At 36.8% G+C, this 60,948-nt stretch overlaps 1 protein-coding gene across 2 annotated transcripts; it reads left to right on the top strand.

Annotated features, from left to right (window-relative positions):
• The first annotated feature begins 12,062 nt into the window (after positions 1-12,062).
• ANKRD7 (ankyrin repeat domain 7) lies at positions 12,063-22,703 on the top strand. 2 transcript variants are annotated; one of them, XM_020976032.2, is made up of 8 exons: positions 12,063-12,872; positions 13,886-13,975; positions 15,987-16,101; positions 16,221-16,394; positions 18,809-18,915; positions 19,213-19,350; positions 21,043-21,172; positions 22,642-22,703. In XM_020976032.2, exons 1-7 carry the CDS (start codon positions 12,610-12,612, stop codon positions 21,146-21,148), a joined length of 993 nt encoding a protein of 330 aa, XP_020831691.1. In that variant the 5' UTR covers positions 12,063-12,609; the 3' UTR covers positions 21,149-21,172; positions 22,642-22,703. The 2 variants fall into 2 exon arrangements, with proteins under 2 accessions (XP_020831691.1, XP_020831693.1); XM_020976034.2 differs by lacking the exon at positions 13,886-13,975 and having other exon boundaries at positions 12,066-12,872.
• Positions 22,704-60,948: the final 38,245 nt, after the last annotated feature.

Genomic DNA, 60,948 nt, shown 5'->3' with positions numbered 1-60,948 from the left:
AAGACAGATGAAAATAGACTAGATGAAAACTAGATGAAAATGGACAATTTTTATTACAGTTATTATTGGTGATACTAATAGCTCCCATGTACCTAGTATCTTGTGGTTCATCTAGCACTTCACATATTTTATCTCCGTTTTTGCAAAAATGCTATGAAATAGGCAGTTAAAGTACAATTGTCTCCATTTCATGGCATTGGGCATACCTAATAAATAAAAGAGGCTAGTTTTGAACCCAGTTCTTTGGATGCCCAATCCAATAAAGCCATGTGTTGAAAAATTTCTTTTTGGATTTCCTTTATATAGGACATATATGTGTAATTTTTCCCTTCTCTCAATCTGTTTTTGAGTCTATATAGATTCTGTCTTTATAGGACTGAGTCTACATATGTGAAGTCTTCCCATTGGTTCTCAAGCCAGAACTTAGCTAGGTTCAAATTAATGCAAATAATGAATCTTATGAATTAGTCACATTATCTGGATTTGTACTACATGTTAGAATCAGGCTGGAACCAACTGCCATGTTTTATATAATTATAACTTCAAATAGTGAGAATACGTGGGACAACCTCAGGGAATTCATTATTTGTACTAATCAAGACTTATCTGTATGCCTATAGTTCTGGCTTAAAAACCAATGGAGAGGGCAGTTAGGTGGTGAAGTGGATAGAGCACTTGCCTTGGATTCAGGAGGACTTGAGTTCAAATCCGGCCTCAGACACATAATACTAACTAGCTGTGTGAGCCTAGGCAAGTCACTTAACCTCTTTGCCTAGCCAAAGAAAAAAAACAATGGAGAGGCTTAAACCCATGACCTCACCCCCCCCCCAAAATGTTCCTTTTCCTTTTATACCTACACAGCATAATCACTTCAAAGCTTCCCAGGAGAGTAGAGTAAGAGAATAGTGGAAGTTGTATATCTTCCAGAGTCACTAGGTGACTGAGTAGCAACCTCAAGGTGCATGAGCCCAGGTGACCTTGTAAGTTCCGAAAAGTCATGAGGTCCTGGTAGGCCATTAAAGCTGTGCCTGTAATGTCTACTGAAGTGGTCAGTTGTGGTGACAGCAGCAGCAAGAGTGGGCTAAAACAAAAGGAAGAGCTGGCATTTGAGAAAGTGGGGCTGCTGGAAAAGATCTGTCTTGGAGATCTGTGTGTATGTGTGTGTGTGTGTGTGTGTGTATATGTGTGTGTATATATATATATATAATATATATGTGTGTGCATATACATACTATATATACATATATAAATATTTATACATACACTACACACACACACACACACACACACACACAGTGCTTGATTGAACCTGTTCGTGAAAAATGTGAAATAGTTAATTAGAAGAACTGTCAAACTGAATTATGTACCCAGACTTGCTCTCTGCCCCCTGGCAGGTACAAGTTACAAGCTGGCTACAAGTTGAGTTTCCAAATCCTATTGAAGTTATTCTTTTAATGCACACTGTGATTCCCTTACACTCATCACTGTTTTCTGTGTGGGAAGACAGCAACTTGTTCTATTATCTGATGCATGGGAAGGCATTTTTACTTTCCTTCTTTTGGGAAACCCGAGATTACAGCTAAAAGCAACATTACTGTAAATAGCAATTTTCCCTGTGAAGCAGAGGTAGGGTGAGGAGCCAGTGGATGTTCTAATAGCTTCCAATTCCATAGCTTTCTTCGGCTGTTTGAAAGTCAGGCTTCTACCAGAATTGGATGGTGGGAAAAGGATGATGGCAGGGAAAGGACAAAAATTTGTGCATGTTTAGAGTATTTGTGTCTTTAGCCAAGGGCGATCTAGCTAGCCATTGTACTTGATATAGGGAATTTGGCATAATTTTAGGACTCTTCACATTTGCAGGGTGACTAGGGAACACAGTGAATTGAGTGCAGGACTAGGAGTCAGGAAGACCTTAGCTCAAGTCCAACCTCAGATACATCCTAGCTGTGTGACCCTGGACAAGTAGCTTAACTTCTGTTTGCCTCAGTTTCCTCATCTGTAAAATGCGGATAATAATAGCATCTACCTCCTAGGGTTGTTGTGAAGCTCAAATGAGATAATATTTGTAAAGTGCTTAGCAGAGGGCCCAACATATGGTAAGCACTATATAAATGTTAGCTATTTTTATTATTATCATTATCATTATCATTATTGGAGGGATTCTCCCCAGAGGACTCTTAGAAAGTGTTCGGGGGCTTCCCATATGGAGAGTCTAGCATGGACTCAACTAGCTAGATTTGTCCTAGGGCCTCTAGATTTCTTTCAACTCTTTTGTGTATTTCTTTCCTTTGGCACTGACCTTGAGAAAATTGTAAGAACCTAGAGGTAATAGAAGCAAGAGCTTATACCAGAGTGATTATGATTACAGCAGAAAGAATGAGCTGGGGCCAAGGGAATCGTTTTCATGGGGAGGGGAGGAGAGACAGAAAAAGAGAGATGGAGAGAGACTGAAAATTAGAAAGAAAATTCCACTTAGTATTAAATTGTCTTATATCTTGTGAAGATGAAATGTTCTGAGGTAATTACCAACACTGCAAAATCTGAATATAAGCTTACTATTGTATTTGTGATAAATTACTGGATTCCAGTCAAATCATTGTGTGATTATCACTTAGCATTTTCTTTTTTGTTTGAGAATAAAGCTGCCCATTCCAGGTCTGATTCTTTTTTAAACTATTTCCCTTTTTCCATACCCTAAAGTCAAATATAGAATTATCCCTGGAGTTGGGGAAGGGGCCTGTTATGTTGGAGAGCTTAGTTCCTCTATTAAGAATTCAAGTTCGCCTGGTGTGGAAACTTTGACAAACCACAATGGAAGTGAAAGTCTTGGATTGGCCCAGATTGTTGTTTCTGAGGGCCTCAGCTAAGCAATGCCTCACTAGCTACTATGCTGGATATTATCCTGAGTGGGTACAGAGAGTATCACTGAATAATCATAGAACTGAAAGAGTTTTAGATAAATAAATTTGAAGTCTAATCCAAATTTCAATTGACTGATGGGGCTTCTATGGAGCTAAGAGAAGTTAAGTAAGTTCATTTTATCCTAGGCAGAATATTACCCTGTTTGGGGAAGCCACTTTTAAACTCAGAACCACTGTCCATATTTCTCATGGAGTCAATTTCTGGTTCCTATTCCCCTCTCTCAGGATAGAGTAGGGTTTGTAGTTCTGGGGATGTTTAAGAATATAAGGCCCTTGCCTTGATGTTGTAAAACTCCTACCCCATGCTTTATTAAAAAATTTTATTTTATTTATTTATTTTATTTAAAATATTTATTTTTAATTTTCAGCATTCACTTCCATGAGATTTTGAGTTCCAAATTTTCTCCTCCTCTGTCCCCTTCCCCTACCCCAAGATAGCATGCAATCTGGTATTGGCTCTACATATACTTCACATTAGTCATGTTATAAAGAAGAATTAGAACTAATGGGAGGAACCACGAAAAAAAAGAAACAAGATTAAAAAAAGAAGAGAGCAAATAGTATGCTTTGATCTGCATTTAGATTCATAGCTCTTTTTCTGGATGTGGATAGCATTTTCCATCATGAATCTTTTGGAGTTGCCTTAGATCCTTGCATTGCTGAGAAGAGGTAAGTCTATCAAAGTTAGTTATCATACGATGTTGCTGTTACTATGTACAATATTCTGGTTCTACTCATTTCACTTAGCATCAGTTCATGTAAGTCTTCCCAGGATTTTTTGAAGTCCTCTTGCTCATCATTTCTTATGGAACAACAGTATTCCATTCCATTCATATACCACATCTTGTTCAGCCATTTCCCCAATTGATGGGCATCCCCTCAATTTCCAATTCTTGGCCACCACAAAACAAGCTGCTCTAAATAATTTTGTACATGTGCATCCTCTTCCCATTTTTATATTCCCTTTGGGATACAGCCCTAGAAGTGATATTGCTGGTTCAAAGTGTATGCACAGTTTTATAGCCCTTTGGGCATAGTTCCAAACTGTTCTCAAGAATGGTTGGATCAGTTCACAGCTCCAGCAACAATGCATTACTGTTCCAATTCCTGTATTGTCATGTTAGCCAATCAGATAGTTGTGATATGATACCTCAGAGTTGTTTTGATTTGTGTTTCACTAATCCATAGTGATTTAGAACATTTTTATATGACTATAGATAGCTTTAATTTCTTCCATCTGCAAACTTCCTCTTCATGTCCGTTGACCATTTATCAATTGGGGAATAACTTGTATTCTTATAAATTTGACTCAGTTTTCTATGTATTTTAGAAATGAGGCTTTATCAGAGACATTGGTTATAAAAATTCTTTCCTAGCTTTCTGCCTCCCTTCTAATCTTGGTTGCATTAGCTTTGTTTGTGTAAAACCTTTTCAATTTAATATAATCAAAATCATCCATTTTGCATTTCATCATGTTCTCTTTCTCTTGTTTGGTCATAAATTCTTGTGTTCTCCATAAACTATTCCTTGCTCTCCTAGTTTGCTTATAGTATGAGCCTTTATATCTAAAGCACGTACCCATTTTGACTTTATCTTGGAGTAGAGTGTAAGATGTTGGTCTATGCCTAGTTTCTGGCATACAATTTTCTAGTTTTCCCAGTAGTTTTTGTTAAATAATGAGTTCTTATCCCAGAAGCTGGAGTCTTTGGATTTGTCAAACAGTAGATTACTATAGTCCTTGACTATTGTGTCTTGCATGCCTAACCTGATCCACCAATCTATTTCTTAACCAGTACCAAGTAGTTTTGATGATTGATGCTTCATAATACAATTTAAGATCTGGTACAGTTAGGCTGCCTTCCCTTACATTTCTTTTTATTAATTCCCTTGATATTCTGGAGCTTTTGTTCTTCCAGATGAATTTTGTTATTATTTTTCTAGCTGTATAAAATAATTTTTGGTAGTTTGATTGGTATGGCACTGAAGAAGTAAATTAATTTAGGTAGAGTTGTCATTTTTATTATATTAGCTTGTCCCACCCAGGAGCAACTGATATTTTTCCAAGTATTTAGACTGTAAAAAGTGTTTTGTAATTGTCTAAATATAGTTCCTGGGTTTGTTTTGGCAGATATATTCCCAAATGTTTTATAATGTCTACAGTAACTTTAAAAGCAATTTTCATTCTGTCTCTTGCTGTTGGAATTTGTTAGTAATATGTAGAAATGATGATGATTTCCATGGGTTTATTTTGTATCCTGCAACTCGGCTAAAGTTATTTATTATTTCAAGTAATTTTTACTTGATTCTCTAAGTATGCCATCATATCATATGCAAAGGGTGATAGCTTTGTTTCTTCTTTGCTTATTTTAATTCCTTCAATTTCTTTTTCTTCTTATTGCTAAAGCTAACATTTCTAGTTCAATATTGAATAACAGTGGTGCTAGTGGGCATACTTGTTTCACCTCCAATCTTACTGGAAGTGCTTCTAGCTTCTCCCCCTTACAGATAATGCTTGCTGATGGTTTTAGATAGATGCTACCTATGATTTTAAGGAAGCCACAATTTTTTCCTATGCTCTCTAGTGTTTTTAGTAGGAATGGGTGTTATATTTTGTCAAATGCTTTTTCTGCATCTATTGAGATAATCATGTGATTTCTGTTAGTTTTGCTGTTGATATGGTCAGTTATGCTGATAGTTTTCAGAATATTGAACCAGCTCTGCATCCCTAGTATAAATCCTACCTCATCATAGTGTATTATCCTCGAGATTAATTGCTATAATCTCTTTGCTAACATTTTATTTAAAATGTTTGCATCTATATTCATTAGGGAAATTGGTCTATAATTTTCCTTCTCTCTCTTGACTCTTCCTAGTTTAGGTATAAGCACCATTTTTGTATCATAGAAAGAATTTGGTAGGACTCCTTCTTTGCCTATTTTCCCAAATAATTTATGTAGTATTAGAATTAATTGTTCTTTAAATGTTTGGTAGAATTCACTTGTAAGTCTATCTGGCCCTGGAGATTTTTTTCGTGGGGAGTTCGTTGATGGCTTGTTCAGTTTCTTTTTCTGAAATAAGGTTATTTAAGTATTTTGTTTCCTCATCCATTAATCTGGGCAATTTATATTTTTGTAAATATTCATCCACTTCACTAAGATTGTTAAATTTATTGGCATACAGTTGGGCAAAATGGTTCCTAATTATTGTTTTAATTTCCTCTTCAATGGTGATAAATTCATCCTTTTCATTTTTGATACTGGCAATTTGGTTTTCTCCTTTCTTTTTTTTTAATTTATTAACCAAAGGTTTATTAAATTTCTTTTCATAAAACCAGCTCTTAGTTTTATTTATTAGTTCAATAGTTTTCTTACTTTGAATTTTATTTACCTCTCCTTTGATTTTCAGAATTTCTAATTTGGTATGTAATTGGGGATTTTTCATTTTTTTTCCTAGCTTTTTTAGTTACATGCCCAATTCATTGATCTCCCCTTTCTGTATTTTATTCATGTAAGCATTGAGAGATATAAAACTTCCCTTAAGAATTGTTCTCACTGCGTCCCATAAGTTTTGGTATGTTGGTTCATTATTGTAATTCTCTTGGATGAAATTATTGATTGTTTCTATGGTTTGTTGTTTGACCCATTCCTTTTTTTTTTTTGGACTAGATTAATTCGTTTCCAATTATTTTAGTCTATCTGCCTGTGGCCCTTTATTACATATAATTTTTATTGCATTGTGATCTGAAAAGGATGCATTTAATATTTCTGCCTTTCTGCATTGGATTGTGTGGTTTTTATGCCCTAGTACATGGTCAATTTTTGTGTATGTACCATGTACCACCAAGGAACACATATATTCCTTTCTATCCCCATTCAGTTTTTTAGAGGTCTACCATACCTAACTTTTCTAAAATTCTATTCACCTCTTTACCTTATTTCTTATTTATTTTGTGGTTAGATTTATCTAGTTCAGAGGAGGGGAAGTTGAGGTCCCCTTCTAGTATAGTTTTGCTATCTATTTCTTCCAGTAACTCCCTGAACTTCTCCTTAAGAATTTGGATGCTATACCTCTTGGTGCATATATGTTTAGTAATGATATTACTTCATTGTCTATGGTGCCTTTTAGCAGGATGTAGTTTCCTTCTTTATCTTTTTTGATAAGATCTATTTTTGCTTTTTCTGAGATCAGGATTGCTACCCCTACTTTTTTTTTTACTTCACCTGAAGCATAATATATTCTACTCCAGCCTCTTACCTTTACCCTGTGTATATTCCTCTCCTTCAAATGTGTTTCTTGTAAATGGCGTATTGTAGGATTATGATTTTTAATCCATTCTGCTATATGCTTCCATTTTATGGGAGAGTCCATCCCATTCACATTCACAGTTATGATTACTATCTGTGTCTTTGTCTCCATCCTATTCTCCCCCCATTTATGCTTTTCTCTCTCCTTTCTCCCTTTCCCACCTGACTAGTGTTTTGCTTTTGACCATCACCTCCCTCTGTCTGCCCTCCCTTCTATCAGCCCCCTCCTTTTGTTTCCTCTTTACCCTTACTAATTCTGCCCTCCTTTCTATGCACCTCCTCCCTTCTCTTTCCCCTCCTGATTCCTATAGGGTATGTTAGATTTCTATACCTGATACTTTTATTTCCTCTTTGAGCCCAATTTGATGAGAATAAGGTTCAAACAATGCTCATCTCCCTCCCTTCTTTCCTTCTACTGTAATAGTTCTTTGTGCCTCTTCTTGTGATGCAATTTACCCTTTTCTGCCTCCTCCTTTCCTCTTCTCCTAATAAAATCCCTTTCCACCACTTGGATTTTTTATCATCACGTCAAAGTCAACTTATACCCATGCCATCTATGTGTGCCCCTTGTAAATGTCATAATAAAGATACAGTTCTCAAGAGTTACAAGTATCATTTTTCCTTATAGGGATGTAAACAGTTTGCCCTTATTGAATAACATATTATTTTCTTTCCTATTTACTTTTTTATGCCCCTCTTGAGCCTTGTACTTGAAGATCAAATTTTCTGTTGAGCTCTGGTCTTTTCATCAGGAAGGTTTGCAAGTCCCCTATTTCATTGAATGTCCATCCCCTCCCCTGAAAGATTATGCTTAATTTCACTGGGTAGTTGATCCTTGATTTTGTCCAAGCTCCTTTGCCTTATGGAATATCACATTCCAGGCCCTCTGATCTTCTAATGTGGAAGCTGCAATGTACTATGTAATCCTGACTGTGGTTTCTTAATATTTAAATTATTTCTTTCTAGCTGCTTACAGTATTTTCTCTTTGACCTGATTTGGAATTTGGCTACAATATTCCTTGGTGTTTTCAATTTGGGATCTCTTTCAGGAGGTGATCGGTAGATTCTTTCAATGATTATTTTACCCTCTGGTTCTAGGACCTCAGAGCAGTTTTCCATGATGATTTCTTGAAAATTGCTATCCAGGCTCTTTTTTTCATCATGGCTTTCAGGTAGACCAATAGTTTTTAAATTATCTCTGCTAGATCTGTTTTCCAGGTCTGTTGTTTTTCCATCGAGGTATTTTTTTCTTCCTTCTATTTTTTTCATTTTTTTAAATTTTGTTTGACCGATTCTTGTTGTCTCACAGAGTCATTAGCTTCTACTTGCTCAGTTCTAATTTTTAACAAATTGTTTTCTTCAATTAGATTTTATCCTTTTCCTTTTGGCTCATTTTACCTTTTAAGGAGTTTTTTTTTTCAGTATACTTTTTTTTTTTCCATTTGGCCAATTGTGTTTTTTTATTTTATTTTATTTTTCTTTTCTTTTCTTTCTTTCTTTTTTTATTGGCTAGGCAATGGGGTTAAGTGACTTGCCCAAGGTCACACAGCTAGTAAGTGTTATATGTCTGAGGCCAGATTTGAACTCAGGTCCTCCTAACTCCAGGGCCAGTGTTCAGTGTTCGGTGTTCTAAACACTGCGTCACCTAGCTGCCTCCCAATTGTATTTTTTAAGGACTCATTTTCTACAGTCAGTTTTTGTCCTTCTTTTCCCAATCTATTGACTCTGTTATACATACCTCTCATTTCTTTTCCCAAATTTTCTTTTACCTCTTTTATTTGACTGTTAAAATCCATCTTGAGCTCTTCCAAGGAGGTTTTTTTGGGCTTGAGAACAGTTCATATTCCCCTTTGAGGTTTCAGATGGGGGTATATTGACAATGTTGTCCTTTTCTGAATTTGTGCTTTGATCTTCCCTGTCCCCATAGGGTCATTGTCTGTTTCTGCTTTTTGCTCATGGTGTTTGCCTATTTCCTGACTTTTTAAGTTGAGATCTTCTGGAGCATAAGAGGCACTGACCCTAGCTTCTCATGCTGGGGGCCAGGAACCTGGTCACTGGTTTAGTGTGCTGGGGTCTCAGGTGTTGACAGTTGGAGGCTGTTGGGGTCTCAAATTTACCTGGTGTTGAGCTGGGGTCAGCAACACTGAAGCTGTTGACGGCGGTGGAATGGGTGGAGGGGATCAGGCCCATGGAGGACACCAGATCACCCAGGCTGCTTTGAAGCACCGGAAGGTTTGGCTGCTGGAGAACGTCTGCCCACCTGGAATTATGCCTCCTGGCGTTGTGCTTCCTGGAGTTGTTCTGAAGGACTGGGAGGATGGAGGGTGCTGGAGAATGCCTGCCTCCTGCCACATGTGGTGGTTTTCCAAGCTGGAGTCTACTGGTTCCCCTACGTGTGGCAAGGACTTGGGGTAGAGGGAAGGTGGTCTTGGTGTTGGTGCTTGCCTGCTCCACCCTGGGGTTCAGGAACTTCCCCCGGTTTGCTAAGGTGGGGCTTGCTTCTGGCTTGCTGGGGTGCCACCCATCCTGTACTTCTCCTCTTCCACCAGAGCAAGAGGGACCTTTCCTGTTGGCCCCCAAGCTTCCTGGGCTATAAGACTGCTGCACCCCATCTTTCTGCTGCCTCAGCTATTCCAGGGTTTTTCCTAGGATGATATTTTCTGGGTTTTTAGAGGTCAGTAAGGGAGGTTGGGAGCAACGTACTTCTTACTCCACCATCTTGGCTCCCAGAAGTCAATTGGAAATGAAATCTTTATCAAAGAAACTTCTTTTGAGATTTTTTTTTTCTGGGTTACCTGCTTTCCTTCAAATTTTAGCCACATAGGGTTTTATTTATGTAAAACTTTTTAGTCTTATGTAGTTAAAATTGTCTTTAAGTTACTTGAGTAAAATTTCCCACATACTTAGGAGGCTAGTGCAAAGCCCATTCTGTGTAGGGCACCTTATGTTTAGTATTATAGCAACTTACTTGAAGATTTTCATTCTGCTCTTGGATCTGGTCTGTATAGAGCAGTGGTCTCCAAAGTGAGGACCAATAATTATGTGTTAGTATGATCGTATTTATGTAGGGGAAGGGGATAAATATTTTTATAGCGCCTAGCACCTATATCTGCAAGGCACTGTGCTAAATGCTTATTATAAATATTGCTTTGTTCAATAAATAAGAAAATACCTTTCAAGATTTATTACCTATAATTCCTCTTCACACACATTTTGGCCTAGCCAAACTGGCCTTCTTGAGGAGGGTACTGGCAAGTGGACAAAGATTAGGAAAAGCTTCATGTAAGATAGTGCTTGAGCTAAGCCTTGGATGAATTAAAGGATAGAAAGAAAGGGAGGTGAGAAGGGAATGCATTCCATGAAAGGTAGATTGAGAGAATAAACATGTAGAGGACAGACATCAGATTTTCAGATGGCATGAAGTTAATTAAATAAACATGACAATTAGAATCCAAAAGATGCTGGCAGGCTGGGCTGAGGTGAGTTAGATAAAATTAAAGAGCAGTAAATGTAAAGTCCTGCCTTATCATTCAAAATATCAATCTCACAAGTACAAGGTATTAGGAAATATTGCTAGCTTGTAGTTATTGTGGAAAATACCTGGAATTGTAGTAGATTCTAAATTCAATTTCAGTCAGCAATGTCAGAGAAAACAGAAAGGTTAATATGATCTCTGACTTCATTAGTAGAAGCATCATGGCCACAAGAAGGGAAGTGATATACATAGATATATGTTCAGTCATTTTTCAGTTATGTCTGGTTCTTCGTGACCCCATTTGGGGTTTTCTTGGCAAAGATAATAGAGTAGTTTGTCATTTCCTTCTCCAGCTCTTTTTACAGATGAGGAAACTGAGGCAAACAGGGTTAAGTGATTTGCCCAGGGTCATATAGCTAGTAAGTATCTGAGCCTGGATTTGAACTCAGGTCCTCCTGACTCCAAGATCAACACTCTGTCCACTATGTCACGTAGCTTTCCCATACATAGATAAATATATATATATATATATGTATACAACTACATATATGAATATATAGTTATATAACTACATATATAAAATTATATAAATATACTATAAAATATATATAAATATACTATAAAATATATATAAAGCATTAGTGCTTTATATAAAATATATAAAAATTGTTATATATAACTACATAGTTATATGCGTATATAGTATATATGAAACTATACATACATGTAAAATAATATGACTTTTATGTACATATAGTTTTATATATAACTAATTAAAATATAGTTATATATAATATATAATATATATATATTAAAATATAGTTATATATAAGCTATACATATATAACTATGTAAGTATATAACATACTAATATACATATATGTTATGTTTCAGATATGTAGTTATATGTACGTAACTATATAGTTATATACATATAAGTATATGTGAACTATGTTATATGATATGATTTCTGATTTCATTAATAGAAGTCATATATGTGTGTGTATATATGTATATGTGGATATATGTATATGTGTGTATATGTGTGTGTGTGTGGCCATGGTGCTTTACATGATACCTTTATGAAGTCACTGATCATATCTTGTTGCTCTGACATGCTCATATATATACACACATGTATATACATATAAACATATATATATGATATATATAACCTTTATAATTTTATATGTAATTATGTAGCTTTATAGATGTGATTATATATAACTGCAGTACATGTATATATGAATATCACTTCGTTCCTTGTGGTCATCACGATTCTATCAAGTCAAAGATCATATATTATACATTTCTCAGTGTGTGTGCACATATTTATATACATATGTAATATATTATATATGTTTGTGTATGTATAAACAAACACACATATATCAGACATCTAAAGTACTGTGTCCAATTCTGGTCTTTAGAAAGACCATTGCCAACCTACAGTACATCTAGATCAAGGCTACCCCAAACAATGAGAGAACCAGAAATCACAGAGGACAGGACCATCATTGAGAATAAACAAGAAAGAGGAATTTTACCATCAAGTTTTGCCTGGGTCAGAGTTTGCAGTGAAAGTGCCTGCCTTCTGCCAGACTTGGTCTCTGTTTGCCACATTTCCCCTATGACTCTGGTTCTAGTAGAAGGTGCGACACTCCCTACCCCCATCCCACACCATCCTAACTAGTTCCGGCTTCGGGGTGAGGTTCCAGACGCGGCCGATCTGAATTCTAAGGCACTCAGCCGGCGGTTACCTTCCCAGAGATGCGATGCCCTCAACCTCTGGGTTGCCAGGGTTACAGACGACGTTATGCTTTATCCAGCTCTATATCGGAAAGCTTTTTTGTAGTCTGGAGAGAGGAATAGGGTCGAGACTGATACAGAGGGACCTTTTGGTGCCATCATGATGAAGTTTTTTGGGTCCATAAAAAAGAAAGTACAGTTGTCCTCTTCGCCTTCTTTCGACCAAAGTGAGAGCAGCAGCAGCATCAAGGGTGCAGAGAGTAGCAGCTCCATCCTCACTCCCCCAAACGCCCAAGGGTATTGCATCCGGTGTAAGGACCTGGGCAAACTTCACAAAGCTGCGTCTGCTGGGGACCTGGAGAAGGTGCAGCATCATCTGCAGTACAAGAAACACGACCTGGACAAGCGGGATAAAGAACATAGGTGATACACAGGAACCGAAGGCTTGGTTAGAGTGCTGGTGTTGTGAGGGTTGGGGGGAGGGTAGAGGAGGGAAAGGGGAAGAGACCAGCATTGCTCACATCACTTTTCCTGGTAAGGGGGCACAGAGAATACTTATCTATAATTCTGAACATCTCTCCTTGGTATCCTATTCTGTATGGTGTCCAAGTGAGGGAGTTCAAATAAAATCAAATGAAATAAAAGATTAAAATAACAAGATAATAATGTGTGAAGTGCTTTGCAAATATTAAAGCACTCTGTAAGTGCTAAGAGAAGCAGTGTGGTTTAGTGGGGAGCCAGTTGGCCCTGAAATATTGAAGACCTAGGTTCAATGTCCTAGATCTCTTACGTGCTAACTATGTGGTCCCAACCTTTCAGTGCTCTGAGAGACAACTCTTGGAAGATTGTAAATTGCAGAGAAAATGCTAACCTGCATTATTTGAGGGAGTCCCCTTACTTGGAAGTTCCAATATAGCAATGAAATCAAAGGTCTAAATCTTGTCCCTATTAGCTATTGTGTTGGGCTGCTTCTCACCTAAAGTCTCCCACCACCTGGGTCTAGGAAGCCCTGAAAAGCTAAATATTACTGAGCTTCTCCAGATGGATGCATCTTATTTGAAAGGTAGTGGAAGATGTGTCAGTGTGTATCCTTTATTTACTCGCTTAGATATTTGGGGATTAACCCAGCCTTTTAAAATTAGCAATCTGGGAAAAAGAGTAATTAACTATAGTTATCGTTATAGAAACTAAGCACTGTGAGAGAAACTATAAGCTACCATGTGAATAACCAAGTTTTGAGTTGTCAGAAAATATTCAGAGCTTTTCCTGAAAATAGAGAAAAGTTACAGTCTTTAACATGTGCAAACTTTTTTTTTTTTTTACTGGGTATTAGAAAAAAAGATCTGGGTATTAAGTCTTCTTTTGACTGCATAACTATTAATGAAAAAAATAAAATTATACTGTGCAAAAATCCAATTCCAAAATAATTTCAACAGACAGCTGCAAGTAATGAGAGCAAAAGATATGGAGATCAACGACCAAGGGTGGAGGCATACCTCCACCACAATCTTTGTGTCTCTCCCTGGGTAAGTCTCAGAACCTCAATCTCCTCATCTTAGTAATTGTGCTCACATTATTTACTAGCTTGGGGACTGACACCTTATAGGGTTGATATGAGGATAACTCATTGTAAAACTCAAAACACTGCATAAATGTGAGCTATTATGATCAAATAAAATAATCTATACAAAGTACATAGATTTTAGGGGGATGTTTTTATGGAATATTTTTATGGATAAGGGCAATCGTATTTAGTGAAGAAAAGTTTTCTACCATCTTTATCAATAGAGATTTGGTCAGTGGTCAAATAAATTATCTCCACTTGTTATGACAAAAACAATTTAATATTTCTAAAACAGGTCTGACCATGTCATTTCACTGCTTAAGTGACAGGGAGTGTCCCTGAGACACGTGCAGCCCTCCATCTGGCTCCCACATACCTCTCTGGACTTACCTATATTATTTCCCTTTTTGCACTCTCTATTTCAACCAAACTTACCTTTTAGCTCTTCCCTTCCCCACCTCTACTGAAGCTTGTTAGAATCTTAAGCTTCCTTAAAGACTCAGCTCAGGTGCTGCTTCCTTTAAGACGTACTTCCATGATCCTGCTTCCCACTCCCAACGTAGTTATTACACTCTCTCTTTCCTTGAATTAGCCTTGTATTTAATTTCTGGTGTACGTGCGTGCATTTTCGTAGTAGAAAGTAAGCTTCTTGAGAGCTAAGGATGTATTATTTAAGGGGGTGATTTGTGAAAATATACACAAGGAAGCAGTGATAACTAAATAAGGGCCCCAAAATGATTAATCAAGAGTAGATTAACAACAAGGCAGTCAAAATAGCTAATGTGATCTTAGGCTTGGCCTTTTATACATCAGCTTCATGCTCAAGATTAGAACAAAATGAAAAAAAAATTGCAGCCTACCTAGCTAACAAAAAGTGAATGAATGAATTTTCAAAAGCATTTATTAAATGCTTACTAGATATCTGACACTATGCTAAGAGTTAGGAATATATATTTTATTGTTTTATTTTTTTTTAATTGAACTTTCATTTTACTGGTGCGGATTGTGCAAGAAAGACAGGCTTCACTCTTCAGGAGCTTCCATTCTAATGAGGAAGACAACACATAGAGGGAAGCTAGAATTTGAAGTGAGGAAGTAGTAAGTTATCCAAGGATACATATGTTTGAAGCTGGGGTGGTATGGTTGCCTGGATCCAGGCGAGTAAAGGTGAACATTACTTATAGACCAAGTTCCCAGGGTTGGACTCTGAGATCCAGTGTGATGAAGAAGAGGGTAGGAGTTCAGGTATCAAGAAGCAGAGAGGGGAGAAATTTTAAAAAATGTTTATTTAATAGTAGCATAGAAAATATATTCAGCAGGAATATAGTCCTCGTTCAGGTAGATTCAGCTCTCCTCATCTCCATTTGGAAACATGTCTGGCTGGAAGGGTGTTTTGATTCCCAGATCAATAGGGCAATATCTTAAGTGTGATGGGCACTTTCTTGTTATGAACTGGGCTTTGTAAACCTTAAAACAGTAAAGCAAAATCAACTGCTCAAGCCCTGCTTCCTTGGACCCATCAAATCTTTGGGATGGCTGTATCGACTTTTAGTGGGAGGGGAAAAATTAAATTAGCTCAACCAACATGTCAGGGACACTACTATATGTATACTTTTCCTACCATAAGCAAAAGTTAAAATATATATATATATATATATTATATATATATATAGTATACTTTTTCAACGTTTCAAATTACTTGGGTTGAATTTTTCTTAAAGCCAGAGCAGGTCAGAATTTTATTTCAATTGTATATAGGTATTTATAATGATAAGCACTGAGAGCAAATGTAAATTTTACAAATGGCAATAAATTGCTCTATAGTAAATATTTTGAAATTCTTACAAAGCATGGACAGACATATTATACTAAAATACTCATTGCATTTATATGATTTTATTATTTTGTGTATAGTTCTAAATGATGAGAGTACAATCTGTTCTGTAACTTTGTAGTCTGTTATTTTATTATAGGACACCTTTGCACCTGGCTTGTGCTAATGGATATCCAGATGTTGTGTCCCTCTTAGTGGCGAGAAAATGCAAATTAAATATCCGAGACAGTGAAAATAGATCTCCTTTGATTAAGGTGTGTATGAATTATGTTTAACTATGAACTGTATCCAATTTAGGTATCATTCAAACTTAAATCTTTAGCATATAGAGTCAAGTTGCAGAACTCATAATCTCTTCATGTTGTATTGACAGGCAGTACAATGTCAGCAGGAAAAATGTGCAACTATTCTTCTAGATAATAAAGCAGAAACCAATCTTATGGATATCAACAAAAACACTGCCCTTCACTATGCTGCTTGTGGGCATAATGTGTCATTAGTGAATAAACTGATTGAACATAAAGCCGACATTGAAGCACAAAATAAGGTACCCTTTCATTAGGGAACAACAACAAAAAAACTTTCTTAATTTTTTTTTAAAATATTTACTTTGTAATCATAGTTATATAGATTTTAAGACAGATTGGACCTTAGAGGGCAACTAGTCCATCTCTCTCATATTACATATGGGAAAAAAAATACCTTATATTACATAGTGACCTTGCCTAAGGAACACAGGTAGTATGTAACAGCAAAATTGGAATCCAGATTCTCTGATTCCAAATCTTGGGTTTTTTCTTCTGTACTACCTAACTGTTCTGTTAAATGAGATGTGATAATATTCATTACAAACGGTTAACTTCTGTCAGTGATCTTTAGAAAGAGTTCATATATATTGAATTCATTCATTTAGAGAGGCTCATTTTATACTAATCCTCTAGAAACTTGATTGTGTTTTCAACCTGTTGTATTTAGGGACTGAGAATACCAAAAATGGAAGTCCTATGTGATATATAAGTAAATTATATTAACTTTTACTTATTTTTAAGGTTTTTGACTCCTTAAGTCCCTGCAGTTGTATCTAGAGCTTGAAGATTATCCCCAAGACCCAAGCCAAATCTAAAATTAATTATTAATGGATAGATTGTAAAAATCATAGAGGCAGCATTACCCACCTAGATGGTGACCTGAACTTCTAGCCAAGAAGAGATAGGTTTAAGTTTCCATGTGAAATACATACTGGCTGTGTGACTTTGGGCAATTTAACTTAATTTCCCAGTAATCTAGGTGCTTCTCCAAGACTTTAAGTTAAAGGAAAAAAAAATTATGTGTCAATCAAAAAAAAAAAGTGTTTCATAGCCAAACTATCTTTAAAAAAGTATTTGGTTGGTGGTTTTATATATACTAAGCGAAAATGATGGGGTTATAGGACCTGGACCCCAAAAAGCCCTAAGACCTTATCTCTGGAAGTAATCCAGCCCCTCCCTCACTGTGAGAAAATTTTACTTTGTTGCAGAACATGTGACCCTGTAACTCCTTTGTCAGAACAGACACAGGGAATACTGATCCAAGGGCTCTCTTTGGCTCCAGATCTCCGACCAACGCTTCTGGCAGCTAAACAAAAACTCATCTTTCCCGCAATGTCTGGTATCAACAAAGTTATCTCTGCAGGCTCCTGTATTTCCCCTCCACAGATTAGAAGTGTCTTCTCCCAAGGCACCAGGACCCCTGGCATATTCCTTTGGAGTCCCTAGGTTGCCTAATTAGCATCCTGGCCATTCCTTTTCTCTGTTCCTTTCCATATAAGTTCTAGCACCTCCTCATCAATTTGCAAGTTCCCCAAAGGAACTTTGCCTATTTTCTAGCATCGCAATAAAACTTTTCCACTTGACTGAAAGACAGCTCAGGTGTGTGAATTCATTCTAGGCAACCCCACTTTGTGCCCTGACATTCTTGTGATTCTTATCACCCCAACCTCATCACAAGTGACTTAAGTTTAAGGATGTGTAATCTCAACATACTTTCACGCAGACCCATGATTTCATACGCCATCAAAGGAAAGTACAACCCAGCACACTTAGTATGTGGCATTTATGTGTTTGTTGCTATCTGTGGCCAAACATTTTGTCATCTTATGCCTAACTTTTTGGTGAAGAGACTCTCTTTATTTAGGCTGATCTTTGAACAACAGACACATTTCATCTTTCCGGTGTGATAGCACTGTTATAGCTCATGCTGCTGTAGCAAAGCCAGAATTGTAACTAAGGTGGAACAGTGAGGGCTTTTCCACAGGGCATCAAAATTTAGAGGGCACTGACGATACATGTACTATTTCAGCAGGTAGAAACCAGGAATAGTTAATTAGTTAGTGAGAATAATTAAAGGGAACAATTAGTTTAAAAAATAGATGAAAGAAAGAAAGCTGTGAGATAGGACATGCATCTTCTTCTCATATCTCAGGCAACCTTCTATCCTGTCTAACCATACCTTGATCCCTTCCCCTAGCAACAGCCTCACTAGTAGATGCCTTGTTGGTATTCTAGTCACTTAGGAGGTGTCTCTGAGTCTTCTCATACATTCTGAGCTTTAGAATATCTCTACTGTCCCTTCTCTATTCAACTAAATGTGTCTTATGGTCAGGATACAAGGACCTGGCACCCCTCCCTGAGACTACAGAACATTTCACAGAGTGTGAACATCAGAAAGCTATGCTCAGCTGAATAATTGCATTATACTGAATAAACATCCCTTCTCTATTCTGGATATCCTTTCTCTGCCATGGCTAAGTAAACTGTTAGCTGGATTATGAGTGTCTTATTTCAATCCAGTTTCAGACCTACATTAGCAAGGGAGCATCTGTCATCAGGCCCAGTTTATTAAATGGCATTTGATTCAAACTTTTGTGGAGGCATTATGGCAATTATGACATTTTGTGTTAAGTGTTTTAAAATGTTTTTGCAGAATGGGCACACACCACTTCTACTTGCTGTTACTGAAAATAACCCAGAAATGGTGGCCACTCTCTTGAAGAAAGGAGCAGATGTGAATGCTTCAGATAAGTTACAGAGGTAATTTTGTTGAAGTTAAATGAAATAGCTGGGAGCCACTGGCACTTGAACTGTGATTTTTTTTGCTTCTTCTTCCATATTGTGAATAATTCTCTTTGGGCAACACAGCGCCAACGCATATTTATTTCTTAATCCTGCTTCCTTTGCTCATGTGCTGCAGCCCCTCATTCTCTCCAAGTAAGCAGAGAGAAAAAGGAAAGAAAAGACTAGGAAGAGCAAGAGATAGGGGAACAAGTTCTGTTTTTCTCTATATAAAATTGTAGAAAATCCCTAAAGAAGTTATCTTTCTTATTCCAGAACGGCCCTTATGCTTGCTGTTGGTGGTGAACCGATTGGTATAGTCAGTCTTCTCCTACAACATGATGTTGACCTGTCTCGCCAAGATATTTATGGATTGACAGCTGAGGAATACGCTACTTGTAGTGGTTATTCAATGTTAGTGTGCTAATGCTTCAAAACCCTAATCATCTTTTATAGTCTATTATTTATAACCAATTATAATTTAATCTTTTATAATTTGTTATTATAATCCATAGATTTAAAGTAGATTTTATTTACTGTGTTCACTAAATCTTGTGTGAACATCAGATTTTTCTGGTAAACATATCTGATGTTGAAAATGCCATCAAATTAGTAGGAATTAAAGGCAATAAAACATAAAGATTAAGAATTCAGAGACAGAGCTTTTATATATTAGTCTGTATAATCAGTGTTGGCAAAGAAAGCTAAGTTAGAAATTTTAGGGGCAGGTGGATTAGCATCATTAACAGCCAATGATGTTGTGTTAGATGCTCTGTGGAACTGACTGAAGAAGACTTACATTCAGGTCTTGGATTATCATTTTGCCTTACATATTCCTGACAGTTGCTTGGGGCTTAAAAATCTTTAAGAATGAATGGTCTTGGATACAATGAATCTTTAAGATATTCATTTGCCAGAAAACCCATTTTGAGGAATTAATTAATTCCTTATAGAAGTAACTTCTAGCTACTTTCGACAGAGATGTTTATTATCACTATGATTGTAAATGTTAATTATATTGATGTAGTGCTCTCCCACCCCCCACAATTCACAAAGATAGGTAGCAATTTGCAATGATCAGTACTCATAGCAAGTCTGGCAGATACCATTTTTAGAGTAATTATTCCCCTAAAAAATAACTCCATTAATGAAATTAGATAAAGAATGACAATAGAGGACAGCATGGTATAATGGATAGAGAGCTGGGCTTGGAGTCAGGAATACATGGATTGAAGTCTTGCTTCTGATACATACTGGCTATGTAAAGCCTGGACAAGTTACTTAGTGCTCCAGGCAGTTCTCTTAAGTCTGTAAGTTGCAAAATGGATGCTGATCTCCTTGGTAATAATGAAACTAGCTAGCATTAATATAGCATCTACTATGTTCCAGGCAATGTGTTAAGATCTTATTTGATCCTTACAACAACCGTGGGAGATAGGTGCTATTGTTTTCCCCATTTTTGGTTGAGAAAACTGAAGTTAAGTGACTTACCCAGCATCATACAGCTAGTGTATGAGGCTGGATTTGAACTTAAGCCTTCCTGACTCCAGGCCCAACACTCTATTCACTGTGTCACCTAGCAGGCCCAACTTTCTTAAAGATCTACTGTCTACTTCTTGAAATCCTTTCCAGATCCCTTGGGATAGAATGATCTTTGAAACTCCACATATTACTTTGATTATACATTCCTTATATACTCATGATGTATTATAGTTATTTATCTTTGAGTCACATATGCTTACTGGACTGAATGTTTCATGAAAGCAGGGCTACACCTCTTTATTTTCTCTAGCCTGGCATATCATTCTGGACAAAGTAAGCAGTTTGTAAATGTTTGTGAAAATGGCATAATCAGGAATCTTCCATTTCTTCATCTTTCCTCTTCCCTTCTCTCTCCTTTCCCCTCTTACTTCTTTCCTCTTCCTTCTTCTCTCCCCTTCCCTTTCCATCCCTCTTCACCTCCCCATGAAGGTGGTAGGACTTTTGATATTTATAGGGCATTGGTGTCTCTGAGCTTTTAATCTGAGAATTAGACAGTATTAATCATTAATTAATTTGTATGAAGGTCAACATGTTCTTATAAATTTTCTTTGTTTTTGTGAATAGTCATCATGAACTAATTTCTCAATATAAAATTCAGAAGAACCTTAACAAACCCATTTTTCCTGAAACGAGGTATCCAGAGAGGATTTCTGCTATTAAGTTTTCTTAAGTGGTTCTACCACAATCAAAGGAGGTAAGATTAATATGGATGAAGCGGTTTAATTTTTTAGGAAATGAAATTAGGTTTTACATTAGCATATATTTTTTGAAATTACGTTCCCTCCTCTGTGTTTTGAAAGAAAGAGAAAGTTGGTCCTTTTTGCACCATCATTTTAAGGTAAAGTTCTTCATAATCATTCTCAATGAAATTTTCTGACATTTGAAAACAATGTAAAGAATGTATGTCAAATTACTTTCCTGTTTATTTAGTTTTTAAAAGTATAATAATTCCTTAGATGTATATGCTTCAGCATTTCAAATGACTCAGGACTTCATCAATGTGGGTACTTTTTTCATGCCCTAAGGAGATGGTTTTATGTGTTGTTTTTATGTGTCATCTCTCATTAGTCAGCCTCTGATTATAAGCCTTTCTAAATTGAATTGTTTGTCTTCTGACTATTGGGCCCATAGCTTGCTTGGGCATACTTGCCAGAGCAAGGTAACCTTCAAGTGCTGTAGAAGGATAAGAGTAGGAGTTTAATAGAATTGCCTTCCTATAAGTTGTTTAATTTTGAAATTTTCGAAGTGATTTTACAAATATCATTCATTTGCATGTTCATTCACCTAATATTTGCTGATGCTTATTATATTATTCTATTTAGTATTTGCCATTTCATTTGATATCTTATTTTCGTGGTTTGTCATAGCCAAAGAATTAGTACCCTCGTAGCCTAATACTTCCTTTCTTGGAAGGACTGAATATTTTAACGACAATATAAATGTAAATCCTAAATTTAAGGGATCTTCCTTCACATTCCCTGAGATTTTTTTTTAACCTAAGAGAATTTTCCAAATTTTTATGGCTAATTGACAAGAAAATAGGAAAGAAACATTAAGTTTTTTTAAAATAACTTTTCTTCACTCAAGAATATATCTGAGTTTACTAATCTTCTTTCTGAAGATTAAAATGCCCAAAAGCCTTCTCTGTTTTTGCATTAATAAGCTTCCATTCATAAATCATTAGAATGTTAAATTACCTCACTGAACTTTCATCATATAATACATACCCCAATGATGCCAAAAGCAGGGCAAAAAAAAGTTAAATGCCACTTTATTTTATCCTTAACCATCTATGTTTATGTGTATGTATAAATATATACATTCACAAACATGTTAATGGCTTGACAATGATTTTTTAATTTTAGTTGTGTATGTATATTTGTATTTCTGATATATTGAAATTTGCTTTCAAGAAAAGGCAACTTAGTGTTTAAATATTTATAAATAGTAACATAGAGATTAACATGAACAAAATCATGGATTAGATACCAATAAAACTGGAAATGATTTTTTCTCTGACATTTTAAATATTTCATGATGCAAAACTTGAGTTCCCAAGGGTTCTTTGTTAGAGATGAATACTTTTATTTATATTTCCACTAATATTTCATGTTGTATATTTGTTTTTAAAATGTCATGAATAACATGTGAATAATGTCTTAGGTTCAAGAAAACTGTCCTGAAGATAGCACAACTGTTGAAGAATAAAAATAACTTTCCTGTCCGATTTTCATTTTTTAAAAGCAAATTTTGGAGTATACATTCTAACCAAACTTGCTGTGACTAGGAAGGCAAGTATCTTGCTTTCTTCTCCTAATTTGCCTGGGACTGCCTGGAAAAGCAGCTTTCAAGGCCTTATCAGATTGCTGACTTTGGTTAATCAGCTGGTTTACATCAGAAATTGTATCTTTAGAAGTTCAAAACGATATTGGCCCCGCCTCTGTCTAGAGTGCTAAGGTCTTTCAGTAAATCTTTTAGGAAGTTCTCCTTCGTGAAGAAAGACAGTTTCATATCCTCAGGTGTTCTAGGCTCTTGATAATAGTAATTTTAGCTTTCTTTAGTTTAGATAAGAGAATTTTATTTGACTTTTAGCAGAACTTTTTACTGTTTCATCTTTTATGTTCTTTTTGTGGCATTTCATCTTCTTTCATTTATTTCAGCTCTAGTATTTTATTTTAAAATTCTAGGAGGCAAGGACAAAGCATAAAAGTAGGAAGGTCAGCTTTTCTGGGTGGCCAACATCCCAAACAAGAGAAATTAGGTGTCATTTTCTTTCTGGTTCAGTGTTACTGAAGTTCTTTTAATTTTCTTAAATAGATCTTTCTTTCCAGGCACATACAGACCTCTGTTTTTTTTGAAGGACTGCTACATTATTTTACCTGGCTCTTATTAGGCAGGGGTAGGGTTAAGAATGAGGTAGCTTTGTTTCATTTTTTAAAACTGCTATATCATTTCCCTGTAAATTGAACATAGAATGGAATTATCAGAAGGGCCAGGGAAATTATATATAGTCTCTGATCTACCTTAATGATAAACTAGAAACTGGGGGGGGGGGAATGGAATTTTGTGGGAGGACTACAAGGGGAGCACAGGATAGAATGCAATGGAATGATATGCTTGGCCTGAGAGCCTGACTAGAAATAACAATGAATGTTCACTGAAGGGAATGATAGCATATCATTCAGTTAGTCAACAAACATTTATTAGCTTACTATACATGATTCTGGGTTTGATTGACTTCCAAAAATATATGTAGCAAGTATGCTCTGGCTTATTCTCCCAGAACTAGCTAGGCTACATCTAGAGTACCCTGAGCAGTGTGTGGGATATTTCTTCTCCGCTGCCATTGGCTTGAGTTCCCACTGGTGGTATTTTACCCACTGATAATTGCTACCAGGTTGCCTCCATTCCATTTAATTAATTAACATTGTTTAGCTTTTCCAGAGGGATATTTACTTGAAAGACGTGAAAGTGGGGCAGCTAGGTGGTACAGTGGATAGAGCAACAGCCCTGGAATCAGGAGGACCTGAGTTCAAATCCAGCCTCAGATCAAACACTTGACACTTACTAGCTGTGTGACCCTGGGGAAGTTACTTAACCCCAACTGCCTAAAAAATAAAATAAAAATGTAATAATAAAAGTACAAATGCTTTTCTCCAATACCCTGAGGACACACTCTGAGGTTAGTTTCTATGAAGCATTGGTCCCAACAAAGTTACATTCACATACGTTTGAGTACCTGCTGAGTCCAGAGTTTAACTTCTATTGATCTGGGTCTAGAAGGTAACTCCTGAAAGTTACTCCTTGCTCTTCTGGTCATCTGTATTAGGCTGGCTACAAAAATATGGTCTGGACTCTAACTCCCAGATTTCTGTGTCTCACTCCCCTGATTGCCAGATTAGTCTCCCTCTCCTAAAAGGGAAGAGAAAAAATGTAGAGGTTGTGGACCAAGGTCCTTTACAGAGCCACATGGCCACAAAGGGAGGGACATCCTAAGGCCTTTCTCTTTATAGCATTGTCTTTCACTAGATACTAGGAGTGAGGGATTCATCAAGATCCCCTGACAACATTGAGATGAAAAGATTGGAGTGAAGCTGACTTTTTGAAGAAGCCCCAAGTTTCAGTTATACAGCCAATCAAAACAAAACAACACAATAAGACTTCCATAGTATGTGGTTAGCAGGCTGTAACCAGTTAAAGAATGTCCTGCATTTCATAGTCTTTAGAAGGCACTTGCATTACATCACCAGAACTACCAGTATCTCCTTGTGAAGAAGTTGCATTAACTAAGCAAACTGATGGGAGTGTTTGCAGGTTACCAGACCCTTAATACAATTATCTCTTCCGCATTGCAACTTTCTCATCATGGTTTTGATATATTGTGGGTCGGCATAAGAAATTAAATTAAATGGGAATTTTGGGGGAGTTTTGTGGAAGCTGCAGAAGACATGCAAATGCCAGCAGATGACACAGAGCCTATGACCATTTGGTTAACCAAATTTTTACAATAATACAATAATAAAATTTGGTTAACCCAAATTTTACAATAAGGTACTATAAACACCCCATAAGAGAAAAAGAAAAAATTCAGGCTTCTTCTCTGGTACAAAGTGAGGGCCATTTTTACATGGATTTTCTATGTCGCAGGTGTGCTGCCTCCTAACCACTCTGATGTGGAAGGAATAACTGTATACTGATAAGGTACTGATTGGTTTTTCTGGAATGAGTTTTATCACCCAGGACTTCACTATACCAATGAAATCACGGGTCTAGTCCTTATCCTAACACAGAAAATTTGTAAGGAATTGGTGCTTGTGTGAGAGTAAGAACCATTCTATAATAGAAAACTGTAGGTTAGGAACAAGTACTATTCTAAAGAAATGAAAATTGACAACCACATAAAAAGTTTAAAATCTCTAATGACCACAGAAATTCAAATAAAAACAACTCCAAGATGCTATTTAACACCCATCAAATTGTCAGATATTAAAATATGACAACATTAATTTTGGTGTGGCTGTGGTACTGGAGGAGTTAGCAGGGGTAAGGAACCTGAGGCCTTGAGGCCACATGTGGCCCTCTAGGTCCTCAAGTGTGGCCTTGAGGCTGCAGGTTCTTTACCTCTGAGTTAGGGTTTGATGCCACCTTTTGAGAAAAAAATATGAAATAATTCATTGACATGCACAATTATAGAAGTACATTCTTTCTTTCAGTTGTCCCACTGCTTGGACTTGTACCTTTATGGAATTTGTTATCAGGAAGGAAAGAGCAGTCAACACAAAAATATTCTTAGAAACACTATTTGTGAGAGTTAAAAAACAAAAACAAACCCCAAATGGGAAACAAATGGCATGCAATAATTGCATAAGAACATAATGAAATATGATTTTATTATAATAACAAATGTGAAGGATTCTTTAAAATGTGGTAAGATTTAGATTTTTTTCCCAGTCCTTACCTTCCTTGACCTCACTGAAGCTTTTGATGCCTCTGCCCTAGCTGTCCTCCATATCTGGAATGCACTCATGCTTTACCCCTCCCTTATACAATCCATTTCTTCCTTGAAGACTCAATAACAAACATTAAACACTATGTAGCAGGCACTGTGCTAAATGCTAGAGATACAAAAGAAGAGGCAAAAGACAGTCCCTGCCTGGAAGGAGTTTACAATCAAATGGGGGAGACAACATGCAAAGAAATATATACAAAGTAAGCTATATATATATAGGATATATAGGAAATAATTCACATAAAGGAGGCTTTGGGATTAAGAAGGATTAGGGAAGGCTTCCTGTAGAAGGTAGGTTTTAAAGGAAGCCAAGAAGGTCAATAGTGAGAAGGGAGGAAGGAGATTCTAGGTGTGGAGGACAGTCAGTGAAAATGCCTGGAGCCAAAAGGTGGAGAGTCTTGTTTGTGGAATAGCCAGGAGGTCAGTGTCACTGGAATGAAGACTGTGTAAAACTAGAAAGGCAGAAGCAGGTTAGGTTATGAAGGGCTTTGAATGTCAGAGCATTTTGCATTTGCTGCTGGAGGCAGCCAATGGAGTTTATTGAGTTGGGGAGGGAGGAGAGAAAGGTGGGTGACATGACTGGACCTGTGTTTTAGGAAAATCACTTTAGTTGCTGAATGGAGAATGAAATGGAGTGAGGAGAGAATTGAAGCAGGCAGACCCACCAGCAGACTATTTGGATAATCAAAGAGTGAGGTGATGAGGGTGTGCTCTAAAGTGGTGGTAGTGTTGGAGAAGAGAAGGGGGCATATAATCTAAAGATGTTGCAAAAATGATGTCAGCAGGCCATAGCAATAGCTTGGATATGGGGGATGGAGTGAGGAATCCAGGATGACCCTCCCCACTCTTACATTCCCTGTCACTGTAGAGGGCAACAGCAACCTCCCAGTCCCTCAAGCTTGAAGGACTGGGAGCTTGCTGTGGGAGTGGGAGGGCTTAGGGGGAAAGATAATGAGTTCTGTTTTAGACATGGTAGATTTAAGATGTCTACTGCATATCCAGTTTAAGGGGTCTGAAAGGCAGTTGGAGATGTAAGATTGGAGGTCAACAGATTGGGGTAGATTAGGTAGATTTAAGAATCATCAATATACAGATGGTAATTAAAACCACAGGACCTAGTGAGATCACAAAGTGAAGTAGTATATAGAAGGAGAAAAAAGGGCACAGAACAGAACCCTGAGGGATATCTAGAATTAGAAAGTGTGATGTAAAGGAGGATCCAGCAAAGGAGACAGAGAAAGAGTGGATAGGAGGAGAACCAAAAGAGAGTGGTGTCCTGAAAACTTAGAACTGAGACTACCAAGAAGAGATCAGTATCAAAGGCAGCAGAGAGGTCAAGGAGAATGAAGATTGATTAAAGGTCACTGCATGTGTCAACTAAGAGATCATCAATAATTTTGGAGAGAGCAGTTTTCTGTGGAATGATAAAGTTGGAAGCTGGATTATAAGGAATTAAGAAGAGAATGAGAGGATAGAAAGCAGGGGCACTTATTGTAGAGAGCCTTTTGAAGGCGTTTAACTATAAAGGGCAGAAGAGAGAAAAAACAACAGAGGGGAATGGAAGGATCAAGTGAGGGGTTTTTCAAAATATGAGAGATGTGGGCATGTTTTTAGGCAGTAGGAATGAGTCAGTAGAGAGGGAGAGATTGAAAATAACTGAGTGGGGATGATGAGGGGCAATCTATTAGAGTAAGTGGGATGGAATGCGATTGCTTGAACAGGGCTAATAAGGAGTAAGTGTTGGTAAGGAGTAAGTACTATCATGTAGAAACACCTATTCATGATATCATTAGAAAGAACAGCTTAGCATCCACTTATATTTGGTAGATATTCTCCAACATTTAAATTTTAAAAAATGCTAAATTACACTATTTAAGAACATCTAGCTTCACTTATAGCTATGGCATATCATAGAAGTTTAGGCTCTTCAAGCATTCTAACTTTATTTAAACATGGGGGTCAGTTGGAAAGATTTTGCTGATCTGGGCCTAATTTTAATAAGTATCAATCAGTATTTTAATAAGTATTTTGTAAGTATAAGTTTTGGGCCATGACCCATGGCTCAAGAGTAGAGCATTTGACTTCAGATCAAAAGATCTCTGTTGTACATCCAGGTGCCCCACTCAGGAGCCTCACCTTTTGGAGACAAGGTAATTTAGTGAGTAGATAGATAACTAGACTTGTAATCAGGAAGATGGGTTCAAATCTTATTTCAGACACTTACAGATGTTTGACTCTGGGCAAGTCACTTAACCTTTCTGTGCCTCAATTTCTTCACCTGTAAACCAAGAAAGGGTAGGGCTTAATGACCTCCAAGTTTCCAGCACTGAACATTAATTTCAACCCCACCCTCCACACTTTCACCGATTTGAATATTAGAGTTGGAAGGGATCTCAGTGGCCATCCAATTCCCCCATACCAAAAAAAGGCAATCCCAGTGTGACACATTTGATAAATTATTTTCCAGCTTTTGCTCAAAGACCTTCAATGATGGGAAATCTACCACCAGCCCATCCACTTATGTTAAGTACCAAAATTTGGAAGATTTTACTGACGTCGAGCTTTAATTTGTTTCATTTCATTTTTTACTCTTATTTCTGTTTCTGACCTCTTAGGGCCAAACAGAGCAAGTTGAAATTCTTCTCCAAATACTTAAATGCAGCTATTCCTCCCTGAAACTTCTCTTTAGTCATGCTAAACATGACCAGTTTCCTTCAAAAAATTCAATTGAAATGCAATCAAGAGCCTTTATTATTTTGTTTGTCCTCCTGTGGATATTTTCGAGTTTACCAGTATCCCAATAAATCCAACCGAACAAACATTTAATGAGTACTTACAGTGTGCTGTGCACTGTACTTAGCTCTGGAGGATACAATAAATGAAAAGAAAGACAGTCCTGCCCTCAATGAGCTTACAATCTGAAGGAGAAGACAACACAAAAGTGGAAACATGAAAGCTGGGGGTGGGAGACAAGTAAATGGGACAGCAGGGATATGTGGGCAGATCTTGTTACATGGAGTTGAAACCAGGAAGGACAGCAGATGCAAAGTGGAGTGATCTGAGAGTCCAGGTTCAGCCATCTATAAAGGAAGGCAATGGGAGGAGTATGGTACTCCATCCTGCAGCACTCCAATCAGAGGGGAGAGGAGGCTGAAGGAGGTAGGGTCAATCAAGACTTGACAGCAGCATGATGGTGAGTTTAGAAGTGATGAACTTGTTCTTGGAGGGGCATCTTGTTCTGTGGAGTTGAAACCAGTCAGAGTAGCAGATGCAACAATTCTAATCTGTCACCCAGAACTGAATGTAAAGCAATGGATATAAACTAACCAGGGCAGCATGCAGAGGGAATATATTTTTAAAATATATTTATGCTTCTTTTATTGCAACCCAAATTTTCATAAGCTTTTTCTTTTGGCTGCCATTTCACACTGTTGGCTGTTTTGAGCTTACAATTGAGTAAAACCTTAGATATTTTTTTAGACAAACTGCTCTCTAATTATTCTTCCCCCAACTAGAAATGGATTTTTGGAGCCTGTGTAAGATTTGATATTTATCACAATTACATTTCGTCTTATATTTAGTCCAATGTTTTAACCTGGGATATCTCTTTGGATCTTGAACCTATCCAGTGTGTCAGCTGCCCTTCTCAGCTTTATGTCATATGCAAATTTGATGAGTATGCCATTTCTGCCTTTATCAAAGTCACTGCCAAACACTAATCCATGATCCATTCTATGAATCCTGAATATAACAACAACAACAACAGCAACATACAACTAGCATTTATACGGTGCTTTAAAGTTTGCAAAGTACTTTACAAATCTTATCTCATTTTCCAATCACAATGAGTTGGGAAGTAGGAATAAGTATTATCTCTATTATGCATATGAAGCAGCTGAGGCACATGGCAGTTAAATGACTTGTCCAGGGTCACACAGCTAGTAAGCTCCTGAAGCTGGATTTGTACTCAAGTCTGCTTGATTTCAGGTCTAGCATTCTATCCACTATGTCACCTAGCTGTAAATATTCTTTAAATTTCAATGGAAAATATTAAATACCCTCATCCAACAAATCAATTCATTCAGATATTTGGGTTTATGTTATTGTCTTAAAAAAAACAACTCATGCCTTTTTATTTAATTTTTTAGTATATCACCGCCCCTTCTGTTACAGTGAACCCTCTCTTGGTCCACAAACATTTGTTTTCCATCTGCTATGTGACAGGCACTGTGCTAAGCACAGAGGCTACAAAGAAAAGTAAAAGACAGTCCATGCTCTCAAATTGCCAAATGAAACAAAATGAATCCAATAGTTTGACAAGATGTGCAACATTCCACCCTAATGGTCCTCCTACTGTCTACTGAGAGGAGAGAAGTGTATTTGATCATCTGTTCTCTAGGATGAAGACAAGTGTTTACAATGAATCAGAGATCAATTCTTGGAGTTACTTTTTGCAAGTTCAGTAGATTGTAATTCTATATTTTTTTTTAAAAAAACTATCCTAAAGGGGCCATCTTGAGATTCTTTTATGGTTCAGGTGATTGATTGGTAACATCTGTCTTTAAATCATTCAGATTCCAAATTTGTCTTTTCTGTATGATGTACACAAAGTATTGAAGTATTGATGTGTATAATGAATTCTCAGATTTCCATCAAAGTACTGTCTAAGTGAGTGCGCAAATTTACCAGCTTCGTCTTGAGATAAATATTTGCCTTGTCTTCAGATACTCCTGCACCTCACCTCAGTGTAGAAATGTGCTACCCCTCCAATTTAGGTAAAATAAATAAGAGCTGGACTTTTAAGATTCATAGCAGGGTGTTTGGTACCTGGAGCATACATACATACATACATCAATAACACAAAATTTTGGCACTTCAGGCGCTTGTCAAGGAATTTAAACATGAATTAATCATGCCCAACACTTGCCAAATGGCCCCTTAAAATCCTGCTGTTTGAGAAAGAAGTTTAATGGATGTATTCACTATACATTTCTCTAGATTTACTCAACTCTATCCCTGTATTAAGATCAATAAAGAAAAGTCAGAATACCTGGACCATCTTATTTCAGCATGCCACAGAAAGTGCTTTCACTGAGTTAAGATTTATTGTTTACCCTTAGCTGTTATAGTGGGTTGATATAACAAGTATCCGTTTGTATGTTTTTCAGGTGTTGGCAAAATTATGGTCGAGGACTTTGTTATTTTATACAGTGTCCTGTAAGTAAGGATTTATGTGATTGATACCTCCTAGAATTGGGGATAGGAAAAAATGTGTCTGCTCAAACTTGTATGCTTTCTTTTTATTAGATGAGAACAATGTATAACTTCATATGTTTTTCCTTCTTGCCTTAGTTGACAGGTTGATTGGGGTCACAGTCACCAATGAAAACTGGTGTCAGAATAATGAGAAAAATATTTGCTACTCACAACTAAAGTCAGTACCCAGCTTCAAAAATCAACTTACTCTAGATGCTTGGGAATATGTATTTTCTCTTCTCCTTATAACTTTTCTGTGTTTTGTTTTTGAAAAAAAGTCCTATTTTGTACTATATTTAATATAGACAAAGACAAGAAGAAATTCTCTATAGATAGAAAATGGAAATAAAAATGTAGAATATGATCTGATATAGAATTAAACATATCAATTTTCTTTAGATTACCTGTTATCTCTTTGAATAGACATATAAAAAGATAATAAAATAATGTCACCAGCCGTCTTTTTGTTCTGTTTTGTAGATATACTTTTTAAATTCACTTTTAAAGTCTCAAGTGTGATCTTGTGTTACAATTGGTTATTTATTTGTAAAAATAAGAAAGAACACAGAAAAAAAGAATACACCACTAGTGAAGATGAAATTAAAGCTATTTAATTTTTTTGCTCAATTATATGCCAATAAATTCAACAGTTTAAGAGAAATGGAATACCATTTACAAAAACATAAATTGCCTAGATTAACAGATGAATTTATAAGCAAGTTCTACCAAACATTTAAAAATCAGATAATTCCAATATTAAATGCATTATTTGGAATAATGGGCAAAGAAGGAGTCCTAATAAACTCCTGTTTTAAAACAAATATGGTGTTGATACCTAAACCAGGAAGAGCAAAAACAGAGAAAGAAAATTATAGACCAATTTCACTAAAGAATATTGATGCAAAAATCCTAAATAAAATTTTAGCTAAGAGACTACAATAATATATCACAAAAATTATACATTATGACCACAGGGGATTTATACCTGGAATGCAGGGTTGGTACAATATGAGGAAAACCATTAACATGGTTATTTCAACAACAAAAGTAACAAAAATCATGATTATATTAATAGATGCAGACAAAACTTTTGACAAAATACATCTCTCATTCCTAACAAAAACATTTGAAAGCCTAGGTATAAATGTACTTTTCCTTAAAATAAGAAGCATCTACCAAAAAACATTAGCAAGAATTATCTGTAATGAGGATAAGCTAGAAACCTTCCCAATAAGATAAAATGAATTAAAGATGCCTATCACCATTATTATTCAGTATTGTACTAGAAATGCTAGCAATAGCAATAAGAGAAGAAAAAGACATTAAAGGAATCATAATGTACAATGAGGTAATAAAACTACCTCCTTTTGCAGATGATAGGATAGTATACTTGGAAAATCCTAGAGATTCAACTAAAAAACCAGTTGAAACAATGAATAATTTTAGCAAATTAGCAGGATATAAAATAAACCCCCATAAGTCATCAGCATTTCTATATATTATAAACAAAGTCCTTCAAGAAGAGATAGTTAATTTAAAATAACCATAGACAATATAAATACTTGGTAGTATACCTTCCAAGACAAACCCAGGAGCTAGATGAACAAAATTATAACACTTTTTATACAAATAAAGTCAGACTTAAATAGAGAAATATTAATTACTCATGGATCAGCTGAGTCAATATAATAAAAATGACAATTCTACCTAGAACAATCTACTTGTTCAGTGCAATCCTAATTAAATTACCAAAAGAAATTATTTTATTGAGCTAGGAAAAATAATAACAATTAATTTTGAAGAACAAAATAGTCAAGAATATCAAAGGAATTACTGTAAAAAAAGGTAAAGAAAAGAAGTCTAGCATTACCAGATCTTAAAGTATATTATAAGGTGTAAATTATCAAAACTATTTGGTACTGCTAAGAAATAGAATGATGGATCAAAGGAATAGAGTAAATATATAATATACAGTAGCAAATGATCATAGTAACCTTATGTTTGATAAATGAAATGATTTAAGCTTTTGGGATAAGTGTTCACTATTTGGTAAAAATTGTTGGGAAAACTGGAAACTAGATATAGACCAATATTTACACCATTTACCAAGATAAGGCCAAAAAGGATACATGACCTAGATATAAAGGGAGATATTATAAGTAAATTAGAAGAACATGGAACATATTACCTGTCAGATTTGTGGATAGGAAAAGAATTTATAAATAAATAACAGCATTGTGAAATATAAAATGGATAATCTTTATTACATTAATTAAAAAGTTTTTGTGCAAATAAAACCAATGTAGCCAAGATAAGAAGCAAAGCAGAAAATCAGGAAAGAAATTTTTATAGATAGTTTCTCAGATAAAGCCTCTTATCTCAAATATGTACAGAACTTTGTCAAACTTATAAGAATACAAGTCATTCCCAACTGATAAATGGTCAAAGGATATTAACAAGTAGTTTTGAAGGAAGAAATCAAAGTTATATATAGTCATATGAAAAAAGCTCTAAATCATTAGTAATTAGAGAAATGCAGATTAAAATTACTGAGATACCGTCTCACTCCTAATGGATTGGCCAAAATGATAGAAAGGGAAAATGACAAATATTGGAGGGTTGTGGAAAAATTGGGACAGTAATACACAGTTGGTAGAACTGTGAACTGATCCAACCATTTTGGAGAGCAATCTGGTATTACGCCAAAATAGTTATAAAATTGTGTATACCCTTTGACTCAGCAATATCACTCTTAAGTCTGTTTCCCAAGGTGATCAGGAAAAAAGAGGAAAAAAAACATATGTTCTAAAATATTTTTAGCAACTCTTTTTGTAGTGGCAAAGAACTGGAAATTGAGGAGATGCCCCTCAATTAGGGATGGCTGAATAAGTTGTGGTATATGATTGTGAAAGAATACCACTATGCCATAAGAAATGATGAGCAAATTGATTTTAGGAAAACATAGAAAAACTTGCAAGAAATAACAAAGTATGAAATGAGCAGAACCAAGAGAACATTGTATACAGTGAAAGAAGTGTTGTTTGAAGAGTAAATGTGAATGACTAAGCTATTCTGAGTCATATGAATTTTCAAATCCAGTACAAAGGACCTAAGAAGGAAGTTGCTACCCACCTCCAGAGAAAGAATTGATATATGGAACTATGTATTGTATAGTTTCATTGTGTGTGTGTGTCTGTGTGTGTGAAATGGCTTCTCTAGTATAGAACTAGGAGAGTACTTGGAACTCAAATCTAACAAAAAATATTACAAAGAAAAATAAAAATGAATGTGACAGCAGTGAATAAAAGTGAAAGAAATGATTTATTGAAGAACCCTAGACTATGGTAAAGAAGGACAGGACTCCAAAGAAATCAGTAAAGAAAAAGAATGCAGTGTTTTTAGTTTTCACCATCCATCCTGTCTATTATATATTTCTTTTTTTAAATTAATTTATTTTGATTTATCAACAATCACTTCCATAAGCTTTTCAGTTTTAAACTTTTCTCCCCCTCCCTAATCCCTTCCCAAGATGGTGTGCAATCTGACATAGGCTATCTGTATACATTCCTATTAAACATATTTTCACCTTAGTCATGTTGTAAGGAAGAATTAGAACCAATAGGCCGAGCCACAAGAAAGAGAAAACAAAACAAAACAGAAGGAAAAAAAAAGCAAATAGTATGCTTCAATCTGCATTCAAACTCCATAGTTCTTTCTTTGGATGTGAATAGCATTTTCCATCATAAGACTTTTGGAGATGTGTTAGAGACTTTCATTGCTGAATAGTCTAAGTCTATTAAAGTTAGTCATCACACAATGTGGCTGCTACTGTGTACAATGTTCTTCTGGTTCTTCTCACTTTACTCAGCATCAGTCCATACCAATCTTTCTAGGTTTTTCTGAAGTCCGCCTGCTCATCATTTATTATATATTTCTTCTTGTTGTTCCTTTGGCCTTTTCATAACTGTCATCTGAAAATTATTTCCTGAATGTGACTTCTAGAAATCTGATATGGTAATGTTAGAAACAAACATCTGTTACAAATTCAAAAAATTTTCCCCCTAATTCATATTTTTAGGAAAATTATCTGTTTACCTTGAAACTTTTAAAAACTCTTACACAGAAACTATACTTCTGGTGATTCTTTAGTTATAAAAATGAGTCATTTTGATTATACTTTACCTGATAATTATTGAAAACCACATTAAAATTTAATGACTGTGTCTTTTGAGCAACATTCATTTCTTAGGATTTATATAAATTGTAACATCCTTTATAATAATTTAATAATGTTGTTTATTCTTCAAATACACAAACTAAATCAAACTAGTTTCTATAAAGTCCTTAAGAGGGGGCAGAGTCAAGATGGCAGAGTAAAAGCAGTGACTTGCTTGAGCTCTCTCCAAACCCCTCCAAATACCTGTAAAAAATGATTCTAAACAAATTCTAAAGCAGCAGAACACACAAAAAGACAGAGTGACACAAGTTTCCAGCCCAAGACAGCCTGCATGATTGATTGGGAAAGACTCTGAGAAAAATGTGAATGAGTCGCAGACTATAGAAGAGCTCAAAAAGGATTTTGAGAAACAAGTAAGAGAAGTAGAAGAAAAACTGGGAAGAGAAATGAGAGTGATACAAGAAAATCATGAACAACTCGTTAACAGCTTGCTAAAGGAGACCCAAAAAAAATACTGTAGAAAACACCACCTTAAAAAATAGCCTAACCCAACTGACAAAAGAGGTCCAAAAAGGCAGTGAGGAGAAGAATGACTTAAAAAGCAAAACTGTCCAAATGGAAAAGGAAGTTCAAAAGCTTACTGAAGAAAATACTTCCTTCAAAATTAGAAAAGAGCAATTGGAAGTTAGTGATTTTATGAGAAACCAAGACACTGTAAAACAAATCCAAAAGAATGAAAAAATAGAAAACAATGTGAAATATCTCATTGGAAAAACAACTGACCTGGAAAATAGATCCAGGAGAGAGAATTTAAAAATTATTCGACTATCTGAAAGCCATGACCACAAAAAGAGCCTAGACATCATCTTTCAAGAAACTATCAAGAAAAAACTGCCCTGATATTTTAGAGCCAGGGGGCAAAATAGAAATGGAAAGAATCCACTGATCACCTCCTGAAAGAGATCCCCAAAGGAAAACTCCTAGGAATACTGTAGCCAAATCCAGAGTTTCCAGGTCAGGGAGAAAATATTGGCAAGCAGCCGGAAAGAAACAATTCAAGTATTGTGGAAACACCATCAGGATAACACAAGGTTTAGCAGCTTCTGCTTTAAGGGACTGCAGAGCATGTAATGTAATATTCTGGAGGCCAAAGGAGACAGAATTACAACCAAGAATCACCTACCCAGCAAAGCTGACTATAATTCTTCAGGAGGAAAAATGGATATTCAGTGAAATAGAGGACTTTCAAGCATTCTTGAAGAAAGGACTAGAGCTGAATAGAAAATTTGACTTTCAGATACAAGACTCAAGAGAAACATGAAGAGGTAAACAGGAAAGAGAAATTATAAGGAACTTACTAAGGTTGAACTGTTTACATTCCTGCATGGGAAGATGATATTTGTAATTCATGAGACCTTTGTCAGTATTAGGGTAATTGGAGGGAAAAAATTGTATGTGTGTAAATAGATAGATAGATAGATAGATAGATAGATAGATAGATAGATAGATAGATAGATAGATGGCACAGGGTGAGTTGAAGATGAATGGGTGATATCTGGAGAATTAAATTAAGAGGTGAGAGAGGATTATACTGGGATAAGGAGAAAGGGAGAAGTAGAATGGGGTAAATTATCTCACATAAAACAGACAAGAGAAGGCTTTTAGAGTGGAGGTGAAACGGAGGAAGGTGAGAGGGAATGATTGAATCTTATTCTCATAGGATTTGACTCAAGGAGAGAATAACACACACACTTAATTGGGTATGGAACTCTATCTTACCCTACAGGAAAATAGTGGTGGGGGGGAAGGGGACAAGAGAGCAGGGGCATGATAGAGGGGAATGGAGATTGGGGTACGGGGTAATCAGAAGCAAACACTTCTGAGCAGGGACAGGGTCAAAAGACAGAATAGAATAAAAGGAGGGCAGGATAGGATTAAGTGAAATACAGTTAGTTTTTCAAAAAAAAGAAAGCTGTTCTGAAGACATAATCTAATCTCACAAAGAGAATTCCATTTCAATTACTTGATGAACTGACAAACAATTTATTAAAGAAATCAATTAGAAGCCTTTGGTTTCTTAGGTCTTAGGATACAAATTCACATATATTCTAATAAATAAGAAATATATTATTAAAAAGAAAAAAAAACCAAAGTCCTTAAGAGTGGACATCTCAATGAACCTACTTTAATGAATATAACTCTATGTAGAGTTAATGTATCAATGTCCTTCCAATTCTAAATCTATAAGCATGTGATCCTTTGACCATTGGCCATATAAAATTGGTACAGCAGAGAATAGGGGAGAGAAAATGAAATTCTGAGAGAAAAAAAAGAGTGAATAAAGAAATTCCAGAGTAGAGAGCTCCCAAGTTGTTTTGTGAAGTAGCCTCTTGTGGTGGTGCAGGCCTGTGATCCCTGCTACTGAGGATTGAGCTGGTGAGCTCAAGTAATTTTTGTGCTGGAAAACTTTTTGGGTGACCACACCAAACTCAGCATTAATATGGAGAGCTCCTGGTGAGGGGTGGGGCATGCACTACCAGGTTACCTAAGGAGGCATAAAGCAGTTCACATTGGAAACAGAGCCAAGTTAAACAGAGCTAATCAGAGGACGTGAGTAGCCACAGCAATTCCAGCTTGGGTAAGAGTGAGACTAAATCTTAAAAAAAAATATGGAGGAGGTATCCATGAAAAATGAAGAAGGTGCTGGGGAGGATGGTAATTATTGCCCCAGTACCAGAGCATGGAAAGAGACTGCACTGGGGTAAACAGAGGCAAAACCTTGGAAAATTTAAAGACTGGGCATGTATCCAGGAAAGTTAACTCCATCACAGTGTTTGAGGTTCTTGCCGCCCTCCTGTAAGCAAATAATCATTTTAAAAGTTTTTGAGTTCTGTGTTAGATCTGTGCCTGTGGATATCTTTATAATAACAGATAGTAATAATAGATATGTGCTTTAAGGATTAGCAAAGCGCTTTAGATATATTGTATCCTTTCACCTCCACATAAGTAGTGTCTGAGGAAATATTTGAATTCGCCTTTTTGACCCAACATCTAGCACTCTATCCGTTGTGCTGCCTTGCTGCCTGATTGAATTTGACTACATTTGTATGTGGAGTTATTTTGGTTTGGTAAATACACTGTACTGTCATAACCAGCATATGTTTCTATGGAGGACTGAGTTTGGTTGAAAAGTTTACTCTTTCCAGCAGAAAGCAGAGCAGGGCTAAATCTTCCTCACCAGGCCTCTCTCCACCCACAGGCAGGGCCTTCCCTCTGACCAGACTCCTTTACCCCTCACCTCCCTTCCCTGTGGTGCATACTACCTATTCCAGCTCAGTAATTGCTATAGTGGGTGGTTTCTGGTCTGAAGGCTTTCATGTGGCTTATTTTCTCAGCAAAATTTAGAAAAATTTAAGAAAACACCAATGTTTAATAATATATATGTATTATTCAGAGACCATGAATAATACGTATTCATGAGCATGCAGACTGGAAAATGAGAATTTTCCAACAGACTAGCCAGTGGATTTGACATGTGCACTATCTTGATACTACCAATGCAAACCTAAATAAACCCTCATTAAACTGGTGGGCTAGAATAAAAGCAGCATCATTTTCTGTAAATATTTCTAGTTTTTTCTGAAAGCATCCTGCTCATCATTTCTTATAGCACAATAGTATTCCATCACAATCACATACCATGACTTGTTCAGCCATTCCTTAACTGATGGACATCTCCTCAATTTCCAATTCTTTACCACCACGAAAAGCTGCTATAAATTAATTTTGTATGTGTGGGTCCTTTTCCTTTTCCTTTGGTCTTTTTAGAATATAGACCTAGTAATTGTATTACTGGGTCAAGGGATATGCACAGTTTTATAGTCCTTTGGGCACAGTTCCAAATTACTCTCCAGAATGGTTGGATCAATTCACGACTCTGCCAACTGGGCATTAGTGTCCCAGTTTTCCCACATCCCTTCCAACATTGATCATTTTCCTTTTTTTGCCATATTAGCCAATCTGATAGGTGTGAAATGGTACCTCATAGTTGTTTTAATTTGCCTTTAATCAATAGTGATTTAACTGGCTACAGTTTTTTTTTTAATACAGATTAGTTTCTGGCCAGCTGTAAGCTGAGTTCTTTGATCAATCAAGCTGAGCTGCTCTCAGGCTAGCTTTTCACACTTGGTGCCCAGACATCCTGTGGAACCTGATCCTTATAGCCATGAAACTTGAGTTCCCCAGCTTCGCTCCCTTTCCTACTGATCTCTCTCTTCCTTACATAGCAATCATACTTACTATCAGGCATCCTGGTATCCTCCTGCTCCTCTTATATCTTTCAGTGGGTTAGCTTCTTTTCCAAACTATGGAAAAACAAAACAGAACAAAAACTACAAATACCAGAATTCCCTGTAGCTACTAGTGCACTATGGACAAAGCATAAGAAAACTTGGGAAGTTAGAAATAATTGATCAGACATAGATCCTGAGTTTGTGCTGGGATGAAGGTGAGAGTTTCAGGGAGAAAAACAAAAACATTTATGAAACGCTGGTGGGCTGGAGAAAAAAAAGAGTAGGGGAGAGAACATAACTGTGAATAGGGGATCTGATGGTCCTTTGACCTTCAAAATTTGGTGATCTTTTGAATTATTGTATTTTAACTGCTTCACATTTCTATGCCTGGCCAATGTGAAATGATAGTCTCGGCTGCTTGAGAAATTGTGGTTTGGAACTTACATGAGATTGGTAAATCCAATTTTGCCTATCCAAGTAATTTCTCTCTATTGAATTATTCAGTGAACCAAGGGATCTTGCTTTCTAAGTTGTCGCCTTTCTATATTTTCCTTTTGGTTTCTATCTAAAACTTAAAAAAAATTAACTAGAACTGTTTATGAAGGGGATCACTTGGCAAAAGTCATCATGTTTATTAATTTTTCCAGTTTTCATTTTCTTGATTTTGTTGTAAAATTATTTGCCATAACTATTTTTAATATGGATTTGGTTAACTATAGATTTGATGATAATTATAATAAGATGTAAATGATTTTTCTATGATCCTATTGGTGAACAGTTCATCATTTGGAGGACTAATGGCATCATTTGATAAACAATCATTGAGAGAGAAAAGAAATCCACTCTCTGAAAAGGTAGTGCATGCATATTGAGACTTCATGCTATCTATCATGGTAGATTTCTAAATGCATCTAACATGGTCTGTAAAATTAGAGAATGTGGGCATTCACCTGTGAATTACTTGCATATCTGCATGTTTGCAAGCAAACATTTAAAAAGGGATGGTAGTAGAATGAAATTATGATTATTCCTTGGAGAAAAGTGGTTTTGTTTCATTTAATTGAAACAACACAATGTGTGGTGCTTTTGGAGAGAGTGCAAGAAGGGAAGTTAAAATAGGAATATATCCTGCTCCTTCTAGTCATGGAGGATTAAGGGTGATAAAACAGCAGGACACAGAAATGAACTCACTAAGACTTCCAGTTTGCTGAATCTCCAATCTGATAAGTAAGTGGTTTGTTCTCATTGACTGAAAGCTGCCTTCTTCTACAAAGAAAATGTAGAATAGATATATGACTCCTTATTCCTTGCTGAGTTGACACATTCATTTTCTCGTGTAAATTAAGTATAATAATTCTCAGATCTTACTTTTAATGAGATTCCTTGAAAATTCTATTCATGCAATGAATGGAAAGGTACACTCTCTTTTAGAAAAAAATCTGGGAGAGGTTGTAGTATAACATGAATTAATGGCATTGAAACTAATGAATTGAAACTAAAACAGGGTTTTAATTTTTTTTTTCAGTTATTTTTTGGTAGAGAAATAGAAACTGAAGATGCAAGGAATCATGTATTTGTAGCCAGTGTAGGCTCTGAGTATTCTAATCCCAACTCCCACTCCCACTGACACGTTGGGTTCCCAGTATGAGGCTGGCTACGTCTTACTTTTGGAGTTCTAACAGTGACCTTTAGAGATTAAGTATGATTCTCCAATGCCATTGGCTTAAGCCTACAAGTGAGGTCCCTTTCTCACCCATTATCAGTTAAACATCAACTTAATAAGCTAGCCTTAAGTAGCTTTTAGAAAGGCATTTCTAAGGTAGTACAAGAACAATTGATCTGAAATATACTCTCAAAAATCTATGACACACTGTTCCTCAAGTACATACAGGTCCCAGGAGAAAGTGAGCTCAAGCTTAGAAAGAATATATGGAAAAAGGATAACTCACAGCTCATGGTTGCTGGAAGTCCTTTTTTCTAATTCACAGGGTGCTCAGAAAATTCCCCTTAGGTATGGAGCAGTCTCTTTGCTGAACTCCTTGTAGAATTAAGGGTCTGGGCTATTTTTGACTCCTGATGATAGACACTATAGGACATTGATGGAAATGTGGGTGATCCATCATCCTTCAGACCCTTTGAAGCTGCCAAGGTTCTTACCTAGTCATGAGTTTGGATGGTTGTGGTGGTTGTGGTGGGAGAGATAAGAGAAGGAGAAGTGACTGAAACAGACATTTCAATGATTCCTCCTCAGCACTGTGTTGGAGAGTCACATGCTCCAATGTTTGGAATTCCATTTCTTCTCAAATCCCTTGATAATTTATAAATGATCCCTGGGGTATGGTCATTTTTCCTTGAATATCCAAATGTGATTCCTGTGTGATGTCAAAAGCTTTTCTTTCTTATTCTAAGGCCTATTCATGATTGCTTGGTAGAGTCATGTACTCACTTATTTAAAATCAGGGCTAAAATGGTGTGGGATCATTTCAACATGCTGATATGTTAGTTATGGCTTTACCCAGCATAATCTCATTATTGATTTTTCCTTATGGAGTACCATGGAGGATTTTCTGAGGAGGGCACTGCCTTCCAAGATCAGACACTATAAAACTGGGCTTATGTCATGGACTTTAGTTGGGTTTATCTCATTTCCTATTATTTTGAAGCAATAGGCTTTATCGAGGGGTGCAATGAGTAGTTGCAGCAGCCTGACACTGTCCGTTGACTTTCACCTCCCTCATAGGCTGGACATCCACTTCCTTATGGCAGCCTATGAACTAAATAACTGACTTCTGCCTATTAGCTGACCACATGGCTAGAGTAAGAGAACAGAAAGGACAGGAAGCATTGGAGAGAGTGGGCAATTTGGTATATACCTTTATGTGGCCCCTCAAAGCAAGATGAGAATCAGAATCTATTTGCAACCTTTTGTGAAATCCCCATCTAATTCCGGGGAGTGATTCTGGAGGTACAGTTCAAAAAGTATTGGTTCTGGAATCAAAGGACTTGTGTTCAAATCCTGACTCTGATGCTTACTACCTGTGTAACTTAACCTCTCTGAGCCTCAGTTTTGTCAACAGTAAAATGAGGGGGTAGCAAAAGGTGGCCTCTGAGGTCCTTGCCAGCCCTACATATATGAATATAGCACAGCTAGTTGGCTTAGTGGATAGAGCACAGCGTTGTAGCCAGGAAGACCTGATTTGGAATCTTGCCTCAAACTCCTACCTAGCCTCAGCACCTTACAAAACTCTGCAGTTTCTGAGAGTGTCTCAAGCGAATGTTTCTACTGATTTTAGATCCTGAGGTGTGACAGTGAGCTGCAGAGCCCCAGAAGTAGAGACAATGGGATTTTCTCTGACTCCTGCCTCTTGCTTTAAGTTCCAGAGTTCAACTGGTAAAAGGTCCAGGCTGAGAGGCAGTGGTTATGGCTCAGAGGATGCTAAGATCAGAGTTTATAGTGCCCCAGGGACCTACCTCATGCAGCTTGGCCCAGCTTAACCCTTTGCATCTGGCTGCGTCCCTACTGTCTGTGGACCAGAAAAGATAGCAGTAGGCTAGTCTCCCAGGGATCAGCACGTAGCACAGGAACAGGCTTCCTACTGATACATGTTTCAGAAGCAGGAGCAGTAGCAATGCTCTAAAAGTGCACTTGGTATAGACAGCCATATTCCTGCATAGAACACCATGGCAAGGGAAATGCTCTTCCTATGGACTGGTATAGTAAGTAGGGTCTGTGACATGGCATAATGACCAGCATGCTGGGCCTAGGATCAAGAAAACTTGAGTTCAAATATTGCCTCTGTCAAGTCCATGGTACAACCTAATCTCTCTAAGTCCATTTCATCTTCTAGGGATAATATCTGTCAAGCTTACAGAGATGTTGTGGGAATCCCAATGAGATCACAGGATCCTCATCGAGCTACAGTTAGAAGGGACCTCAGAGGCCATATAATTCAACCCTCTCGTTTCTAGATAAGGAAACAGATCTAGAGAGGTAGAAAGACTTGATCCAGGTCACACAGGTACCCGGCTCCTCTAACTCCAAAGCCAGGATTCTGTCTACTTATGGGGCTACTAGGCCACATGGCACTACTGTCACGTAATCACTCTGAATGCCATAACATTCAGCTAGCTGCTTCTAATTCCCTCCCAATAGAAAGATTTGAGATCCTTGGCTGACCCTGGTGACCTCGAAACCAGCCTAGTTAATTCTAGATGAGTCAAAGTTGTCATGCTGTCCCACAGGCGTGGATTTGCTATTTAGAAGATTGGGAAAGGATCACAGATACAGGGAAACTCCTGTACCAAGAGTGACCTCAGATTTTCATCCTCTTGTGTGAGTGGCTATAACTCCTTTTGATTTTGTTCCATAAGATTTAGAGCTCAGGGAGTGGGTATGAGTTTAAGGAGAACAGGGATCCTAGGGTGGAGATTTATTTCTGTTGACCATTTATAGTTTAAAGGATCAAGCAGAGGTTGTGACCTCCATTTTATCAGGCCACCAGGAGAATCTGCCACAGTTTAATTTTGATCACATGCTCTGGGAAACAGTGTACATCTGAGACTTTCCTTCTTATTACAACAGAGCAGCACTGAGTCAGAAAAGTAATCCTTGATACCTGTACATGGTCCCAACTGGGTCATAGGCCTGAGCCTCAGGAGGTGGCTGATTCTTGAACACTGTTTCAAGATTTTTTGTCTGTAAAATCCCTTGGACTCCTTAATGGATCCAAAAACCACTGTGGAACACAGTTTGAGAAAGCCTGGCTTGGATATTTCCCTGCCTTAAGGCAAGGGGTTGCATCAGATGGGTCTCTTGAGCTCCCTTTAAGCTCTTCTTTCCTATTTCAGTTTACAAGGCCATCTTGCAGAATCTTGCCCCTCTATTTCTAAGCAAGAATCCTGGGCATATTTCATTCTGTGATTCCTTTTCTGGAATGCTTTCTTCACTTCCTTTTCCCTCTTGTAGTCCATATCTACCACTTCCTACATGCAGGCCTTTTCTGATCTCCTCACTTGGTGTTATTCTGTCCTTGAGATTTTTTAAACTTACTTTTTAACTTTACATGATTAACTTTGAATATATTTTAAATTTACTTAACCTTCATGCATGTTGTATACATGACCTGTACATAGTGGCATTTAAGCTCCTTTAAGGTAGAAATATTTTGTCTTTGCATATTCAGCACCTATCTAAGCACAGTACCTTGCCCATGAGAGGTGCTTAGTAAATGCTATTGAATTGACATGAATTCATTCTTTATTTTTATTATATATATATTAATATATAATAATATATATATTGTATATTATATATAATATATTATATGTATATGTAATATATAATATTTATATATAATATGCATAATATATTATACAATATAATATATATTATATTATATATTTATTTTACATAAACACAAAAATACTAAAACATTTTAAGTTGATATAGAGCTTGAACAAAAGTATAAAAAAAGTGAAAGGAATTGCAAAGAAAGCTATTAGAAATAAAAGCTTCTGAGATCTTATCTTTCTCCCTTGTATAACCATTTGGATAATTTAAAATACATCATTATCAGCTAATGATGTTGTTGGTGAGACCTTGGTATAAAGGACATGTAATAAGGCACTGCTTGAATATCCCAAAGTAGAGGATTAGTCTCCATATGATACTATAATTATTCTTAGATCATTTAATATTTAAGTGTTAAGAAACTCCTTTTTCATGTTCAAACCTAGATTAACTATACAAGATAGAGACCTATCTTACTTTGTGAAAAAAACCTTGAAAAGTAGTATCACATTGCATTTTTCTAAACTGAATCATATTAAATGTACTGAGCAATATATAAATGAAACAGGATGAATTGTTTTGTGAAGCAAATAGTTCCTTCATTGATCTATTTTCTTGGTTTTTGTTCCTGCTTGTCAGAATTTCTTGGAGTGAAATTCTTATGTGACTCACTGAGGTTTTTTTTTCATTAATTAATTTATTTTTAGTTTTTAACATTCACTTCCACAAGATTTTGAGTTCCAATTTTTCTCCCTATCTCATCCCTCCACCTACACCAAGATGGCATGCATTCTGAATGCCCCTTCCCCTAATCTGCCATCCCTTCTATCCCCCTCCCCTTCTCTTATACCCTTCCCCTTCAATTTTCCTGTAGGGCAGGATAGATTTCTATACCCCATTTCCTGTATATATTATTCCCCAGTTGCATGTGAAAACAATTTTTTAAACATTTGTTTTAAAATTTTGGGTTGTAAATTTTCTCCCTTTCTCCCTGCCTGCCCACCCTCATTGAGAAGGCAAACAACTACATATAATTTATACATGTAGAGTCATGCAAAACATTTCCATAATAGTCATGTTGTGAAAAACTAAGTATATTTCCCTAAATCCTATCCTGTCCCCCCATTTATTCTATTCTCTCTTTTGACCATGTCCCTCCTCAGAAATATTTGCTTCTGATTATCCCCTTCCCCAGTCTGCCCTGCCTCTATCATCCCCCTGCTCTCTTGTTCCCTTCCCCCTGCCATTTTCCTGTAGGGTAAGATAGATTTCCATACGCAATTGAGCGTGTATGTTATTCCCTCTTTAAGCCAAATCCAATGAGAATAAGATTCATTCATTCCCTCTCACCTTCCCCTATTTACCCTTTACTGTAAAGTCCTTTTCTTGTCTGTTTTGTGTGAGACAATTTACCCCATTCTACCTCTCCCTTTCTCCTTCTCTCTGTATAATCCTCTCTCACGCGTTAATTTTATTCTCCAGATATCACCACTTCATCTTCAACTCACCCTGTGCCCTCTCTCTCTCTCTGAATATATATATATATATATATATATATATATATATGTATATATATATACATATACACACACACACACACACACACACATATATATGCATACATACACATATATATGCATATATACATACATATAATTTTTTCCCTCCAACTACTCTAATACTGACAAAGGAGTCATGAGTTACAAATACTGTTCATGAAGAATGTAAGCAGTTCAATCTTAATAAGTCTCTTATGATTTCTCTTTCCTGTTTACCTCATGTTTCTCTTGAGTCTTGTATCTGGAAGTCAAATTTTCTATTCAGCTCTGATCTTTTCATCAAGAATACTTGAAAGTCCTCTATTTCACTGAATATCCATTTTCCCCCCTGAAAGATTATACTCAGTTTTGCTGGGTAGATGATACTTGGTTGTAATCCTACCTCCTTTGCCCTCTGGAATATTATATTCCAAGTCCTGTGGTCCCTTAATATAGAAGCTGCTAAATCTTGTGTTATCCTGATTGTGTCTCCACAATACTTGAATTGCTTTTTTTCTGTCTGCTTGCAATATTTTCTCGTAGGCCTGGGAACTCTGGAATTTGGCTATGATATTCATAGGAGTTTTCCTTTGGGGTTCTCTTTCAAGAAGTGATCAGTGGATTCTTTCCATTCCTATTTCCCTCTGGTTCTAAAATATCGGGGCAGTTTTCCTTAATAATTTCTTGAAAGGTGATATCTAAGCTCTTTTTCTGATCATGGCTTTCAGATAGTCCAATAATTTTTAAATTCTCTCTCCTGGAACTAGTTTCCAAGTCTGTTGTTTTTGCAACAAGATATTTCACATTGTTTTCTATTTTTTCATTCTTTTCATTTTGTTTCACAGTGTCTTGATTTTTCATAAAGTCACTAGCTTCCAATTGCTCTATTCTAATTTTCAAGGAAGTATTTTCTTCAGTAAGCTCTTGAACTTCCTCTTCCATTTGGCCAGTTTTGCTTTTGAAGACATTCTTCTCCTCATTGGCTTTTTGGACCTCTTTTGCCATTTGGGTTAGGCTATTTTTTAAGGTGTTGTCTTCTTCAGTATTTTTTTGGGTCTTCTTTAGCAAGCTGTTGACTTGTTTTTCATGATTTTCTTGTATTACTCTCATTTCTCTTCCCAGTTTTCCTTCTACTTCTCTTACTTGTGTCTCAAAATCTTTTTTGAGCTCTTCCATGGCCTGGGACCAATTCATATTTTTCTTGGAGTCTTTTTATGTAGGAGCTTTGACTTTGTCATCTTCTTCTGGTCGTATGTTTTGATCTTCTTTGTCACCAAAGAAAGATTTTATGGTCTGACTTTTTTTGTGAGGTTAGCATATGATCCCAGCCAATTACTTGAATTACAAACTCTTTGTTAAGGTAGGGTCTGCTTCCAGTGTGGAGAATGTTCTGTCCCAAGCTTCAGGGGTTTTGTGCAGCTGTTTTCAGAGATACTTCTAAGGACCTGTAAATTTTCAGTTCTTCCAAGGTGGTATGATAAGGGGCGAGTTTATTACTTTCCTGCCCTGAACTCTGGTCTATGACTGACCACAAGCACTCTTTTCTGCCTTTGAACTGTGAGGAGGATTTTCTCTTCACCACCACCACCACAAGCTCCACCATGCCAGCGCTCCTCCTCACCCCAGGATCACCATTGTTTGCTCATTCTTTCGATCCGTTTCCTGACTTTAGAATGGATGTTAGGTGGGGGTTCTGTATTCTTAGTGAGGAAGGTGTGGGCTGTAACTTTTGATTCTTTTTTGGAGGTATTGAGTATTATATCTAGGATCTCAGGGACTCCCCAGGCTTGGGACCTGCAAACTTTCAGTGCTTTCAAAGTGGTGTGATCCAGGGTAAAGTCATATTTCTACCACCCCTCCCCTGGTCTGAACTATGTAAGTTTCTGACCTGAGTTTGCATCTGAGCAACAGCAGACTGGACTCAGCCACTATCAATGTGAACTGATAAACTGCTGGTTTGGTGTGACAGAACTCTGTGTTCCCCTTTAGTGTGGGATTTCTGCCTTGGTTATTCCTATAAAGATTTCAGACTGGGCTAGGAGCTGGAAATGAGACCATGCTGTGCACCTGGGGCTAATTTGATCTTCTCTCCATATATCTCTTAAGGCCTGTGCAAGCTCCATCCATGGAATGCCATTCCCTGGCTTCAGGTCCACCCTGGATCTGTGACTTGGAATTGGGTAGTAGATGACAAAACTGCAAGATGGCATCTCTTTCAGTTGTGGTGTCCTGGTAGGGGTGTGGGACCTCCTTTTGCTCAGTTGTGCATCCTGTTACTGGGCACTGGAGCACTCCAATTGTAGAGTACTCCTGGTTAGACCATGTCTCCACTGTCCACTAGACCTCTCTGTCTCCTTATGATGATGTAGGCTGGAAAAATAACTCACTGACTTTTCCTTAGATTTCCCCATCAGGATTGACTGGTATATTTTATAAGTTTGTTTGGAGGAGTTCTGTTGGGCCCTTCCCCGCCCACCCCCTCCCCGCAAGCTTACTATGCTATTTCCTGCTATCCAACCATCTTGACTCTCTGCCTTCCCCTCACATTCGTTATGGATAATTTATAGAAAGACAAAGACAGTAGTATCACAGAATAAACAAACATGAAAACATTGAGAAGTTATCTGCATCAGTGGAAGGAATACAGATATGAATGAGATCACAGAACAAGCAAAGCACTAAAAAGGTATGTTCAGTTCATGGACTCACATAGTCATTGCCTCTGAATATTTAATAAATGGAACAATGCTGCTTTAATTTTTACACTCATATTTACTATCATTTAATTAAATGACATCAAAGAAGATCTGATAGGCAGCAACAATAACGATGCAACACAGTTCAGAATAGTATAGGATGGCATTTTGAAGAGTGTATTTATTGCTTCTTTTCTTGTAATTGTACTATGATTTATAGAAATTATGTGATTACATTCAAGGTCAATTTGAGTCTTTTCCAGGCAAGGCAAAAATTATGTTATTCTCTCTCACCTCCAACTAGCAGCATTTTAATCCCAGAGAAACATGATTAAAATTAATATAACAGGAATCTTGATGCAGAAAATAAGTTTTAAAAAGGCAACATATGTTCTGAGGGGAAAGGAGGGAGAAGTAGGAATGTAGAGATCTCAGAGATCATCTTGTCTAATACACATTTGAGACAGAATCTCCTCTAAAATATCACTGACAAGTGGTTATTTTACTTTCATTTAAAGATTTAGTAATGAAAATTCACTTCCTTCAGAGGTACCTTGTTCCACTTTTGGCTCACTTTAATTGTTAAGGAATTCTTTATATATCACATTGAAACCTGTCTCTCTGTAACTTCCACCCACTGATCCCAAGCTCTGTACTCTGGGACCAAGCAGAACATTCCTAATCATTGTTCCCAATGATAGTCCTTTAGTTGGTTGAAAACAGATATGCTTTCTCCCCATAAAACCTTCTACCAGGAAGCAGAAATTTAGGTCACTAGCGTCAACTTCTGGTTACTGTGCTTTCGTGTTTGCAAAACACTTTAAGTACATCATCTCATTTGATCCTCACAACAACCAAGCCTAGCTTGTGATAGAGGAAATAAGTTTCTCTTTTCATTAAAGTTGCTCCTTAATAATAGCACAGGACCTTTCTCAATGTTTAAAAACATTGTTGCTAGGTGTTTTACTAGGAAATACTATAAGGAGCTAAAATAATGAGCAAAGATAAAAAGTCCAAAGTTTACAAATATCTTTGACTTATTTCTTATCTCACATATAAAGGTGCTGGGAACTAGGCCTCCTGCCCCTTATCCCCTTTTAATTCTTGATCTCTGGCCTGATTTTCCCAGAACAGATCCAACTAAATTGTTTAGCACTTGCCTCCTCTTCAGACTCTGATAAGCTATAACTTCTCCTGCTTCTGGCTGCTGTGAGTCAACTTTCCTGGGCCTCACATCATATAATTTGCCACTAGGTTAGACCTCAAAGGAGGTCGCTGAACAAAATCTAATCACCTGCCTCCTTCAACAGACATCTCTCCAGCTACTGATTCATTGCTAGCACTCAGTCTTCAGTAGGTAGCATATTCCACCCTATCATACTGTTTCTATCTCAGTGATTCTGATGCCCCAACTGTCATACAAACCCCATTTTTCATCCTTCATTGTCTGCTTCTTTACTTCTATCCCCCCAAACCTAATACTTCCAAATGTCCCACTCCAGATCCACCTACTTCTTTCAGCCTGCTCTCTGGAATGTCTGCTCTAGTTAATAAATTTCCTTTTATCTTAAAACCTTTTCTTTCCCACTCCCTTCATCTTGTTAATTGCAGAGATTACAACATCTTTGTCATGAATTAATTAGTTTGAATTCCTTCTTGATATTATTAAATATTAATATAATATACTGAGGAAATATTTTTAAGTAAGCAGTTGCTTCTATCTGTCTGTCTGTCTCTCTCTGCCTTTCTCTATAGATACATAACATGTAAAAATTGCGTATGTATGTACACATTTTTTTTTATCAAGTCTCCTATTCTGCTAGACAAATTAAACACCAAAGATATAGACTATAATTTATTAACATTGTAACAAATAATACAAATACAATTATTTATAATGTTTTAACTGTGAGAAAGATTATAGCCAGATTATAAACCGTAGTTTAACCAAAAAATCATAGTTATAAGCCAAAGATTATAAACCACAGTTACAATAGTAGATGAATTCGGAAAACACAGTCTCATCATTCAGTTCACTTGGGATACTGATTAAAATCTCTTCTCAGCAATTCTCTTCTCAATTCACAAAATGAAGATTAAAATAATTCTCTCCAGAAAAGTTCTCTTTATCTTTCCTCTTTCTCTTCTTTATTTTCTCTCAAACCATCTCACTCCAGGATCTTCAAAGAATGACAGTTAACCTTTTACTCTCTATATTCTACATGGCTCTTAGGGACACAGTAACAGCACTTATATAAAACCTATATAAAAGGGGCTAATGAAATTGGTTGTACTTCTAGAAATAGTTTGGCTATAAAGCAGTATGCATGAAAGAGAAATAGTGTGAAATAAGAGTTGAAAAGATTGGTTGGAATCAGATTGTGAAAGGCTTTAAATAGCTAGCTAAGAAGTTTGTATGGCCTTCCCAATGGATGGCCTCTTAAAATTTTAGAACAGGGAGATATGGTCAGACCAATATATCAGAAAAGAATATATTATGCAATGCATATATGCCTATAGATATACGAACATACATCTATATGTATATTAGCAGATGTTTTTATAAGATAGAGGATTTGGCAATTGATTGTGAAAGATATGGGAAAGCAAAGAATAACGGATGATTTTTAAGTTTTCAGTCTTGCTGACTGGGAGGTTGATGTCAGCAACAACAGAACAAGGGAGGTTAGGAGGAAGGTGGAAGTTTTGGAGAAAGATAATGAGTTTGGTTTATAACAATGTTGGGATTGAAGTGTTTGTTGGACCTTCAGGAGCAGATGGACATCAGATAGCTAGAAGTTTGGGACTAAAACTCAAGGAAGAGATAAGGACTGCATATACAAATCTCAGTTTCATTTGTAGAGAAACATTCATTGACGTCCTCTAGAGAGGAGAGAGAATATTAAATCATTGATGTAGATGAGATCACTCATGGACAAAATGTAGATAGAGAAATGTTGGAAGCCAAGGACAGCATCTTTTGTGGGGATGTGTAAGGAACATCAATAAGCCGATTTAGCTGGATTGCAGAACATATGGATGGGAATAATGTATTGAAAGAATTGAAAGAGAAAAAAAGATATGGTTGTGATGGAGCTTCAAAATGAATTGGAGGAGCTTAATTTTGATTTTAGAGATAATAGGGAGTCAGTGGTGTTTATGGAAGAGAAAGTGAATGGTCACAACTATGCTTTAAAAAAATCACATGAATTGAAGTGGGGAAAACTTTGACTCTGGGTGTCTAATTATAAAGCTATTATAATAATACAGGCAAAGGTAATGAAGGCTTTCTCTAGGGTGCTAACTATTTGATTAGAGGGAAAGGTGATATAATATATATATGTATGTATGTATTATATCACCTTTCACATATATATGTATACATATATATATATGTGTGTGTGTGTGTATGTGTGTGTCTATATATGAGATATTGATGGGAAAAGTTAAAGGATTTAGCAACTGGTTGATTGAGGTAAGCAAGAGAGAAGATTTGAGGATGATACCAAAGTTGTGAACCTAGGAGACTGGAAGAATGGTATCTTGCACAATAATAGGAAAATTTGAAAGACGGATGGGGTTTTGGAGAAAAAAACAATGAGTTCTATTTTGGACATCTTGAGTCTAAGTTGCCTATAGAGTGTCAAATTTAAAATGTCCAGTAGAAAGTTGGTGATATGGGACTAGAACTCAAGAAAGAGTAAGGCTAGATAAATAGATCTGTTAATCAACTACATAAAGATGAAAATCAAACCCATGGGAGCTGATGAAATTTCTAAGTGAGAAGGAATGGAGAGAAAAAGAAGAGGTCCTAAGACAGAAACATAGGAGACATCCATAGTTATTAGGCATAACATGGCTGATAATCCAGAAAAAAGAAATTTAGAAGGAGGGAGTCAGATTGGTAGAAAGAGGACCAATAGTGAGTAAAGTTAAGAAGACCAAGGGGCAGAGCCAAGATGGCAGAGTGAAAGCAGTGACTTGCTTGAGCTCTCCCCCAAACCCTTCCAAATACTCATAATAAATGGCTCTAAACAAATTCTGAAGCAGCAGAACCCACAAAAAGACAGAGTGAAACAAATTTCCAGCCCAAGACAACCTGCATGATTGATCAGAAAGGTGTATCGCACCAGGCTGGGAGCGCAGCGTGGCGTGGGTGTGCAGGCCTCAGCAAACCTGGAGCAGGCCTCAGAGGACTGAATCGCGGGCAGCTGTGGAGGTTTCCAGACTCCTCAATCCACAAATGCCAAAGACAACTTAGAAGGTCAGTGGGAAAAGTCTGTGTCTGTCGGTGGTCAGAGAGGAAGGCGGGGTCTCAGCTCCATTCCCCAAGAGCCTGGTCCTGGGGGGGCAGCTGCTTCCCAAGCTTCTGGCCCACAGACTGAGGGGGAATCCAGTGGCTGATCAGAGAGGGACTGCAGGGATCTCTTTGCCAATGCTGAGGCAGGAATCTCTTGCTTTGCCCGTGTGCGGATCTGGGTCACAGTTCTGGGCGGCAGTGCTGGGGTGAGGAGGAATGCTGGTGTGGTGGAGCTTGTAGTGGCTGTGGAGAGGAACCCTGCCTCACAGTTATAGGACAGAAAGGAATACCTGTGCTCACAGGCCAGGAAAGGAGTAAACACCTCACCCCTTATCATACCACCTTGGAAGAACTGAAAATTTACAGGTCCCTACAAGTATCTCTGAAAACAGCTACACAAACCCCTGAAACTTGGGACAGTACACTCTCTACATTGGAAGTAGACTCTTACCTTAACAAGGAGTTTAAAACTCAAGTAATTCGGATCATGAGCAAGCTGTGCAAAAAGAGTCAGACTATATTATCTTACTTTGGTGACAAAGAAGATCAAAATATACAACCAGAAGAAGACAACAAAGTCAAAGCTCCTGCATCCAAAGCCACCAAGAAAAATATGAATCAGTCCCAGGCCTTGGAAGAGCTCAAAAGGGATTTTGAGAAGCAAGTAAGGGAAGTAGAGGAAAAACTGGGAAGAGAAATGAGAGTGATGCAAGAAAATCATGAAAAACAAGTCAACAGCTTGCTAAAGGAGACTCAAAAAAATACTGAAGAAAATAACACCTTAAAAAACAGCCTAACCCAAATAGCAAAAGAGGTCCAAAAAGCCAATGAGGAGAAAAATGCCCTAAAAAGAAAAATTGGCCAAATGGAAAAGGAAGTCCAAAAGATTACTGAAGAAAATACTTCCTTAAAAATTAGAATAGAGCAATTGGAAGACAGTGACTTTATGAGAAATCAAGACACTGTAAAACAAATCCAAAAGAATGAAAAATTAGAAAACAATGTGAAATATCTCATGGAAAAACAACTGACCTGGAAAATAGATCCAGGAGAGAGAATTTAAAAAATTATTGGACTATCTGAAAGCCATGATCAAAAAAAGAACCTAGACACCATCTTTCAAGAAATTATAGAGGAAAACTGCCCTGATATTTTAGAACTAGAGGGCAAAATAGAAATTGAAAGAATCCACCGATCTCCCCCTGAAAGAGATCCCCAAAGGAAAACTCCTAGGAATATTGTAGCCAAATTCCAGAGTTCCCAGGTCAAGGAGAAAATATTACAAGCTGCCAGAAGGAAACAATTCAAGTACTGTGGAAACACAATCAGGATAACACAAGATTTAGCAGCTTCTACATTAAAGGACCATAGGACATGGAATATAATATTCCAGAGGGCAAAGGAGATAGGATTACAACCAAGAATCACCTACCCAGCAAAACTGAGTATAATCCTTCAGGGGAAAAAATGGTCATTCAGTGAAATAGAGGACTTTCAAGCATTCCTGATGAAAAGACCAGAGCTAAACAGAAAATTTGACTTTCAAATACAGGACTCAAGTGGAACATGAAGAGGTAAACAGGAAAGAGAAATCATAAGAGACTTATTAAGATTGAACTGTTTACATTCCTGCATGGAAAGATGATATTTGTAACTCATGAGAACTTTGTCAGTATTAGGGTAGTTGAAGGAAAAAATTATGTATGTATATATAGATAGATAGAGGCACAGGGTGAGTTGAAGATTAAGGGGTCATATCTGGAGAATAAAATTAAGGGATGAGAGAGGATTACTCGGAGAAGAAGAAAGGGAGAGGTAGAATGGGGTAAATTATCTCACAAAAAAAACAGAAAAGTCTCTTACAGTGGAGGGGAAACAGGGGAAGGTGAGAGGGAATGAGTGAATCTTATTCTCATAGGATTTGGCTTAAGGAGGGAATAACATACACATTCAATTGGGTATGGAAATCTGTCTTACCCTACAGGAAAATAGGGGGGAAAGGGGACAAGAGAGCAGGGGGATGATAGAGAGGAGGGCAGATTGGGAAAGGGGTAATCAGAAGTAAATACTTCTGAGGAGGACAGGGTCAAAAGAAAGAATAGAATAAATGGGAGGGCAGGATAGGATTAAGGGAAATAGAGTTAGTTTTTTACAACATGTCTACTAAGGAAGTGTTTTGCATAACTGCACATGTACAACCTATATTGAGTTTCTTGCCTTTTCAATGAGGATGGGTAGGGGAGGGAGGAAGGGAGAGAATTTGGAACTCAAAATTTTAAAAACACATGTTTAAAAAAAAATGTTTTCACATGCAACTGGGAAATAAGAAATACAGGAAATGGGGTACAGAAATCTATCCTGCTGTACAGGAAAATAGAAGGGGAAGGGGATAAGAGAAGGGAGGGGGGGAGAGATAGAAGAGAAGGCAGACCAGGGGAAGGGGTATTCAGAATGCATGCCATCTTGGGGTGGAGGGAGGGATGAGAAATTTGGAACTCAAAAACTTGTGGAAGTGAATATTGAAAACTAAAAAATAAATAAATTCATATTAAGAGAAAAAAAGACACAGAGAAGAGAGTGTATCTAGGAAGGTAGTCAGTACTATACGTTGTAAAAAGGACAAGAAGGATGATGAATGAGAAGAGGTCATTAGGCTTAAGGGATCACTGATAAGTTGGAGAAAGCAGTTTCAGTTGAATGATGAGTTCAGAAGCCAGATTGTAGATTTAGAAGAGTGAGAAAGTATCAAAGTTATCACCTTAGAAGTATCAAAGATTGTAGACAACTATTTCTCAAGGAGTTTGCTGAGTAGAGATATAGCACGATATCTGGTGAAAAATGGTTGGATCGTACAAGAGTCTTTGGGATTGGAGAAAACCTATGAATATTTTTAGGGAAGGAAGTAATAGATAGGAAGAAATAGAAGATAAGAGCTAGACGCACAGCGACAGTGACAGAGACAGAGATAGAGACAGAGAGAGGCAGATAATGGTGGTGTCAATATACTGTAGAAGATGAGATCAAGGAGTACATGTTTTGCTTTGGTGAGCAGAAGGACCATCTTATCATCAGAGACTTGAGTGAAAGAGAAGATTTTGGGAGATGATATCAGAGATAAGGAGGGCAATAGAAGGAGCTCTCAGTGAAGATCTTTTCTTTGTGGGCAAAGCATAATTATTATAATTTGACAATATCTAGTTTTGATTATTTTATCATCCTTCCCATTTAGATTGTAGTCATTGTATATAATATTTTCCTGCTTCTGTTTGCTTCACTTTGCATCAATTAATATGTTTTCCTATGGTTCTTTGTTTATACTATATTAATCATTTCCTACAATGCAGTAATACTGTTACATTAATGCACCATCATTTGTTTCCAGTACTTTGCCACTATTTAATTGCTGTCATATAAATATTTTGATATGCATGAGACTCCTCTTTTTATCATTGACCTCCTTGGTAGATTCTTAACATTGGGGTCCCTGGGTCCGAAGGCATGTGTATTTTAACCACTTCTTAGCATATTTTATGATTGCTTTCTAGAATGGTTGGACCAATTTACAGCTTCACCAATAATACATTAGGGTGGCAAAACTCCTCCAACATTTACTATTTCTATATTTTGCCATATTTGTCAATTTGCTGTATGTGAGCTGAAACTTTAGGGTTGTTTTGACTTTCATTTATCTTAGTAGTGAGTTGGAACAATCTTGCAAATGATTGTTAGTAGATAACAATTTTTTCTTTTGAGAATTACATGTCAATATACTTTAACTGCTTATCCATTGGGGAAATGTCTTTTGGTTTTATATATTTGGATTAGTTGCCTATATAGTCAATATTTTTAAAAATTTAATTGATTTCTTCTCACAGACTCCTAATGACAAATGGCACTTCAACAATATCTATTACTCCCTCCTCCATACTGGTTTGGTTTAGCTTGAGGCCCTAGTTTAGGGCCTAGATCACTGTGGTGGAGATGAAAACAGTAAAATTGAGTCAGGAAAGCACTTAGGCAGATGGGCTTGAAGAAAGTAGGGGTCAAAGGATCTAGAACTTTGGCAAAGCAGGTGTAGTTGAGGCATAACTTGATAGGTCAGGGGCTCCTATGGCAACTGTTTCTTTTGTTCAAGCAGGGATGGAATCAAGTTATTAAGAAAAGAGTGCAGGGAAAGAGGTTACCAGCAATGGTGATTATCAGCAGGCTTGGTTCTCACAGGGCAGTGCAGGGAAACAGAAGGATTGGGGTTTGGATTATTGGTGGTGTGGAGTATAGTGTCAGAAGTATCTGTCAGCATAGATGAAATTCTTCAGAAGTAGTGAACCATTGTTAAGAATTTGACAAACTAAATCCCTAGTGTATACCCAAATTTTTGGTAATGTCATGGGCAGTTCAGGAATAGCTGTCATTTCCAAACATGGCTGTCACTAATGAAGGGGGTTGGGGAACTTAGGCATAGATCTGTTTATTCAACAAGTCTACTTGGGAATGCCTTATAATGTCTTTTCTCAGAGACAAATCTTTGTACACCTTGTAAAAAAAAATCCAGATGGCACCCTGGACAGTTCCTGCATTGAACATTTTAAGTTTTATTTTTAAATTGTTATGTGTTTGATTAATAAGACCCTCCACTAAAGAAGTGCAAAGAGACTTTGCTCTAGATCACACTCAGTGCTGATGTCCTATGAGGACGGCTATTATTGTCTCTTCTGTAAACACATCCTGCTTTCTTTGATCATTCACAGCAGATACCTACAATTTTACGTAAATCATCCTTTTCTAGCCTTTTCATTTTTCATGTAGCTCTTCTCCATCTAGTGGTAAAATTTCAAAATACACTTAAACTTATAAAAATGTAGACTCTAAGCAACTAATTGAAACTTGAAAAGACAGGAATTTTCCAGGCATTAGAGGACTTTATTGAGCACATTTCACATTAGTGAGAGCGTATCAAGATAATTCTGCCCCCGTACAAATCCTACACACACACTATCTCTCTTTCCTTCTCTCTCTCCCTCTCTCTCCCTCTCTTTCTTTGTTTCTCTCCCTCCTCCTTCAGGTCTAACTTTAGAGACATACTTAATTGAAGCAATAATTATGATGCAGTAATAGTTGGGAATAATAGCTGGTGTTTATGTAATAGTTTAAGGTTTTCAAAGTGTGTTAGATATATAATTTTCTCCTGACAAAAAGTCTATAAGGAAGCAATCACCCTGGCCTGATTCAAAAGAAGCAAAAATTTGGAGCCAGGGAAGTTAAGGTAATTGCCCAGGTCACACAGCATGTAAATTTCTAAGGTAAAATTTAAACCCATGTCTTCTTCATTGCTAAGTTCTGTACTAGTTCAAGATTCAACTTCAGGTACATAAGCAATTATTTAATTATATCTGTTATCTAAGTACTTTTGTTACTTTCTCTAGTAGTATAGATTGCAGCTATAACACATCTCATCCCATGTGATTTTAATCATTCAGTAAATTCATAGAAAAAGTCAACTACATTCCAATCCTCCTCTTCTCCTGGTTGACTCTTTGTCAAAGTCTCTGTGTTGTCTGTTCCAAATCTTCTCCTTTCTCTTCAAGCCACCTGTGCTACTACTCCTCTCCTGTCTCAGCAGATGACCTCACCTCCTACCCTATTGAGAACATGGAGGTCATCCTTATGAGTTGCCTCTGTTCCACATCTTAAACCTCCACTACAACTTTTCACATCCTCTTTTTTTCCCCTTCAGTCTCTGAGGAAGAGAGTCCTTTTTTTTTTTTACCAGAATCAGTCTCTCTACTTGTGTCCTTGATGCCACTCCTCTCCTTCTTCTCTAAGTGTTTGATCATACCCTTTCTTCCCCTTTTACCTTCTATTTCTCCTTATATGCTAAACTTTTCCTTGCTGCCTATAAACATATCGAGGTCTCTGCCATCTACAAAAAGTACTCACTGGACAAGCTAAAAACCTTATGTGTGTACTTTCCCCCCCACTGCCTAGTTCCTAGAAAGAATTATCTAAAAAAAAAATAAATAAAAATTTTAAAAAAGAATTATCTACATTTATTCCCTTCACTTTCACGCCACTGACTTACTTGTTAACCAGTCCCCTGCAATTTGGTTTCATATAATACCACTGGTATTGTTTTCTCGAAGGTGCCAATTGATTTATTAATAAATTAAATCGATTAATTAAATGAATTAAATATTAATTAGTGCATTAATAAATGTACACATTTAGTGTTTATAAATGCTAAATCTGATGACCATTTCTCAACCTTCCTGGTTTCTCTGCTGCTTATAACGCTATCAACTCCTTCTTCCTAGAAATTCACTCCTTGCTTGGTTTCTGTTGTATAACTATGAATGTTCCTGATTTTCCTTCTGTACTGACCATCTATTTTCATTCCACTTTTCTGGAGATCATCCATCTCCAGGCTCCAGCCTCAATACAAATGTTCCCTAAGACTCTGTCCTGGACTCTCTTCTTTCCTCTTTCTATTACTCTCTCTCTATTGGCAGCCTTATGAGCCCCCGAGTTTTAATATCTATGCATTATATATATGTATGTATATATATATTTAATATATATGCATTATAACACTAAAATCTATATATCTATCCCTAATATTTTATTATCTTTCACTCTAAATATACTCCTTTTAAAAACACCTTTATTTTTGTTCAAAAGACTGCTCTCCTTCCAGTCATCCAAATTTACAACTTTGGAGTCACCTTTGAGTTTTCTTTTCCCCTAATTCCTTCCCCACCCCTATCTAGTTTGTTGTTATGCTTTGTATATTCCACTTCAACAACATCTCTTATATCTGTATCCTTTGGTTCAGTTAGCCAATCACTCTAATATTGACCCTAATTTCCATTCACCCAGTCTATTGCAACAGTTTGATTAACAGTATAATAGTAATTGTAATCATAAAGTGAAAACTCCTGTCTGTTGTTTAAGGCTTTCTGCATTTTGGTTACAACCTACCTTTCCAGCCTTTATTCCAGCCTAACAGGACTATTATGAGCTTTCCCCAGACTTGACATTTCATGTGCCATCACAATGATTTCATTCAAGCCATCCCCTTGCCTGCAATGCTCTCTTTCCTCCTCTCTAATCTTCAGAATTTTTATTTTCATTCAAAGCTCAGTTTAGGTGCCACCTCTTCTATGAAGTCTTCCTAGGGTCCTCTCCTTGTTAACACTCTCTCCCTCCTCATATTACTTTCTATTTGTTTTGTATGTGCTCATGTAATATGCCTCTAATGGAATGTAATCTTTTCAGGGACAATTTCAGTTTTGTCTTTGTATACCTCTATGGTAGTCTCTTGCACATAGTAGGCACTTAAAAATGTTTGTGGAATTGCACTGAATAGATTAGTATCCTTCTATTTTCAGTCTTCAAAGGACATCCTCCAAGATAAT

The sequence above is a fragment of the Phascolarctos cinereus genome, unplaced genomic scaffold (genome assembly GCF_003287225.1).
Source record: "Phascolarctos cinereus isolate Bilbo 61053 unplaced genomic scaffold, phaCin_HiC Scaffold_1;HRSCAF=81, whole genome shotgun sequence".
Classification (NCBI taxonomy): domain Eukaryota; kingdom Metazoa; phylum Chordata; class Mammalia; order Diprotodontia; family Phascolarctidae; genus Phascolarctos; species Phascolarctos cinereus.
Note: the sequence above shows the minus strand (reverse complement) of the source record. Positions and strands in the feature narration are given on the sequence as shown.

Coding starts and splice junctions, on each gene's coding strand:
- ANKRD7 (XM_020976032.2), top strand. CDS start 12,610: ATGATGAAGTTTTTTGGGTCCATAAAAAAGAAAGTACAGTTGTCCTCT. Junction 12,873..13,885: donor AAGCGGGATAAAGAACATAG/GTGATACACAGG, acceptor TAATTTCAACAG/ACAGCTGCAAGTAATGAGAG. Junction 16,102..16,220: donor ATAGATCTCCTTTGATTAAG/GTGTGTATGAAT, acceptor TTGTATTGACAG/GCAGTACAATGTCAGCAGGA.